This window comes from Alligator sinensis, unplaced genomic scaffold (genome assembly GCF_000455745.1).
Source record: "Alligator sinensis unplaced genomic scaffold, ASM45574v1 scaffold402_1, whole genome shotgun sequence".
NCBI lineage: Eukaryota > Metazoa > Chordata > Crocodylia > Alligatoridae > Alligator > Alligator sinensis.
The window spans coordinates 1168843-1236457 of NW_005842089.1; the positions used below are offsets into that span (position 1 = coordinate 1168843).

General features: G+C 51.0%; 1 protein-coding gene and 2 long non-coding RNA genes across 3 annotated transcripts; all 3 read left to right on the forward strand.

The window, feature by feature from the left end:
* The first annotated feature begins 8745 nt into the window (after positions 1–8745).
* LOC102384345 (ATP-sensitive inward rectifier potassium channel 12) lies at positions 8746–13315 on the forward strand. The gene has a single exon (XM_025204539.1). The coding sequence runs from the start codon at positions 8782–8784 to the stop codon at positions 10069–10071; it is 1290 nt and encodes a 429-aa protein (XP_025060324.1). The 5' UTR covers positions 8746–8781; the 3' UTR covers positions 10072–13315.
* Positions 13316–29233: 15918 nt separating this feature from the next.
* LOC112550368 lies at positions 29234–35417 on the forward strand. Its single transcript, XR_003094171.1, has 3 exons — positions 29234–29605; positions 29794–29996; positions 34380–35417. It is a non-coding gene; the product is annotated as an uncharacterized LOC112550368 (long non-coding RNA).
* A 26436-nt stretch (positions 35418–61853) lies between these two features.
* Positions 61854–65224, forward strand: LOC112550359. The gene is made up of 3 exons (XR_003094145.1): positions 61854–62124; positions 62349–62481; positions 65070–65224. It is a non-coding gene; the product is annotated as an uncharacterized LOC112550359 (long non-coding RNA).
* The last annotated feature ends 2391 nt before the right edge of the window (positions 65225–67615 follow it).

A 67615-nucleotide genomic window follows, 5' to 3' on the forward strand; every position in this document is an offset into this window, starting at 1 on the left:
GGGGAAAGAAACCTACCGATGCACAACAGCAGGCCTGAAACTCTCTGCTCAGCTCTCACGTAAGCCCGGCTCTGGAGGATACCACCCAGGGATATTGTCTGGTGCCCGTGCCTGCGGGGTATTGTGGGCATGGGCACGTTAATGGCTTGGTGCTTGGAGACTCCCAATGCGTTGAGGGCATGGGCACATTAATGGCTTGGTGCTTGGAGACTCCCAATGCTCGCCCCTTCGGCGGTGAGAGGGAAACCTCTGCCTGCACCTGCATGCCAGACGGTAGCCTGTGCCCCCACCAAGCCCTGAACTCCGTCCGGAGGCCCTGGCCACCCTTCTCCCCACCTGCTCTGATCCACTCCCTTCCTTTCCACGGTGTCGTGAGGCCGTCATGTCAGCATCCTCCTGACCAAAGCAAAATATAAAAGCCCATTGCTATCTGCTTTTTCTTCCATTTGGAAATTCCTGTATGCAGTGATGAAGTCACCTCCAAACCTTCTTTTCAATATGCTAAGTCGAGCTCCTTAAGTCTTATATTTTAAGACTAGTTCCTCAGCCCACTGGGGTTTAGGTTGGACATCAGGAAGAACTTCTTTCCGGTAAGGGTTGCCAAAATCTGGAACAGGCTTCCACGGGAGGTGGCACTCTCCCCTACCTGGGGGGTCTTTAAGAGGAGGCTGGACATGCACCTGGCTGGGGTCATTTAACCCCAGCGCTCTTTCCTGCCCAGGGCAGGGGGTCGGACTTGATGATCTGCTGAGGTCCCTTAATCTATGAATCTATGAATCTCTGCTGCAGGAGGAGGAAGCTCAATCAGAAAGGCCCTGCAACTCTGGGGTGTAGAGTATGCCGAGTTGGGGTACTGCCAATCTCTTGTCTGCTCATGCCCCCCAGACAGGTGTCTCATGGCAATGTCTACCAACTCCCCAGACGCTTTTGAGGAGCAGTGCCACTGTCAGGGCTTCCTGATCAGGGCCCTTTACTTCTGTTTTGACCCTCTGAGGCTCACTTCCCTCTTGCCATTTGTTCCCCCTGGAGTTATTTGGACCCTGATCCGATGGCTTTCTCAGCTTAGTAGGACAGACCAAGGCAGCTCACCAGAGTAGACTCTGGAAGTGCTTTTCTAAGTGCCCTGGGCACCGGGCGTGTGGCTGGGGGGGAACAGCTCTGTGCCCATCTCTTAGCTAATCAGATGAGGATCCAGTAACCAGGCATTCCTCCCCCTCAGTCCCCGGAGAGCCTCGATCCGGTAGGCGGCTCGACGAGTGCCTCATACATGCTGATGGGAGCCGGCTCCCTACAGAACAGAGTTGCAATTGCCACTCACTTTTGAAAGCAGCCGAGGGAGGGGGATGATGCCAGCACCCCCTTTGCTTAATTTCCTGGTGGCTAGAGAGTGCCCACACCTGATTTCAATTCCCTCTTTTGTTTCAGGAGATGCAAACCCAAACCTTTCCAGAGACGGCCCCAAGTAGGCCGTTCGGGCGGAGAGGGGGGAGCGCCCTCGTCACCTCCCATTGAACCTGGACCCCCGCAAAGAAAATAATTCAAAATGAATGAGGCCAGGGAGACTGAGGGCAAGGGGAGAGTGTCTGCTGCTTAGTAATTTAGACCCTCAGCTGGAAGTAGGGAGCCCTGTAACCTGGTCCTTTTTCCCAGTACTGCTTCCATACTGTATCCAACGATGGTTTAATGGACATCACATAAACAACCTTAGGCGAAAGACCAAAATCCCAGGACTCCCCTGCTCTCAGGAGGGCTCCCCAACCGCTGGACTAGAGAGTCATGATCTCTCTCCAAGGGTCATGAGATCTTGTCTGATGTCGTGGCCATGTGGTGCCACTTCAATAGCCAGCGCGGTGTGTGCTGATGGCTGACAGCTGGCGGTGGGTCCAGGGAGGTCAGTGGTGGGATCCCGTGAAGCAGCTGTGAGAATTCAGCCTGGATCTCCCGTTCCCTGAGCGAGTGCTCCAGGCACCACCTTAGTATCGAAGAAGCAAGGGGCAAACAATAAGTGACCCATGCTTGGTTCTTTCAAAGGTGTTGGAGGCCAGCTCCACGCTGACTGTAAGTGGCCCCAGGCTCACTGCGCTGGGCCCTGTTTCAGACACCTTGTTTCCATCATGGACTCTAAGGAGAACCCAAGGGCCCAGGTACTGGAGGCTCCTCCAAGGGCCAGCCCCCTATAAATTAGGCATGCTACCCTTTTCTGGCTCCAACCCTCTGTTTTGAGCAGGGGGTTGGACTAGATGTGACCTCCTGAGGTCGCTTCCAGCCCTCCTTTTCTATGATCCTATGATTTGGGCTTCTCTATAGGGAGGCTGCAATGAGGAGCATGCCAAACAGTTGAGGGAGTTCGGGCCGCACAAGGACCTTGGTTGAGCGGGCGGGAGGGAGGGAACTGTGAGGAGTAGCTGTTGCCTCTGATCCTTGTCCATCTTCATTGCTGCTGTGCTCGAGCAGTTTCCTCATCATTAATGCACTTGGGTGAGATACTCCTGCTTGTCCCCTATAGCCAGTTGAGGGCCATTTGTCTTCCCGAGAGTGGCAGGGCCTGGCCCGCTTCACACGGGCTGTTAATTTACTAGAAGTGTGTGAACACAGAGTGCCGTTGGGAGTGATTATTCAGGCAGAAGTCCCATCAGCACCAGGCAGACAGGGCTTTGGAGAGCTGCCGAAGGCAGGGACGGCAGGATTATATCTTAATTGGGAAAGGTTGGCCACTGCTTCACCACTCCCCACCCTCTGCCACAGCAAGAGGTGCTGGGAGCCTTCATCCTTTCCTCCCCTTCTACCTAGCTCTATAGTGGGCAGCTCTATTTAGATTCAGCACCTGGCTTTCTGCCTGGACCCTGATTTGCCACCGGGGCTGAATACAGCAGACGGAGGTCTAGTGCTGTGGCTCTCCCATAGTGGCATGCATCTAGGCCACCCATAGTCCCCAGTCTGTCCTGGGACCCAGCTCTGTACTCCAAGGGGCAGAGCATCCCCATGAGAGATGGCCAAGGCTCGGTGAGAGCTGTGGCACAAATTCATCTTCTCCCACTCTGGTGCTATGCTGAAATACTGAGCGTGTCTCCTTTCTTTGAACTATGCTAGATCCCAGAGCTCTGGTCATGACCCATTTGCAAACACAGAGCAAATGATGCTCCCTGCTCACTGAATGCACAGGCCAAGGAAACGTGTTCCTATGGCAAACCCATAGGAAAATCCCTGCTTTGGATTAGCTGCACTGGTCACTAGATAGAGCTTTTTTATTGCTGAAAATCCAGAGGCAAGTAAAATTCTCTGGCTGCCTATGAAGGGCACTCGGATGTGTGCCTATGAAGGGTGCCGTGTGCTCGGATGACGTTTGCCCACCCCTTCCAGAAGGAAAGTTACAGAACAGTTCATCCAGCCCAGCTTCTAGAGCTGTTTGCAAGACCAGCCAACAGCACCAGTTTGACTGGGCGTGCATTGTTCATGTCATCTGCTAACGCCTGTGCTCTCCCACTCTCTGGATGAGGTTTCCATGATGCCTGCTAAAATTAGGGGCCTCTCTTATACACTACAGTGTATTAACAGCAATAGAGCCAGACGCTGCTTGTATCACTGTTGCACGCTACAGGAGCAAGTGCCAGTACTGCGGTACTCGTCCGTGATAATCATACGCAGAACTAGCACATTCTGCCTTCCACAACCAGCACTTTCAGCTCTAGATCTCAAAGTTATTTTAGAAGACAAATAGCAGTAGCTGCAGATTACTGAGGGAGAAGCTGAGGCCCAGAACGGGGTAAGTGACTTATCAAAGTCCCACCACAGGCCTGGCTCTTACTTGCACTGGGTTTACATCCAGCATACCTCCCTGAATTGAATGGAATTACCTCTGATTGTCCACCTGCAGCAGCAACACAGCACTGATGAGTCCTTGGCACAAGCAGGATTTCACCTTAGTTTTCCTCTATATCCCACAGAACCGTAGAAATGCTCTGCTTCTAGCCTCGGTAGGTGAAATGCAAGTTGTGATGATAAATCACTTAGGCATGCTCAGCCAATTATAACTAATAACCTCATCTGCACTCCACCCCTTCTCCTATAGTGCTTGGTGTTCAGAATATTTCTGTAACATCTATATCTATTTGGAAAAAAAAAATACAGACTTAGCAGTCGAGTTGGCAGATGGTTTCAGACACTCTGATCCGCTCTGGGAGAGCGCTCTGCCAGGGGTGTTTATGTGCTTCCAGGTGACAGGACTCACTGGCTGCAATGTTGGACCGTTCGTTGATTTGGTTGCGAGCAAATCTGGCTGCGCTCAGTATCGATAGCCCCTTAGGGAGCTGGTGTTTATTCTCTCTTAGCATTACCGTGATGATTTTATTTTGCTCCCTGAGAGCTGACTGTATTTGGCACTTCAGCAAAGACGCCACCTCGAGGAGCTTGCAGTCTGAGGCCACCCAGCTCTGTATTTGCTTCTTTTTACCGCCATGCACACTCCCCCCCTGGGATCGGGGCACTGCTCGCATGCATAGAGTTGAGTACCCAGATAAGGCTGCGTGAGACTGGGGTGGTTCAATTAATGACTAGTTAGCAGAGGAACTGTTGAGTTTATTCCCAGAGAATAAACCACAGCAGCTGGTCTTTGTCCAAAGTAAGGGTTTGAATTACACTTTGACTCCTGCAGGGTCTGCAAAAAAAATTGGGCTGCCCAACACAACGCCCTAATAGAATCGGAGCCCCCCCCAGGTTATGATGTTCAGATCTTACAGGAGGGCTCTCATCTCTTATGAGGAGGCTCAGCACCCCCAAGCTCCCCCATAATTTGAACCCTGGTCACCGCTACAGCCTCAAGTGGGCAAAATATTGAGATCGCTGATTCAGTCCAGAGAAGGGTGTAGTTTGCGACATTTGATGAATCCCATTGACACTGGCTGGAATTATTGAAAGGTTTGTGTCGTGCGTACAGCTCCTGGCGCAGCAGAGCCCTTGCCTGAGCCTGGAAGTCCTAGGGGCTACCACTACACCAATGTCAGTGGAGGGAGATGTCATTTCTGAGGGTTGGGGGAAACTTCCCAGAGCTTAGCCAGCAGTTGGAGAGGAGACCCTTGATAGGAGACCAAACTACCAGGACTTGTGGCAGACCTGTGATTGGCGCCCACTGCATCTCAGAGGCTGCTGCTAGAGCCTGTTTACGGAGAGGCCAGGGAAGAGCCAAAAGATTCATAGATTGTAAAGTTGGAAGGGACCACAAAGGATCATCGTGTCCGACCCCCTGCCCCTGGCAGGAAAGAGGACCGAGGTCAGACAACCCCAACCAGGTGACTATCAAGCCTCCTCTTGAAGACCTCCAAGCTAGGTGACAGCACCACCTCTCTTGAAGCCCGTTCCAGATTCTGGCCACCCTTACTGTAAAAAATGTCTTCCTAATGTCTAACCTAAATCTACTAGTTTGCACCCATTTTTCCTAGTTACTCCTAGGGGCTGTCTGGTAAACAGCGCATCCCCAATTTCCTGTTGTCTTCTCTTGATAAACCTATAGGCGACTACAAGGTCACCCCTCAGCTGCCTCTTGTGAAGAGATCCAGATCCTTCAACCTCCCCTCATAGGGTCTTGCATGGAGGCCACTAATCTTTTGAGTGACCTCCTCTGGACCCTCTCCAGATCCTCCGTGTCCCTCTTGAAGTGCGGCACACAAAACTGGACGCGATACTCCACCTGTGGCCTGATCGATGCCGCATAGAGAGGGAGCATCACCTCCCTCAATCTGTTGGTCAGGCATCTGGTAATACACGGCAAGGTGCGATTGGCCTTGTTGATGGCCTCGTTGCCCTGCCGGCTCATGTTCATCTTGGAGTCAACTATGACTCCAAGATCCCTCTCTGCCTCTGAGCTGCTGAGGAAGTCATCCCCCAACCTGCAGGTGTGCTGGGGACGTGTGTGACCTAGGTGGAGTACCTTGCATTTCTCTTTGTTGAATTGCATCCTATTTCATTCCACCCATTGAGCCAACCTGTCCAGATCTGCCTGAATCTGCTCCCTGCCCTCCAGTGTGTTGACTTTGCCCCATAACTTGGTATCATCCGCGAACTTGGAGAGGGTGCTCTCCACACCCTTGTCCAAATCGCTGATGAAGATATTAAATAACACCGGTCCAAGGACTGAACCCTGCTAACACTGGTCCAAGATCATCACCCTACAGTGAGCAGCAGAGGCATGCCCAGGATGTCCTGGACCTTCTGCTGTGCCTGTGGATCGGCACAGGACTCGCTCACAGATAACCTCACTGACGTCAGTCCAGCTGCACTGATAGGATTGAGCGTAGGCTTTGGCACGATGTCCAGCTGCTGCTCGGAAATATAGACACACAGATCCCCTGAGTCTGGAACCCCCGCCTCGGCCAGCTCTGCATGGATCAATGCTCGCAGGCCTCTGCTCTCTGCTCTATTTTTATGCCCGGCTCTATCTTTATATCCTGCCCACTGCTTTATACCCTGTCCACTGCCCACTATATCTTTATACCCTGCCCACTGAGACAGTGACACTTTCCCCGTCCCCCAACCACGATGGCGGGCTCCACTTGATTAATCCGGGCAGGAAGATAGTGCTAGAAAGCATGGGAGGACCCATCTCCTGCAACCCCGCAGCATCTTGCAGGCCTTTTCTCTTGTTCAGCTGCAAGAGATCAGGCTGAGACCCCTGCTCTGTTGCTGTCATTGCTCTGAATGCCTCACCCAGGACATATCCCAGTGCATTTAGTCAAACCCTAATGTATTCAGGCCGATCCTGCTCACACACAAGCCTGAATTCATGCTGGCTGGCGAGTGTACTGTTGCCCTTGGCCACCCACATCTTTCCAGGAGGGACTGCCTGCCGGTTGATGGGGTGAGAGCAGAGTTCATAGGGGCAGGATGGTCCGTGCTCTGTCCAGAAGAGACCTGGTCAGGTCCCGGGTAGTTTCTCCTTGTTCTAGGAATTCCTCCTCCAGGTGATCAGACATCAGATTTCCCTTTAGCTAAAGGCACACTCTCAGAAATAACCACACCGCCACTTCTGTCACCCATCCAGATAAAGGCTGGTTTTGACTGGCATTATGGGAAGGGTTTAACATTTGCTTTTTACCAACCCTACAGTTTGCTGACTCTTTTTGCAGGTGGCTTCACCTGAGTCTATTCTAGCCCCTCTCAGTTTCCAGGGCTGCATGTAGGGCCACATTTTTTTGAGAAATGCATGGCCTGAAAAGTCAAGTGGGTTCACACAGGGTGCCAGACTCAGGGTCTGAAGCCTGATAGGACTCCAGTGCTGTACGTCCTTCCTAATGCCGGTGTCCCCCAGCACAGCAAAACATATGTAGGTGGCAATCATTATATCTTTGCTAGGGTGTTGATTTGGCCCAAAGTAGTGTTGCGTCTTGCAGTGCTCCTCCAGCTGTGATGCAGGACCAGGCAACCAATCCCCATCCCGTGATGTAACAGGAAGGGCATGCTTGTGATATGGTATCCCCAGGCAACAGCCCCAATAGCAGGAATCAATCAGATTGATTAGTTGAGCTGAGATACTAAATGGCATGGGTGCCTTGGTCGGCTCAGAAATACGTCAGCGGCTGATGCTTTGAGGCATCGCTCACGCACTCGGATGCTTGCAGGGGATGGGGACCTGATCCCTACCTCCGCATACATCCAGTGGTGCCCTCCTAGCTAACATCTAAATAGGGCTTGTCAGACTGACCCATGCCAAAAGTAAGGTGCTGGACGAGAGCAATCTATGGTCTCACACTATTAATGAATAGCGGGGCACAGTTTTGCATGCAGTGGTGTCTGAGCATCATCTGTCATGTTGTGACAGGCAAAGAGGATGAGAGGGCTCCAGAAATCTCTGCTAACCCATTCCCAGCCCAACCCTGGGACTGCCCCACATCCCCAGAGGAGTTGCCAGGACTTTCGCAGGCTCCAGCCCTGTTCTGTGAAACACCGTGGAGTGAAGCCCTTCAGCACGGCCTCCTTTACCTATACACACACGAGACACCCCCCGCTGCTCTCCTTTCCCATTCCCGGGGCTGCAAGGCACTGTGAGGCAGCGCCCTGTGGCCTGTCCTGACCCCATAAGAGCTGGTGTTTGTGTAGTCAGGAGCTGCCAGGGCCACGCTGTAGCTGGCACATGCAAAAGGAGGGGATGGAAAGGGTCTCTAGTAATACCCATGTGCACTCAGGAGGGAGTGCGGGCTTCATGCTTCCCTCCCCACTTGCACTCTTTTGTATCCTAGTCCCTGAGACCCCTGTTTGCAACCAGAGGCTGATAGAGTAGTGGGGAGATGGCCGCTCTGAAAGCACCCGGATGCTGAACCTGCCAAAGGCGGCAGCCCTCCTGATCCCTGGGTGCACTCAGGAAGTACAAGGGAGTCATCTTTTGGACCTCTTAATTTCTTTTTTTTTTTAATTCTTTAGGCAAGGCCCAGAATACTGCTAGGAGGTAGAGCAAGGGCAAAGAGGGAGATCACTCTGCCCAGCACCACAATGCAGCCACCTCTAGGAAGAAGCCCACACCTCTTGGGCAGTACAGCAGCCCTACTAAACCCCCATTTGTTTCCACGTTGCCGTGCTCGGGTTCCTTGGGTGAAAGCTAATGGGCGTGTTTTTGTTTTTTCCTTGCAGAGTCTCTCACTGGATCTGGCTGGTGACGTAGCAGCAAAGACTTTGAAGCCTTGGACTTCTCTTCTGCAACAGCAGTGTTTTGGGGGAGGGGGGGGTTGGGGGGGGCTAGGGGAAAAATCAGGAGCCAGGGAGCCCCACCAGATTCACTGCAAGCTTGACTCAGGGATGAGTACAAGCCGAGCTAACCACTACAGCATAGTGTCCTCTGAGGAAGACGGGCTGAGGTTGACCACCATGCCAGGAGTCAACGGCTTTGGAAATGGCAAGATCCACACCAGGAGGAAATGCAGGAACAGGTTTGTGAAGAAGAATGGGCAGTGCAATGTGGAGTTCACCAACATGGATGACAAGCCTCAGAGGTACATTGCCGACATGTTCACGACGTGTGTGGACATCCGTTGGCGGTACATGCTCTTGCTCTTCTCCCTTGCCTTCCTGGTTTCCTGGTTATTGTTTGGGCTGTTTTTCTGGCTCATTGCGCTGGTCCATGGAGACCTAGAGAACCCAGCTGGGGACGAAAGCTTCAAGCCTTGCGTTCTTCAAGTGAACGGCTTTGTGGCCGCTTTCTTGTTCTCCATTGAAACCCAAACGACAATAGGCTATGGATTTCGCTGCGTGACCGAGGAATGCCCGATTGCAGTCTTCATGGTGGTCATGCAGTCCATTGTGGGGTGTATAATAGACTCCTTCATGATAGGTGCAATAATGGCAAAGATGGCCAGGCCCAAGAAAAGGGCTGAGACTTTACTATTCAGCCATAATGCAGTGGTGGCCATGAGGGATGGGAAGCTTTGCCTGATGTGGAGGGTGGGGAACCTCCGGAAAAGCCACATAGTAGAAGCTCATGTCCGAGCTCAATTAATTAAGCCCAGGATCACAGAGGAAGGGGAGTATATACCACTTGACCAAATAGACATAGATGTTGGTTTTGATAAAGGCTTGGACCGTATTTTCTTGGTGTCTCCCATTACTATACTTCACGAGATCAATGAAGAGAGCCCCTTGTTTGGGATTAGCCGCCAGGACTTGGAGACGGATGACTTTGAAATCGTGGTTATTCTTGAAGGGATGGTGGAAGCCACAGCCATGACAACGCAAGCGCGGAGCTCATACCTGGCCAGCGAGATCCTCTGGGGTCATCGCTTTGAGCCCGTCTTGTTTGAGGAGAAAAACCAGTACAAAGTAGACTATTCCCACTTCCACAAAACCTACGAGGTCCCATCAACCCCGCGCTGCAGCGCCAAGGACTTGGTGGAGAATAAATTCTTACTTCCTAGCACCAACTCCTTCTGTTATGAGAATGAGCTCGCCTTCATGAGCCGTGACGAAGAGGAAGAAGACGATGACAGCAGGGGTCTGGATGACCTAAGCCAAGACAACAGGCATGAATTTGACAGGCTTCAGGCCACAATAGCATTGGATCAGAGGTCATACAGAAGGGAGTCAGAAATATGACTCTTGGTCCCTCTGCTAACTGTTGTGAGGGTCTTTTTCCTCTCCTCTCTTCCCCTACAACCCGCTCAAATTATGCAGAACAATGCAAGTGCCATAGGAATGCTTGAGAAATTAGTATTGTTCATAGTTTTAAGTCTCATTGCAATAACCACTGAACGGTCTGCGATAGGAAACCACAGCAGGCCACGGAGTGTTTTGAACGTCCAGTGTTGATAACGCTATTAGAAACCGTACTGGAGGCAGATGCAATATGGCAGTGCAGACAAGGGGGAACGGCCTGTGTGATCTACGCAGAAGCGTCTTCCTTAGATGCAGAGAGACCGTGTTTTTTGTTTTCGTGCGTCCGCTAGAAATGCGAGCCTTTTCTCAGAGCTGAGCACTGCGAGGTTCAAAAGGAGGAAATATCAGGAAACAAATCTGTCGTCTTCTTCTTTCTTTCGTTCTTTTTTTTTCTTTCTTCTTTTTCACTGAACAAAAATGAATCTTTCCGGCAGGCAGTGTGATTCAGTTGCACAAAAACAACACTTGAAAGACCATGCAACATAAATACTACTTTTTAATTTGGGGGAGGGAGGTGGGGGGGGTGTTAATTTTTCAACGTAGTGCGTGGGAGACTGTTTACCAAAAAAAACAAAAATTAAAGATGTGATTTGATATTTTTAAAAAATGAACAAGGGAATGAAGAAGCCACATGGGTCTTTCTGGGGGTATGGGATTTCAGTGGGGGTGGAGGGGTTGCAAAGTCAGGACAAGGCAAAACTGCATCCTGATTTTTTTTGTTTTTTGCTGGCCAACTTTTGTAACCTGGAAGCACAAGTGAGTGGCTGCAGCCCAATGGCAGCAGAAGCAAAGAGCACAGTTACGGGCAACATAACAGATAGGGAAAGCCAGGTGTTGTGATGGATCAAACAGTAGCGCTAAAAATAACGAACCCATGTAGAGATAGATCGATGCCTGGGGCGGGGACAGGGCAGGGCATCTCAGCCGGCTTAGCACTGTTGAGCACTGATATTTTATTCTTTTGCACCTTCGATGGCAATGGGGCAGATCCTGGGCCACATCCTCACCTGGCGTGAAGCAAGGGTAGCTCCATTGACTAGCTGAGGATGTAGCAATATGTTCTTCATCATGCTGCTGGCCCTTCAAGTCAATGGAGCTGTAATGGAGAATTAAGAGGGCCCTCATGGGCCAGGCCTCCAATGGATGCAAGTGGAGCTGCCAGACTCGCTTGAGATTTCCACCAGCTATTGGTCTGGCTCAGTATCTCCAATGGGACCATCCATAAGTTTCCAAAAAAAAAAAGAAAAGAAATAAACTCTCAGATTCAGGTGATGCCTAATTTTCCAATTAATTTGAATTGCATTTGAATCAACCTCTCATGAATAATTCAGTTGTTTTAAGCACAAAACGCTACATGCAATAGATATGCTCTTGATTTTGCACAGAGCGCACCTCCCGACGAGTGCTGTTGCCCAGCCCTGTCTTAGCGTCTGCTCTGTTCTGCGCAAGTTGGGAATTTATGAATGACCCCTTTCAGTGGCAGGCTCTAAAATCTGGAGGCAGATGCTCCTCTGAAAACAGCAGATGCCGTGAAAGGAAACCCAACAGGCTTTACCGTTCAACCCCTCGCTGTTTCCAAACCTCAAGGTGGATCGTGCCTTAGAGATGCAAAATGGTTCAGCCACACCAAGCTTTTTCCCAGCACCAAAATCCTCTTAATGCAGTCTTCCCTCCAGCCTTATCGCGGGTCATGTGTCAGCCCGCATGGGTGCAACCATGCAGCAAAAATCATAGAGCAGATCATAGGCAATAAACGGGGGCGCCCGGCCCACGTGACGGGCCGCAATCGATGGCACGCTGTTTGCTATTCCAAAAGGCACAAAGAGTGGACTCCTGTATTTGCTTAGGAAGCCGTCATTCCAGAAGATGAAAGATGCCTGTTCTCTAGCACTGAGTAGAGAAAAAGCCCCAACTCCTATCAGAAGGAAACCCGCCCTGCACCTATCATACCTGTATCCCAATCCCTAGGATTCATGTGAACATCTCTCACTTTCCAAAACCACAGGCCCCTGTCCCTTCAGTCACGGGACACGGGCTGGTACCTATTAGCAATGGAGGCTTGACGGCATGCACAGGAGCTGTTCTTATTCCACCCACTGGCAGGAATGATGTGCACAATCTCTAGCCAGTCCATCCAGTGCAGCTTCCAGCTCCCATGAGAGAGGAAATGTCAGTAGGCACCCTGGGATGTGGTCTTCATCATCCCAACCACTCCTCGCTTTTGCTCAGCTCTCTTTATATTCATGGCACAGTTCACACAATGATAAATGCTGCCTCCTCCCACCCATGCCGTCAAGCAAAGTGTTAGTACCCCCTGCAGTGCAGGGAGGCTAGATGACTTGCCTCAGGACATAGAGGGCATCGGTGTCAGAGGCAGATCCAGCCCTGTAGCACTGGAGACCCCCTCTGCAAATCCCCTTTTTGAGTCAGTGCTGTCGGCTGTGGTTGAAGGGCTGGTTGGAAAGCTCGCACCGCTGTAATTTGCCCCGAGGAACGAGGTGGCTCACCCAACTACAGAGGCTGCCTCTCAGTGGTGTTTTTCTCCAAGACTTTCTGGCACTGTTTCCAGCATCCTTTAGCGACTGAAAGCTCTGTGCTACTCATTCAAGGGGCAGGCCTATTTTTGGCTTCTTCTAAATGGCATGCAGTCCTGCTAGGGCGAAAAGGGGAGGAAAGCATCTGCTCCTGCGTGATAAATGTCAGTCCTCCTGGGACGTCTGAGGTCTGGCCTGGGGCCGGGGAGGCTTGGATTCTGATCTCAGATTGACAAAAGATTTGACACGTGGTTTGGGTAGAGCTCCTAATTCCTCTCTCCTCGCTCCTCTGTGTGTGAACTGGGGGGAGCTTCAGAGAGCAATTCAGAGCTATGTTAGTGTGAATGCGTCCAGTTCACCCCCAGGCCTTGTACTCGCCGCAGCAATGTTTGGACAGTGCCCTGAAGATGCTCAGAGCTGAGCAATTAGCTCCTAAGTACCCAGTGCATGTGTTCACACAGTCAGCGAGGCTCAGAGACACATTTCCACCCCCCGTATGAATCCCAAACCCAAAGGACATGACTCTTTTGTGTTTCTAAGGCAGAAAATACAGATGCCATCACATCCTACCCACCACCAGCTCCCAGGTCCAGCTCAACCCTTACAACTTCCTTTCCTTGTTTTGAAGGATAATTATGGTGCCTGCTTCTTTGAGCAACAGGGAGGGGAGGATGGGGGAAGACGGGTGGGGGGGTGGAGGGAAGGCAAAAAGATTTCTTGATTTAATTATTTATTTATTTTTTATTTTTTAAACAAATGCTTTTTATATGGTTTTAAGGGGGTTTTTTGTGGGGGGGAGGGAGGGGAAATATCTCACAGTAAATATTTGTATAAAAATGAAAGGCGAATAGAGATGTCTTTAAGTAAATTATTGCTTTTAAAAAAATTATATACTTGTACAGTCCAACTTGGGAGAATAGACTATTCTATACATATGTATTTTTAAACTACTGCATAGGAGGATGGGAAGTAGTTTTGTTGGGGGAAAAAATACCTGTGCAGACCCAGTGAACTGAGTTTCAAAGACTCCTTCCCAATCCTGTTCCCACCCCCTCTCCCCAAGCCCCGAGACTGGGGGCTCTAGCTATGTTATATACACTGTATAGTTCTAGAGATGGAACGTGCTGTTACATACTGTATTAATACTATTTTTGCCTACCTGTGAGTACTATAGGTTATTGGTCTTCTTACTACTATCAGGGAGCAATATAAGGATGTCCCTACAGTTTCCTGTAGACAACTAACCCATAGTATTATCACATCCAAATGCTCATGTTCCAAAAGAGAAAAGCCAAAAAGTTCTGTTTTTCTGGTGTTCGTAAGGAGGACCATCTTCCACCTCTGGCGAAGCTCGTGGCATAGATCGAGTGGTCTACCAAAGGGCCCTCCAATAGTGTTCTTTATGTCCGTTGTATGCGTCGACAAGCCATTCAGGAAGAAGCCTTTTGGCTCTACAAGGCTGGCTCTTGCTGGCTGGGGTGTGGGGGTTTAAAGCATTTTGCCTTTACAAGGCGAGAGGCTTCCCTGGCTGCAGGCTCCACGTTCAGCTCTTAGGTGGAGTCGATCTGCTCAGGTCAGGAGCCAGGCGATGGCGTTCCTCTGCATTCATACAGGTGTGGCTAGAGCAGACTTTGGACTTAATATTTGCAGGGTCATGAGACGTTCTGTAGACTTGGGTCCTGGGGTCTTCATCCCTGACAGCATGAACATCTCAGCACACCTCGGAGCTCTCCCCCTGTCCCCACCCAATGCAGACCAATGGGACTGGGCAGTGCTTTGTCCGCTCCCTGCCAGCCTCTTTGTCTTTCAGCTTTGTTTTCTGCCGGGCTTTGTTTGCTTGCTTGTTCTCAATTTCTGGAGATCAGAGGAGGCAGGCGGGGGGAGACCTTCACAGCAACCCATGACAAAGCCACTTTTGGGAAGGGCTTTTGGAGCAGGGCAGATGAGGAGATGGAGGAGTAGAGCATCTGCCACCCGTTTCCTTTCAGCTTCACGTACTATGCGCCTCTAGTTAACTCCCTGCTGCCACACGTAGTCTTCAGAGACTCTTAGCAGTCAGAGATGGACTAGAGGCACTATGTCCTTCCTCTGTGCTGATATCCTGCATAGATAATGAAATCTTCCTTAGCCAGGGCTCCGACTAACCTTGAACAGGGCACAGTGTTTGCCTGGCTAGGACGCAGAACCGGTTCTTGCTCTCATTTTTGCTGGTACAGGTCCCCATCAAGTCCAGGGGGTGCAAAGGCCAAACCAGAAATTGTCCTACTTCCTTGTTCTAACATCTCCAGTCTAAAAGAAGAGCACTGCTTGTCTTTAAGGTGTTTATGCCTGTACGCTACAATGCAGAGAAAGCCGAGCTACCACTGAATGAGCTAGCTACAGTGTTGGAGCTAGTGTAGCATGGCACTCTGCCTGGACTATTCAGCATGTATTAGCCCAGCTGGAGCATCCTGCTAATGTGGTTATATGTTTCTAGGACCCCAGGTTAGTTTGTTCTATGCCAGCTCAGGTATCGCCTTGTAGCACTGCATTGCGGCGCTAAGTATCTGCAACACACCTCGCCTGCCTTGCCTGCCATGAGGAATTTAAATCCCCATTTCCCCAACCACTGGTTGGTCAAAGGTCTCCTCTGCTCTGCCCCTGGGGGTGGTCTCTGGGTGACTCAGCCCAGCTCTCTGCTGTCCATCAGCCATAAAGTCAATCTCTGCTTGCATGCAGGGAATGGGAATCGTTGAGATGAGCCTTAGCTTCTTCTAATTGAATCTAGTGCACTTAGTTTTTGGGCTGGGACAATCCCTTCCCCTTCCCCTTTTGAGATGTGGTGCCTGCTTGACCTTTTGTAGGAGATGAATTCAAAGCCACCTTTTCTATCTTTGATAAGGCAGAACAGATGTGTTTATTTTTAAACTTGCTTGCTCTTTTCTTTTCACTTGTGCTGAAAACCAAAAGAGTTGCTCCTGCTTTCCTTGCACATCGAAAGGCCACGCCATCAGAGCAGTGGGCTTCTGAATCAGGGGGCCACAGGCCAAGATGCAAAGCTCTGGATCTGGATCCAGTGCTTAGCCCCCTTGGCGTTCGGGAACGTGGTGCTCTGGCTGGACTGAAGTTGGCCAAGACATATGGGGTGGGGTTTGGGATTTAGTGAGGCGGATCTAAAAGTTTGTTTGGGTGGTCATGTTAGGCCAGATTTTGATGCTACTCGCGATACAGCAAAGCACTTTTGCATAGGCTTAACTGTAACAATGTGACCAAACTCACCCAGAGTCCACAAAGCACTTCCTAACTCTAAGCAAATGCTAAAATGCCACGGTGAATCGGCTCTCTAGGACCAGATCCTGAGCCCCTTACTCAAACTCCAACTTGACCTCAGCTGGAAAGTTGTCTGTGTGGGGAGAGAGTAAGGAATTTCCTGATTTGGTCCATGATTCATCCTCTGACTGCTGGTTTTGATCGGGATTGACAGAGGGCAATACGCAGAGAAAATCCACTGGCTTTCATTCTATTTCTGAAAGTTGCTTCCTTGTCTTTGGACTACGTTGTATCTCTGCTCTGCTGCATGCTTGCCTGGGTATTTCTCTGAACAGGAGCCCGGCCTGGTGAGCTCCAGACCTCCCTGCCTTTGGCTGGTGTTTTAACAGTCCCCGTTTGACACGGCAGGGTTTCTAGGACTGATTCTCTATTGCTCCAAGTCACTATTGCTTCACGTGGAGTCATTTCCACTACTGCAAAGTGAGTAGAAAATGCTACCCAATACCAGTAGTCACGTTCTGCTGTGGTCACTCATGCTAGCGCAAACCCTACGATCATTCTGATCTGACAGGTCAGACTGAACTCCACAAGGTTCTGGGCAAGAAAACTACTATATCCTCAGGAAGGTTAGTGGTCAGAGGGCATTTGTGTCCGGGAAGAGAAGATAAGGAGGAGATAGTGTCCATTTTCTAAGGCCAGTTTTTTATAGAGCAGTTGGAGAAGCTGGCAGACCCTGTAGGAATGTCTGTATCTTTTCCACCTCCGGTATTTGTGTGTCATTGCACATATATTTGAGATATATGTGCAAGTATATCTGTATATATTTGTAAAATGTATTTCAAATGACAAAACTGGCCAATTTTCATGTTATTTAATATACCAAACAGAGCATACATATATGTATATATATATGTATGTGTGTATGTATGTACATATGTATTATATATATGTATGTGTGTATGTGCATATGTATTATATATGTATGTATGTACATATGTACTATATATATGTACGTATGTATGTGTGTATGTGTATATATATATATATGTACATATACATTGTATGTCTATATGTATGTACATATATATTATATGTGTGTCTGTATGTATATATGTATGTATATGTATATATGTATGTATATGTATGTATATATGTATTTATGTGTGTGTATGTGTATATATCTATATAGAGATACATCTATATAGAGATATATCCATATCTCTATATCTAGCTACAGCTAGACAGACAGATAGATAAATATATATGTAAGGGTATCCAAAAGATATAAATAGAATAGAGAAACTAATATAAATCTGTAATAAATGTATTTTGAGCTATTTAAAATATATTGAATGACGCTGTATATTTTAAAGTCCTAAGGAACTGTCTGGCTGTCTTGCATTTTAAATCTATTTTATAAGCTGTTATTGTTCACACATAAAAATTAAATGTGCAGCCAACTCTGCCAGATACTGAGCAAATATCTGGGCAAGCTATGTTAAGCAGTCGGGCGACAACATGAAGAACGTCAAGCCAGTTAAAGCAAAGAGAACCGGTGTGCAATCCCTGCCCTCCTAGGCTTCCCTTCATCCTCCCTGCAGAAGCAGAGAGCCTAACAGTTGTTTGAGGTCTGATCTCTCCACTGAAAGCTGGATTTGATTGAGTTCACGGGGGTTTCCTCGTGCTCTCTCAACACACATGAACTCTCCGCTGGCCGGGGTGACTGATGTGGCAAAGGGGTTGGGGTGGGTTGGAGCTCTGTCCTACTTTGGTGACAGGAAGCGGAGGGGATAACGTGAGAGAAGATGGGGGGGTCTAAGATTTTAAAACATTTTAGGAGACTATTTATTTTCAAGGGCTTGGTTGTCATCTCACTTCCTTTCAACCAGGCTATGGCCTGTTGATGTTCCTGCATTATAACAGAAGATCCCTTAAGGCTTGTCTTGGTTTTAACAGTGACACAGGGACAGGCTTGCAGGAAGCACCGGTAGGGTGGAGGGCAGCAAGCCACTAGTGCCAACAGCAGAAAAGTACTGAAGTACGTAGGAGAAAACCTACAGAAGAAAGGATCTCACATTGGAAAGAAAAGTGTGAAGAAAGAGAGGAGAGCAGGGAGTGCGTGTTGAGCCAAACCTGTCTGTGAGGATGAGTGAGCCCCAAAACTGCACAAGACGTCTGTTGTCCAAACTGTCCTTGGATTCTGGTGGGAGTTACCTCCGAAAACCCAGTTAAGTAGCTGCACATCTAGCTACTGGTTTCGGGAAGTTAGTTTACTCAGAGAGTCGTGGGATCAGAAGTTGAATTGTGAGTTTCCACAGGCCCACGGGTGTGTTTGTATAGAGGGGTTTTGCAGATGGGTTACTGCAGGTGTGGCAGGTTTATGCATCTCTTTTGCAGATGCAGGCACTGAGACTGTGCTTTTTTCCCCGTGAAAGGTAGTCAGTCCTTGTAGGGTTATCCGGTAGCAGAGGATCTGGCAACAAAGAGGAGGTTACATTTTGAAGCCACGCGGAACCTACATTCAGTAGGAGACCAGCTCTACCTGGCTCATGAATGAACAGGCAAAAATTGTCTTACCATCCCCAAATCCCAGCAAATAACGACATGCCAACGAATGGTTCCAGACACGGAGGGTCATTAAGCATGCTAAACAGCGGGCTCTGTGCTCAGCCCAGCACAACACCTAACAATGTTTGAGCATTAAGAATCTACTTAAGTTTACCATTTGAATTAGAAATGAAGGTCAGGCGGCAAAGAGAAGCATGCTGTGCTAATTATTAGACTGCACAGAAACAAAAGAGCCCCACGCCTTTTTAACAAGCCGAGGCTTGTTTCACTGCAAACGGTGAGAAAACAGGTCTATCCCTTCTCGATCCATTCTGCATCGACCGCTGCCGCTCCTTCTCATCTAGCACGCAGTCCAGCTTCGAGGAATCATGCTTCGCGCTCTCTGCACTTGGGATTAAGGCCATCAGGGGCCCGATCAAAACCATGTGGAGGTTGGGGGTGACTCTGTTGACTTGGAGCTTGGTCACATTGCCAGTGAGGTCCAGCGATCTGGAGTTCAGTTGCACGTGCTTTTTTCATTTGCTGGTTTACATCAAGCCTGACAGGCAGGCAGGCTTGGCTTGGTAGGATATTGTAGCTGCAATGGGTATATTCCCAAGCATTTCAATCGCCAGATGTTCTGTCAGTACCAGGATGGAAGGATTTTGCCGAGTGAAAGGGCATTCAGATCTTGACACCTTAGCATGAGTCTTGCCATCCAAACAACACCAGCGTAAGTTTGGGGCTGGGGGCTGGCGTAAGGAAGGTGAAAGCACTGCTTATTTTGGCCTGCTCCCCGTCATGCCCAGCTTGTTAAATGATGGAGAAGGAGGAATTGGCAGTGTTTAAAGGGGATGCAATGCAAAAGGAGCTCAGAATCCAAGGGTGAGCTGCAGGCTGGGTTGGCCGGGTGCAGCGACAAGGGGTTAAGGCTGTACCCCATGCTTTATTTTCTAGCCAGATGCTCTTTTGGTCCCTGCTCTGATTCTCAGGTCTGCTCGTTCACATGTGAATTACAATTAGGGCCAGTATTAACTCTGGGAGTTAAGGCCAAGGTCACCCAGGACATGACCCCAACCCTAAGTCCAACGTTGCTGGGAAGTTCTGCCCGAGCACCCACTGCCGGGCTGTGCAGCAAAGAAGCCTGTCTCGGGGTGACGGCCAGAGCCAGCCCCTTATCTCAGTCACGCTGGTGCGAATCTGGAGTGACTCCAGGGATGCGGATAGGAATTGCTCGGGCTGAACCAGTGTGGGACTGAGTTGAGGAGCGAGCCAGAGAACAAACAGCATCTCGCTGATAAAAGTTTCCTGAATTGCATAAATAATAATAATGTAATTAAATATGTTGCACTTTTTTGGGGGTGGGATGAGGTGGGACTAACTTGCTCCCGGTCTTGGGATCGGTCCCCTCTGGCCAGGCTGGAGGAGAGCCGTTCGGTGGGCGCGCGCGGTTGTTTCGATGAGAACAAAAACCAGAGCTTGCTTTTTTTTTGCCCGCTCTAATTGTTTATGCATTTGCAATGCCTTCTGGGAAGGCCCAGATAACCTGTTGTGTGTGGATCTTTGTACCTACCCTGGGGTATGATACCACTGGGATGCTCATGCTTTGTCTCATATGAGGTAACCATAGTAACACATCATCAGCTTCTCTGCTGCTTCTACTGTCAATTTGGTTTTTCCTTTTGTATTAAGGTGGAACCTCTTTCTTTCTTCTTCCTCCCTCTTTCTCTCCCCGTCTCTCCCCACCCCAACATACCCGACCAAAGGCAAGAAGTGCTATACAGAAACCTTTAACCCCTAGGTTTTGCTGCTTTTGTTTCTTTCCCCTTGACTCATTCTGCTGTAACGCAGGGTTAGTGGATTTAAGAGGCAAATCAGGCCCTTAAACTCTTCAAGGGAGACAATGCAATCTGTTTGCTTTTTCTCCATGAGCACTTCATTGCGTGCGGGGCAAAAGTACGGCTTGCCGTTGTCCTTAAATATTATTTTCCATTGGGAAAAAAGTCCGGGGCAGTGACTCTTGCCGTGTTTTTTTAACCTGGCCTCCTTTAGTAACACCACCGTGGCATATTAAGATGGAAAGAGTTTTAAACATCTAATTTAATTACCACCCTTTGAAGTTCTTTGTTCACCTCTCACATTGCTCTTCGCTGGGATAAGGGGAACGGATGAGTCAGTTCCACTTTGCTGCTTGTCAGCTTGGAGTCGATCTCACTGACAAGTTGTCAGGAAGCGGCAGGAGGCTGCCAAGTTTGGGTCGCAAGCCCTGAATAGGAGTGCGAGGCTGCTTGTTTAAGAACATCTGTCTCCTTTCCAGCGACTTGTAAAAGGAACGGAACCATTTCTCCCGGCCTCGAGCTGTGTCAAAAGGAAACCGGTGGGGCCAAGTTGGATGGGACGGCGCCTCTTGAAAGAGAAGAGCAGCGGAAAAGTTTCCCCGTGATGCTCACGGAGGAAGATTGCAATGTTGCCGTCTCCTCCTCTTTTGAGGATGCAGGAAAGACTGTAAATAGCCAAGCTGTTGAGGCTGGCAAGTGCATGTCTCTGCCCTGACGGGTGGCTGGGTTCCCCCTCACCTTTTGCTTTAAAGGTTGGTGTATTTGTATCGATGGTGCCTACTTAGCACTTGCAGGGTGACTGCGATCTGCAAAGCACTTTACAAACACTCACTGAGGAGGCCTCGCAGCGCAGCTGTGCGCTAGGCAAGGCAGGCCGCTGCCACCGTTTGGCGGCGACCAAAGTCAAGGAGCTTGGTGATTTGCAGAAGGCCCCGGGGGGAGACTGCACGCAGGAATTCCTGGCTCCCAGTCCTGCAGGCCAGCTGCTAGACCTCACTGTGGTGGGAAGAGACCGACGATGGTTTTGTAGGATAAGAGCAGAATGCGAGACCCGGATTATCTGAAGGGGTGTATTTGGTAGCCGTGTCGGTCTGAGTCAAAAAAGAATTGCGAAAATCTAGACCTCTTGGTTCAGAGAGGATACCTTTAATTAGGCCAACTGAGGCATTGCACACGACTTTTACCATCTTGAACTTTGTACCATCTTTAACCTTCCCTGAACCTCATGAAGGATGTGAGAGCCCAAAAGCTTGCAGAAAAAAATTTTGGGGTTTTTTTGCAGTTTCTTAGTTGGTCTAATAAAAGGTATCCTCTCTGAACCAAGAGGTCTAGACTTTTGCATTTCAGATTGTTTGAAGGGCACTTTGCCCCTAAGCTTGTCTAGCATCTCAGCTATACAGTTGGTCCAATAAAAGAGCTCACCAAAAAACCCACTTCCTTCCTGCATGTAAAGAGAAGTGTTTCTCCCTTGTAACGTGCCTGTCCCTAGAGCTCCTGGCTGACTCGGTCACAGCCGCCTCTCCTGAATTGCAGGGAGCAGTATTAGTACAGTTCATGGTTGTTGAGGTGGGTGGGTAGGAGTGTGGGGATCCTAAAGATGAGACTGGAAACCTTTTCAGTATTTGCCATAAGTTGACTTGTAGCTGAAGTTGCCTTGAGGTTCCTTTTGCCACTGGTTGCACTAGAAGGTGAACCGGGAAGCTAGAAATTAAACCCCCCTGTGTCCTGGGTACTGAGCCTTTCCTTCACCAGAGTGGCAGGGGAAGGGAAATAGCAGGGCTCAGTCGCTCAGAAAACCCAGACATTACTTAGAAGCCGGCAACATCTGGCTTCTCATTTCATTTCGACCTCCTGCCTTTTTAAAACGTCTCTTCCCCATCCAGCTCCTCACTCCACCACCGTGTGTTACTCCCTTCCTCCCGCCAGTCCAGGGCGAATTGAGCAATGGTTCAGAGATCAGCTAAGCCCGGTGGTGGGGAAAGGAGTGTTTTTTCCCAAACCATGCAGCCCGCCCCTTGTCCCGCTGGCCTGAGAAGGCTGGGATCCACCAACCCTTCTTGCAATGGAGATGTCCAGCGGTCTGGGACACATCTGGGTGTCCTGCTGATCTCTGAAGCAACCCCCTGGCATATCCCTTCCCCACTTAACTGTTGGTACTTGGAGCCTAATTGCATTCAAGAACATAACTGCTTTCAAGCAGGAGCCCCCGCAGATACACCCATCACCCCTTCATCTCTCTCTCTCTCTCTCTTTCCTGTATATACCCTCCTGCTTTGTTGGTTCACTGTGTCCACCAGCACAGAAGCTTGTGATTGTAGCTGAGAAAACTGATGTTTATTTCTCTTAAAGGGATAATTGGGTGACCTTTGACCTCTGTAGAAGTCTTCCTCTTTTGCCCAGTTTACGAGTTACCTGTAAACACAAAGACGATCCTTGGTTTTTTTTTTGGAAGTTTTATTTTAACGCTATGGAGATTTAATAAAGAAAAACGATTCTAATACGAAACCAAGCAGGCTTGTGCTGTGGCGTTCTGTTGGTGAGAGGGAGAGCCAAGGGGGCTGAGTGGATTTTAATCTGGACAATTAATGCAATAATGCTGATTTCATTCAATCCGGGCAACACTGCATGCAAGCGGCCTGCTGATTCCACCATGTGTTCTCCCAAGGATTAAAAATCAAGCTCCCCCACATCCCCTAATGCTTCTTTTTTGCTTTTTAGCTAAAGAGCTCAACAAAAAAAAATCTAATTTTCACCATTTTTACAGATGAGGAGACTAAAATGGACAGGATTAGGAGCAGTGGCCTCGGTAGAGGAAATGTAGGTTGGAGAACAGGAGGAACTTTCTCACCATGAGGATAGTCAAGCATTGGAGCAGGCTGCCTAGAGAAGTGGGGGACTCTCCATCCCTGGACATTTTCAAAAGCAGATTAGACAGACAGTTGTCTGGGATGATTTAGGCATGGATGATCCTGCATGGAGGTGGGGGCTGGGCAAGGTGAGCTTGTGAGGTCCCTTCCAGCCTGACTTTCCAAGATGTTTCCCCGAGATCCCTAGGGAACTCGGTGCAGAATCCTGAATAAAATGCAGGTCTCAGTTCAGTGAACAGAGGCCATCAGAAACCCAGACAATATCCCAGGTCCATTCAAACTCCTGCCCACATACCTGCAAACATACCTATGCAAATGCCACACTGAGGGATCATTGGAGAAAAAGGAACTCGACCGAAGCCCTGTTTGCAGGGTGAGCCACCTACCGGGAATCACTTGTGAGCAGGGACTCGCGGCTGTAAAATGAGGTTCGGTGCGCAGGGCCAACACTCATCCCATTCCTGATTGACCTGGACCAGCAAAGCAAAGAGCCATAAAATAACATGAAGCTCAATGCACCCTGTCACCCCAAGCCTGCCTGTTCCACAGGTTGCTTGCTCCTGACTTCTCAGCCCACACCCTAGGTCTTCTCTCCCCAGGTAGCCGACTAGGCGCAGGGACGGGCAATTATTTGAGGCGGAGGGCCGCTTACTGAGTTTTGGGAAGCCATCGAGGGCTGCATGACAGGCAGCCAGAGGCAGATAAATATTAATTTTATAAATTATTTAGGGGTCCCGCGGACTGGATAGAATGGCTGGCGGGCTGCATCCGGCCCGCGGGCCGCATTTTGCCCATCCCTGACTAGGGGAATGAGACACCTGCCTACAGGATTCAGCAGACACCACTAAGAATTAATGCCTGCTATCAAGGCATTGGGTGTTTGAGGCAAACCTACTCATTTCTCTCTACTACAGGACATCTGCCGAGACTCAAAGGGAGACTCGTTCTCCCTGCAGAGCACCTAGGAGGCCTCCTTGGCTCAGTACAAGAGCTCTCCCCTGTTTCATAGAGAGGGCCTTATGCCTTTCCAGGGACTCTGCATGCGATATTGCCATCTGCGTCCACCCAACGAGCGTACCGATGGGTCAGCCGAATTTCCAACCAACCATAGATGAATGGGGTTCTCATCCTCTCCCCTGACAAATAGTTTCATAGTTTCATAGTTGGACCTAAGGGGCTGATCCCCCGAGTCCCGTAGACCTGTATAAATCCAGACTCCTCTGGATTGATCCTGGAGTCCATGAAGTAAAACACATGCGAGAGGAGGATTCCCCACATCACCGGGACATTGTAGGAGCAGAGGAGCTTGAACACCGGGAGCAGAGTCCCCTGTCCGTGGTCCTGAGCCTGGAAGGGTTTCATGTCACAAGTGGGACAAACCAAGAGATCAGACAGGTTGTAATGACAGGCCCCGAAACCGCGGGGCCTGTTTCTCAGTGGAGGATGAGATGGCACTATACCAACATACATTGCTACCGTGCATGGGGCAGCAGCACAGTGTTTATGCCCCTGCTTCCCTACCAGCCTGCCCTCTGCGACGCCAGGTACTCAGGCCTGGTTGGATATCTCCTGTCCTCAGCAGCAGGTGTAAGGAGTCTCCAACCACCTGTTTTCTGTGCAGATGGACTGATTAGAAATCAGCCCCATGCTTTCTTCATAGGGCAGGGGGATCTGATGGGACACTGAAGCCCGAGCTGAGTCTTACTGCCTCTCTGGGAGAGGGCTGGGGAGAGCGTCTGGCAAGGATACGGGCGCAGCGGTATCGCAGAGCTGGAATTCGCCCGCCTTGCTGGAGGGCACCAAGGGTGTCAGAGCCCAGTGCAATGCAGGCAGGTCGGGTCTGAGTAAAGGGGAAGAGGATAAAATCCTGGAAAATGTTGCTGTGATCGGCCCTGGGAAGGTGGTGGTTGATTTAGCGGAGGCTCCCAAAGAGTTGGGCACACCCTGGGGACAACACACAAGACTCCCAGAAGGGTGGGTGGGGAGCCTCAACCCGCAACCCCTCCTGGCCAAGGATCAGATGTGCTCCACGTGCCGTCTGAAGCGAGCTCTTCTCCTCCCTCCCTGCTGGAGGATACCGATGAGTTTTCAGAGAGATTGGCTTTACATGCCCAGCAAGATCCATGGGCAGAGTCTCCCCCAGCCCAGGTGGGGCAGGCTCTGCATGGCCAGCCAACACGTCCCTCACCTCGGAGTCCCCTGAGGTGTGACTGGGTCCAACCAAATGGGGCTAGGGAGGGCAGTCCCCTGTAGCCATGTGTGAGATAGAGATGGGAAAGACAACAACTCAGCCACCCCACTTCCAAGGCTCTCAGACCAGTGCACACATCAACGAGTTCATGCCAGATGGGTAAACCAAGGCATGGAGAAGATAAGTGACTTGCCTGAGGTTATGGGAGTCTGTTGGTGTCAGAGATGGTTTTATAACCCCAGGTGCCTTACTGCAAATCTAACTCCTAGACTGAACCCCCCCTCCTCCGATCCACCATCAAATGCCTGGAGAAGCAGAGGGCATTTTGGAAAGGGGCAACACAAGCAGAACTAAGCAGCTGCAGTAAAATCTGCGTATCCTGGTGTCCACAGTAAAGGCAGGTAGAATACCAGGCAGGTCCTACATGGTGCCAACATTTGCACAAACTTCTCTAGACATGTGTAGATGCTAAAAAACCCAGCCCTGCAGTGACCGTTTGGTTGCCCAAGGCAGCTAGAAACACCAGGCTGGCTCTGTCCCTGGCTGACGAGTCTTCCCCTAGCCAGGGGGAGGCAGCAGCCCGTGGAGGTCAGGGATCACAGATCCTTGGGATTCACCCCTTCCTCCATGCCCCCAGGTTGATCCCACAGGTTGATTCTTCCGTGTGGCATGTCTGGTAATTAGCCTTACGCTGTTATTTGCAGCCCAGGCTAATCCCTGTGGGCTAGCTTATCTAACACTGTATAGTTTGTGGCTATTTTTCTCCAGTGACGTTCAGGAGAAGCTCAGTCCCCACAACATGGCCTGTCCATGATGTGCATGTCTGCTCCCCATCAGTCTCCTGGCACCGCTGCTTGACCACAACAATCGCGTCCCTAGCAGCACGAGACAGCCCCAGCGCTGTGCTCACTGCAGCTCCCCAGCCCTTCAGCACACCACCTGGTGACTCCAGCTCCTCAGACCTGTCTCGGGGACAGGCCGGATGCAGCAAATTTTTCAGGATAAAGACTCACTCGACAGCACCGGCTATTCAAAAGCTCTGGGTTGAATGTGCAAAACCAAATGAGAATTGGCCTCACTGTGAACAAGGGAGAAGGAGCCGGTAATGATGTGCTTGTGACCTGCTCTGACGAGGTCACTTTCCTGCCCACAGCAAGGACTGTAGAAGTGGTCTGGGATCAGCTGCTGGCGCTGGGCCAGCACGAGGGAGACTGGGACCATTTGCAAAATCAGAAGGACCCTCCCATGTGCTCTCACCACCCCAGGCCCTCCAAAGCCAGGAGTGCTGAGGGCTGGTGCTCCCTTACCATGCTCCCCCCATTTTGTTGTGTGGGTCTCCCCACTACACTGCCCCACAGCACAGGGGCCATGGTCCTGCCCAGTTGCAGGCTCCCTGGGCCCTGTCAACTGCTCTGTGCCACCCTCAGCGGTAAGGGCAAGCAGTGGAAGCTGGAAGAGGGAGCCCAGAGACCCTGGCAGCAGGGAGCAATGGGGGGCAGGAGCCCAGAGGCCACAAGTGAAACCTTTAGGGGCCATATGTGGCCCATGGGATGCCTTAGGCTAAGACATCAGGTCCCAGCAGACAGAAATTTGCTACTATCTGTCCTCTGCCAATATTTTGGAGTGGTTGATAACCCAAAATGCACTGGGCAGGAGATGGGCCCGACCTGGGCAGTCAAGGCTAAGAGAATCTGGGTATAGAGTTATCAACCACTGGAAAATATTGGCAGAGGACAGATAGTAGCAAACTTCTGTCTACCTGCAAGTTCAAATGAACACTAAACCTTCTGCACAGCCAGTGCTGGGACGAAGGGCTGGGCTGGCGCTCCAAACCAGCAAGACTTCCTCTGGAGAAGGACTCCAGAAGGCCGTGCTGTACCGAGACTGTGAGGGGGCGAAGGCGAGAACAAGCTAAATGGTATTAGCAGGAGACAGTAGGAGCATTTCAAGCTGATAACATGGCTCAGATGGTAGGGGGAAGTCCACGACTCCTGGTAATTAGGACAGAGATGAAACCAGCCCCTTCCAAGACAACGAGGGAAACAACTTGTGTCTGTGTTAATGCTGGCGATGCACGAATCCAGCCTTGGAGCCCAGAGCACTTCCTAGCTGGCTGATAGCAATACTCCCCACCAAGTCCAGACAAGCAGTGAAAGAGGAGACTTTATCCCACTGAAATCCCAGAGGGAAATTCTAGGAAGGTGGGAAGTAACACAAGGCTGGTCATGCTGAGGCCTGTGGCCAGGCATGGCTGGCCAGGGGAGCGGTGGCAATGCTGGAGAAGGGGATGCTACAGCAGACCCTGCATCCCTGCCTGTGGGCTCCCCCATGCTCGGGGACACACACAGCTCTATGCACCGTACCCAGAAGAGCATCGTACTCTGAGTCCCAGAGAACTGGATTTACGAGGAACTGGGGATTACAGCGCTACAGTCTGACCGGCCAAAAATTGTTAAAAATCAAAATATCAGGACCTCAAATCCAGCTTAAGAGTCAAACCAATCAGCCAAACCATCTGCCTTGGGACTGAAGATAAAGCTACTTTTATTGTTTCCATAAGCTGCTAAGCAGCTTTCCAGCAAGAAGAAACCCTTCGGCTGGGACATTTGATGCTATAGGATGACACCCTTTCCAGGCTGACTGAACCAGGGGAGAGCCTGGAGACCCGGAGACCTCCTAAGGAAAAGGGGGCAGGGGACAGTACAATGAAGGGATGGACACTGTAGAGTATGCCGGGGGGCGGGGTGGGGGGCGCAGCAGCCATGGGGTAGAAAATATCCCAGTACAACTGGCTGATGAGACCAGGGTACATCCATGATATGTCCAGGTGAGAGTGCACGTGCTCTCTTGCTGGATGGCTCTCAGGCTCCTGGGTATATGTGGTGTCCTCTCTCTGGATGCATCTGAAATCCTGCCTGCTCACCCACTGAAACCTCCCAGCTGTTCCCCGTTGGCCAACTTGATTTGCAAACAGGACTGGTCTAGATAGTTTCTTCAAGCAAATGGGTCCGAGAGGCTACAGTCCTCCACATGCAAGGTCTGAAGGAGCCCCCAGCAACCAGCAGGAACCAGCTGAGACCAGAGGGAAGAGTCTTAACAGTGTCCACTAGCACTTCCATTAGGAAGGATGGTGTTGGTTCCTCGGGCAGTATGCCGTGCTGCCCGCAGATACCTGGCCTGAGCCCATCTTGGTAGGAAAGCATGGCTCCTGCAATGGCTCTGGCCAACAGGACCTTTCAGCTGAAAGAGCTTGGTGCAGGGGGATGGAGAGCCAGGGACTGAGAGGGAAGGCTCCCAGCTTCTCTGACTCACCACGTCACTGGGCACGGTCTTCACCTTCCCATTCCCTCAATCCTCTCATCTGCAAACCGGGAACAAAAATAACGATGCGCCTCTGGCAAAACACGGGGGGAGCCTCCAAACTTCATTCAAGGGAATGTGGCAGTGCCCCAGGGACAGGGACGGGCAAGGGACAGGACGCTAGAGCAGGAACAAAGGGGTGGGGAGAGAGCGTGAGGGCTTATCTGATTGCATAGCCCGTGGCGGCGCTCCAGCCGCTGTGGATAACTGATCCCGCAAAGGCTGACATCTCCTACGCAGGAAGCCCATGGACAGGGAGGGAATCACAGCACAACCTCCCCTCTGAGATAATCCACATGACTTTGGAGGGGCTGAATGCCTGCAAGCTCCCAGGCAGCAGCTGGTAACTGGAGATGCCCTTGCCCGTGTCCAGGTGACCTTCTCCCACAGATATTATTAGCCTACTGACAGCAGCAGGGCTGGCACTCCAGCTTCCCAGGGGAGCGTCTCTCTCTTCTGATGCTGAGCCATGGAGGGCCCCCCAAGGGAGCACACTGTCTGAAAAAAATCTGCCCCGAGCCTCCCATTTTGTAGGGGAGGCCGGCTCCTCCCGCCGAAGGTGACAAGGAGACAGCAGCCGATAGCCATAACCCCGCAAATGATCCCTGCCTACGTGCCTTGCCGTGAATCCCCTGAACAAAGCCCTCGTGCCAAGAGTCAGGCAGGGGAACTACAGTTCGCTCAGTGCTTTGGCCCACATCCTGATGCCACAACATTTCACAGGAGTTTTGCTCTTGGGACTCCTCCCTTGAGCGTATGTAAGACGCTGGCTGGTTTCCTGAGCTCCTAGAACAGCTTCACCGGGACAGATTCTCTCCTGAGGGACTAGGAAGCCCCCCAGCTCTCTCATTAGCATCCTGTCATATAGAAAAGCACATGAAAAACAAGGTATCAGCAACAGGCATGCTCCTCTAAGCCTCAAAGGACCCCCATCCCCATCCCAATCTGCTCCAGCTTTCTTGAAAGCCTTCTCTAGAAGGTTTGATCTCAGTGAGGAGCTCGTCTCCCTGCTTCCGAAGCAGAGATCTCATCATGTTTCCTTGCTGCTGCTAATGGGATTCGCTCCTCCTACACAGCGCTGACACGCATGGGGGAGAGGACGCTGGTTTGAAGAGCTCGAGGAAGCCCTGCAGAGCACAGAGCAGTCCTGTGAGCACCAACTCTGGGCACCTTCTCTACTCGCTGCCCTGCACATAGTCCAGGATTTGTCTACACCACAGCCCTCAGCCCTAAACCTGGGCACCAGAAGCTGTCTCGCTGGGGCAGCCCGGAGCTCCAGGTGAGTTGACGTACTCTGATGAGCTGGGTAACTCAGGGAGGAGCAGCAAAATTAGTTTGCACGGGGCTTTGTGCTGCCCGGGCTAGACAGCAGCCAGTACCTGAGCCAGCTGGTTTAGAGCCAGCTCAGGTGTGTCTGCGGCACAGGAGGAAAGCCATGTTCATGTCCAGGTGGCTGCCTTGTGCTTCACCCTCACTGCAATGCCTGAGGCTCCCGGGCCCGGTTCAGGGGAGGATCGAAGGGACCCTGAACAGGTGTATCTGTTGCCTCCCAGCTACCTCCTGATGGGATGTCATAGATCTCATAGATTTTTAGGGGCGGAAAGGACCTCAGTAGATCATCGGGTCCGACCCCCTGCCCTCGGCAGGAAAGAGGGCTCGGGTTAGATGACCCCAGCCAGGTGCTTGTCCAGTCTTAAAGACCCCCAAGGTAGGGGGGAGCGCCACCTCCCTTGGAAGCCCATTCCAGAGACATTAGGGGCTAGAAGGGACCTCACAAGATCAAGTCCAGCCCCTTGCCATAGGCAGGAAGTCTGCTGGGGTCCAGTGATCCCAGCCAGATAAATCCAGACACCTTTTGAATGAGTCCAGAGTAAGTATTTGCTCCTCCTCTGCGGGGAGTCTGTTCCAGACCCTGGACACTCAGACTGTAAAGAAGTTTTTCCTTATGTCCCATCTAAATCGGCCTTCCAGGAGTTTGTGGCCATTAGACCTTGTTATCCCTTGGGGAGCCGTGGTGAACAACTCTTTCTCCGAGGTCCTGATGCACCCCCTTATGTACTTGTAGGGTGCCCCCAAGCCCCCCCTGAGCCTTCTCTTCCCCAGGCTGAAGAGTCCCAAGTCCCTTAGCCTCTCCTTGCAAGGCTTGTCCTCTTGGCATCTTGGCCTTTGATCATGGGAAATGCACATCTTTAAGGAGGACTCTAAGGAAGAAGCAGCTAGCTTTTCAAGGCAGTCCTTGAGAGGCCCAAGGAAGGAAAATGGCAGGAAAAGCCGCTAACAGGTGTCAGGAGGCACGAGTTAAGTTCTGCACGGGTCCTGTCGGGGTGTCCATTACATCCATCAAGACTCCCCAGGCTCTTAAGCCATCAGAGAGGATATGCCCGGGAGTGTAATTACACCTGGGTATGTATGTACTTCCAAGCTAGTGTCGCTTACATAAGAAGGCTAAATTCAACCATCTTAGATTCCTAATTCACCTTGGAGTGTGGTCTGGCCCAGACACAGAGAGCAATGCTGTGCCAGAATTGATACCTGACCCCAGCCCTACCACCGGACTGAGACATGGGAATGTCTCTCGGGTCAGCCCGCCCCTCCCCACCAGCCTGGGGAGCTTCCCTGAGACAGACGGTCCAGGCTTCACCTAAGTGTCTGGAGCCGTGGGGGTCTGCTCCACTTCCTGTGGGACAGTAATGCACTGAAAACCCACTGGTGCCTCTATTTCTGTAACCGCTGCCATTGGACCCTTCTGTCTGAGTCACAAAGGAGGAGGAGGAGGAGGAAGAGGAGGACCCATCCACCTTTTGTAGCAACAGATTTGCAGGGACTCTGGAACAGAATTGCACTTAGGCACCTAAGTCCACTTACATGCCTAACAGGTGGAGTAGGATCTGGCCTGTGGTGCTTTTCATAAAGAACCTCAGTTCTCATTAACGAAGTGAGTTTCTAGCCCTTGTGTTTGCCAGGGAAAGATCAGCAAGGAGACCCCATGAGGTCTGAAAGTGGAGAAGCCAGAGGGGACATTGAAAAGTCCCTAAAATATATCATATTTGCTCAGAATTTTCTCATTTTTTTTAACTGATCACATTCATCGGGAAAGCCTGACTCCTGAGGTTTAAACTACTGAGGTTGGCAACGTTTGCATCCCTCAGTGAAGCTGGGCACAGCGTTACCCTGATTGTGACTTCTGCGTGTGCCCAGGCATAGCCCATGGTGCTAGGGGCTATACAAGTACAAAACAAAGACCCTCTCCCCCCAGGAGCTTATGGTTCAAGTGAAGGAGTTTTCCTGATCTCCCGTTCCTCAGCATCATCCTATTCTCCCTAGCTGCGCTCCGCCATGCTCTGTGCCCCCGCCCTTTGCACAAATAGACCTGCAAGCTGCCCCCCCGGGGGAGCCAGGCAGCTGGAGGGAGGTGTCGGGCTCCTTGGGTAAGCGCCGCTTTGTTTTTCTGTCCCACATTAAAGAAAACTTGTGGCCAGTCTCCCCGTCCTCTGCCACTTCTCAGGCCTTTTGGAGTGGGTTTGCAGCCCAGAGACAGATGCAATGAATTGGTTTCTTACTCCACAGCCACCCCCAGAGCCGCTCTCTGCTGCCCTTACTCCCACCAGAGCTCGCCCAGCTTCCACAGCCCAACAGCTCGCAGCCACCTGCCACCTCGTGAGCTAGGCAGGAATGGCAGAGGGGGCTTAATTATTAAGGTTTCTAATTAGACACAGCATAACAGAGCAGGAGAGGAGAGCGTCTGCTCCTCTCACCCTCCTCAGCTTTGGACACCCTCACCATCTGAGCAGGAACATTGATCATTCACCCCTTCCCTTCTGTACACGTGGAAACACCCCCTGTCCTGTCCGTGGGAGTCCAGAAATGGGTGTTTAATGCATTCATGAACCATATCCTGCCAAGATTCACACCCTGGGTAACCCTAACAAATGCAGAGAGCCTATGCAGGATGGGACCCCAGGGGCATGATGAGTGGTCTGCAAAGCAAGCCGACTGAAAGGGGAAGGCTGTGTTTAGGTCCAGGGTCATTTCTACTCAAGAGGGCCTCTCCCGGTGGCTGAGCCCTGCAGGGGTGAACATTGCCTTTCCGAACCAAAGGGCCAGCATTGGTGCGTAGCCAGTGATAAGGCACAAACGCGCTCCTAGGCTCCCCTAGACCTAAAAATCCAAGAGGGAAAGAAAATGCCTCCTGCATTCCCAGCCAAGAGGTGAAGGCGTGGGATCTGCGATTGACTCCTGATGTGACGCCATTGATTTCGATGAGAACAGGCTCAGGCCCCATGTTAGCAGACAAGGGAAAAGCACCTGATTCCCAAGCCCTCTCTGCTTCTGCTGCAAAATGAATGCACTGGCTGCTCCGGACTGCGGAGAGCACGCGCCGGCCTGCTGCCGCGGCTGCCTTTGCAATCGATTCTGCTGGTGTCATCTGTAGCGTGACGTGACGAGCCTGATAAACACCCTGGGAGGAAAAGGAGGGTGAGCGGGTTGCATTCGGCCTTTTCCTATACGTACCCTGCCGGGTCTCCGTGGGGAAGGAGAGATGGCACATGGTTGCATTTAACTCACAAGGACGGTCTTTACTCAGCTGGTCAGACACACAGAGAGGACCAGGCCTGTGGGCTGTGGTTCCAGATGGATGGGCATAGCCTGCATACACAGCTGGTCCCTACAGAGTCTCCCTACAGTCCCCAAGCAGGAGGGAGAGGGCATGGCCAGCATGCTGTCATGATCTGGCTAATCTCCGCTCCCAGCAGGCTGGAGGACGAGGAAGAAAGGAAGGGGGAGAGTGGGGAGGTCAGGAGAAGCCCTGCTTATTTCCATAGACACAAGGGGCAAGGACAGAGCAGCAAACAGGACGTCTACAGAAGCTGGAGCCCCTTCAGGCCCGTGCTGCCTGGTTCGGGCACTGCCACCCTGCAGTGGTGGAAGAATTTGTTCCCCCTCCAGCACAGCAGGGCAGCAGGGACATTTTCTCTTCCTGTTGGTAATACAAGCATCATCCTTCCCACACGCTACCGGGCCCGTTCAGAGGAGGTCTGGTGCAGTGGGGAGCGTCCCTTCTCCCTCTGACATACGCCAGAAAAACTGACCAAGTGTTTGCTCCTCTGGGACATCTCTGCAGGATCCTCTTCAGCCCTTGCACCTGCCAGCATGGTCCAGGCATGTCCTCTGAACTGCCTCCTCCTGCCCTCCCCAGCAGAGACGCCAGGTCCTGGGGTTTCTCCCGTCGGCCGCCTGCCACTCCTGTAAGCTCTCGGCTCTTTTATTAACTCCGAACTCCTCTTTCTCGAAGACCCTGCTGGGAAATAAAAATCTTTGATGAAACAGATTGGCTCCAGCTGACAGCGGGACGCAGCGGCTGGGATAAACTCTCATGCTGAGGACCAAATCCATCTCTGGGGGAATGTGATGGAGGCCTGTAGGCTAGTACCGGGGTGGAATCTGGTTTGGAGGGAATGGGATAGCTCTGCAGTCTCCACCACTGTGATACACACGGGCATTGGCGGGACACGGGGATGTCCCTGAGCAGCTTTGCCCCGTTACGGGAGAGGGAATGAAACCGTTGGTGTTGCAGTTTCATTCTGACGCGGGAGGTAAATGAATGCTTGAAACAGCAAGGTTTCCCACCGGATAAACAGTCTGCTTTCCTATCCACTTGCAGGTGGCTGTCGTGATGTCTACCCCTTTCCGCCTCTGGGACACTGGCCTGGTACACCATGTGAGCACAGCACCTACGGCCAGCGGGAGGATTTTGGAGAGGCTTGTCTTGCAAGAAGCACCTTTATTAAAGAGAGGGCAACCAAGTCCTGCTCTTAGTAGCAGTCCTCCTTCAGAAATGATGACAACCCCAGGTCCTTGTTAGCCTGGAGGGTTCAGATTAGCTTCACGCTCCCCCTGGCCTGGCAGTAGCTGCTCCAGCTTCCAACAGTGCAGCTCCGGACTAAAGTCAGGCAAGAAGTACACCAAAACCAAGGCTGCAGGTTGCACTTGGGCTGCCCCAGTCCAGAGGCAAGTGAACCTAATACAGAGAGAACCAGTGAGTCCCCCAGGTGGGGACCAGGCCTTGAGCCTTGGGGTCACTGGCAAGGCACTGAGGTCACGTTCCCTCGAGCAGTGCCAGGTTACAAGCAGTGGGGAGTGCCACTCCTGATACCCCGTTGCCTGGGCTGTGCCTGCCAAAAGAAAGGCAAGGCCATGATGTTTCGGTCCAGCCTGGTTTCCAGTGACCTCCTGCAGCACAAGCCCGAGGCTGCCCTGTTGCTAATTCTGCTTTGGTCTCAGTGCCCCGCGGCAGGACGCCCGGTGCCAAAGATACCTTGGCCGTGGTTGCCCACTGACACCTGACCTCCACCTCCAGCTACAACCCCAGACAAAAATAAACCGGGAAAGGCAAGGACAACGACAGGCCATGCCGAGCCCATTGTCCCAGAGACAATGCTAGCTCTGAATGAGGGGCTGGTGAGGAATCCAGATAACCCCTCCATGTACTGCCGGGCCCCTCCAGCCTTCTCCAGCAGTGAAATCCTGGCTCTCCAAGGCAGAGAGAGAGGAGTCCACAGCTCTCCCCATACTCGCTGGCCAGGTTGGACAATGTTTTCCCACTCAATCTTTTTTTCTTTCTCAGCACAAAATTGGGATTTGACGGCGTGAAAAGATGTGTGTCCCTTGACATTTTTCAGGTTTCTTTAGAAAAGTAAAAATTGCCTGAAAAAAATACGGTCCATGTTCAATGATCTTTTTTTTCTGCCGTGTTTTGCACAAAAATTTGGGGATTTCATTCCTGAAAGCTGAAACAATTAAAGTTCTTGGGTTTTTAAAGAAAAGCATTGAACTTTTCAACTGAAAATGTCTAACGTTTTTTAAAGGTCCCGCAGGAGGAAAGAAAAGCTCTGTTTCCATGCAAGGTAATGCTGCAAACAGCAGCCAGGTTTCCACAATTGCTACCAGGCTGATGGGGCATTAGGAATACATGGGATGGATGGTGGACGGGGTAGAGGGGAGGCCAGAGTGTGGTAGAGATGATGATGTACTCATGGGGAAAGAAGAGTATATAAATTAGGCATTTCCAATGGATCTGCATCCTCTTATACCAACTAAGGACCTGGGTTAGTGGGCAGGTAGCAGGTTTCCCAGTGAAGAAAATTAGGAACCACTTCCTCCAAGCTGGAAGGGCAGGAGTGACTCTGCCGTCTCTGTTCATGACAACAGCTTGTTCCTGGGAAGAAGGTGAATTCTCTGAGCTCCTCCGGTAAAGTGAACTTCTTCCCTCAATCAATGTCCCCATCCCAAAATGAGAGCTGAGACACGCAGCAAAAGCCCTGGAGGCAGGTCACCATCTCAGTGTTGTAATTAAGGAGGGAGAGGGGAGATCCGTGCATGGCACAGGTGCGGTTATCCCACCAGGCCAGGAAAGCAGCACAGAGATGTGATGCCCTCCTTCCCTGCACCTGCCCCACCACCTGCCCCAATGCACCTCACTCCCAACAGCAGCTCAGTGAGTCCCGGGTCGCCCTGACCAACTATCCCTGCAATCAGTGCCGCAATCCCCGGGGGGTCAGGACACGCATACAGCAGGAGAGCCACCACCTTGGATCCAGTGCTTGAGCCTCAGGCTCCACCTGCAAATGCCAGTTCATTGACCCGCTGGCCAGTGTGGGTCCTATGGTACCCTGGGCATTTGCACCCTTGTACCTTTTTGTTTTGTCAAAACCTGCTCATCCCGTTCCAGATTGCTCCTGCTGTTTTAGTGACGTCAGCAGCTTTCCCACGGGGGAGTCGTTCTCTGAAGACTGAGATGCAAGTCCAGCCCCGAGCTTAGCGCAAGCACTGACGCCACGTGGGAAACAGGGCAAGGGCCAGCCCCCTGCTCCCGCAGCGCCGCATCCCCTGCCTGGTGCCCTTCTGCGAGGAGAACCCCACTCTGAACCGAGCGTGGCAACAGCTGAGAAACACCCGCCGCCTGGGGAGGGGAGCTCCCATCAGCACAAGCCTGATGCGGGCAAGGCAGCAACAGCCATCCAGACCAAGCTCATGAGTCGCTGAGCCAGCGGCGACAGCTGCATGACTTGGTGCCACGTGGGTACGGCGGCCAGCTGCCCTGAGCTGCAGAGAGCACAGGATGTATCAGAGGTTAGATGTGCCAGCAAGCATGCCCACATACATGTACACATGGACAGTCTCTCAGACCTTCCCCCTTCCCCCGGTGGTGGTGCTGGGGTATACATGTGCCCCCCGCCAGCCTTTGGAGAACCCCACACTGAACCAGTCTCCCCTGACCGGAGGTATGTGGCATGATACAAGCTGGGGACCAGCAAAGGTGAGAGGCAAGTACAGACTTAGCCTTATGGTGAGACCCAGTTGCCCCAGTCCGGCCAAGCCCCTCCACTTTCTCTCTCTCCTCCTGGGTCCTGGATTTCTTCCCACCTCCCCAGCCCATACCTGGGCCTCTTGCATGAAGACACCAAGATTTCATGTTCTATTTTTATTCCCCCGGTTCCTCAGGAAAGGCAGAGCTGACACTGGCTTCGTCAAAAAATGCATTTTTCTCATTGTGTGGGAAAAGATGCATGGGTTTTTCTCCCCCCCGCCCCCCCCTTAACTTGGAGATCTACCAAAGCAAACAACTGTGGCTCATTGGAAACTCAGATGATTCACCAGTCCCATGGGCAGATGGCACCAGGGTCTCCCATTCTGTAGCTCCTGGCAGAGGAAAAATTCCCCTTTTCGGGGCATTCAAATAAGCAGACAGTGCTCTCTTCATGGAGGGCTCTTATTTCCATAGCAGGCATCGCTTTGAGACTTGTTCAGTCTGCATGGCCCCCTGCTTTGCCTGGGAATCCTTCGAGAGCCGTGTGCCAAGAGGGTCACTAGGCCTCCAAACACGCAAAGGTGCACAGCAGTGAAAGGTCATTGCTGCTTCAGGCTTGCCTCATGGGCCGCAGCCTGAGCAGTTCCCTTTTGCCCAGCTATAACTCAGGTTACTCTCCCTGTCAAAAGCAGCTGAGGATCTTTGAGGTCCCCTGGCCTGAAACCCTGCAGGATCAGTGCCACTACGCCATGCCTGCTCTGCTCCTTTCCCATTCCATCCCATTCAGCTGGTGTGCTGCGTCGCGGTCGTATCTATTGTGTATCCTGCCTGAACCTGGCTGGTTTCTGATGTGCACTCAGTGCCTGCTTGGCGTATTTTCTGCTTGCCTGGTCTGAGATCGAAGGAGGGAACAAAGGTGACGGCTCCATGTCCCCACCACCTGCATCCCACCCGCTTAGCGTGGCAGGCAGACATGCTGCGACATGCACTGTGCAGCCCTTTCTGCCACTGTGCAGGGGACCAGCTCAGCACCTGATTATGGGGGTGTCGGGCCCAGAATTGCTCCCTGTTCTGGTCCCACTGCTGGAGGGAAGACTGTGGTGGACCTTGACACGTGGGCAAGATGCTGCTGACCTTCAGCACCATCATCTCAGCCTCTACCTGATGGAGCTAACCACCGCATTGGGTTGCTCTCATGCTATGGTGCCCACATCAGGTCACGTCTCCTGCTGCAGAGGGGGCACCGAGGGTTACTTATAATGTGTCATTGCAAGGCCAAGAACGGGCTCCCTCCGCAGTGCTTGAATGTGGACTGGTTCTTCCTTAGTTGGCTCTTTTCAGTCCACCGCTGGACTGACGGAGGCCCTCCCCTCCTACGGCCCCTCCAAGTTGTCTTGGACCTGTTGCTTCAGCTGAGGCCTCGGTAGCCAGCTCACAACTCTGGGTTGTGAGAAGAAACACCCAGGGCAAGGGGGTCCTCAAGGAGCAATAGTCTCAAGTTGCAGCAAGGGAAGTTTAGGTTGGAAATAAGGAAAAACTTTCTCATGAGGAGGGTAGCAAAGCACTGGAACAGGTTATCAAGAGAGGTGGTGGAGTCTCCATCCTTGGAGGTTTTGAAGACCTGGCTAGACAAAGCCCTGGCTGGGATGATCTAGTTGGGGCTGGACCTGTTCTGAGCAGGGGGTTGGACTTGATGTGACCTGTCAACCCTCATTTTCTATGATTTTGAGGAGTGCAAGTAAATAGCCTCTTTGTGCAGCTTGCTGCAGTCATCTCGGTGAGCAGAAGGGTTCCCAGGGCACCACTAACGACAGAGAAAGGGGTTTTTCTTTCTCATGCAGGACTTCAGCTAGAATTGACTGGGCCCAAAGCAGAGTCCACCCTGTAGCCCTACCTCATACCATGGTCCCACACAGGACTGGCTGTCACCGGTACCGTCCGTAGCTGCCCCATGCTCTCAGACCCTCGTCTCTCACTCCCCTGACCTCGTGTTTCCACCCACACCCTCCCAGCCACGCGTCCACGCTCATCCCTCCGTCTCCGACACCCACCCAAACACCAGGCTCCTCCAAACCCTGCTGGCCTGGTGCCCCCAGCCACCTTCCTCTTCTCCCTAAGGATAAATGTGGGGAGGCTGGGGGCACCTGGATCTTCAGGGCTTCAGTGGGGTTCAAAGAGGGGAGGAGTCCCTGGATGATATAAAAGCCTTAGAAAACTGTGTGTCTCTAAGGCAGTGACCGAGAAACCCGCCGAGACTCCCTCTCTTTCAGCAGCTGCATTCTGGAAAGAGCTAGCCCCTGAGGTCTTTCTGGCCCCTTTCCATGACAAAATTTAGGAGCACAGGGTGAGGCTTGGCACCGAAGGGTTAACCTGTTAGCCCCCTGCCAACCCCCCTCCTCACACCTTGGGTCTCTCCCTCCCAGCTCTGCCTTCGCTGAGATGCTGCAACCACAGCGGCGTGGGCTGCAGCCCATGGCCCTCCAGCACCCACCCACAAGGACTCCTTGCAGCTCCAAGACAGCTGAATAAGCACCCGATGGCCTGCTGCTCCTATGTCGGGGATCTCAGGGACGGGGGAAACTGGAAGAGCTTGTGGGAGGAGGAAGGGGATGCAGCATCGACCTTTCACCTGCAGCGCTGGAATCCAGCTGAAGGTCACAAGGGGCAAGCGCGGTGGGTGGTCTTGGCTCCCGCTCAAGTCTGTGCAATCCTGAGAAAGGCAGGAGTCTGCTCAGGACCTCACAGCACCAGGGCACGAGGACCGGCCTGAGAAGCCACGGCTAAAGAGGTGGAATTCACTTGAGTCTCGCCTGGCTGCGCCCCAGCGAGGAGCCAAACCAGCCCTGGCTGCAGCTGTGAAAGCTGGCAGCCGAACCTGGGAGCTTCACCTACCTCGCAGCCCCTGACCCCGGGTCCCAGAGCCTGGCTTCCACCCATGGTCAGACCCAAGACAACCCCAACAGCCAGCATGCAACCCCCTGCCAGGTTGTTTCCTTTCCTTGAAAGTACTCGGCACGGGCACCTTGAAGGCAGCATCTTGCAGCAGACCGACCCCAGTCCGGACAGCACTCAGCCATTCCCCTGGGCTGGCAAAAAGCCATCCAAAACCACAGACTTTGGTGGCTCCTTCAGAGGCTTCCCAGACAAGCATGAGGGATCTCTGGGGCTCCAATACCACTCTGACCTCCCCGGGCACCCATGGGTGGTAGAGATAGGAAGCAACTCTCAGTGCCCAATACACTGAGGCTGGGTGAATCGGGGGGGTTGTCTGGCACAGTGACACGTGTGCCTGGGTCTGGAGGACAAGGTTCCTTGGGTGAATTTGATATCTTTTATTAGACCAACAGTTATTAAACAAACTTTTGGGTTCAAAAACCCTTCGTCAGGGTCCGGAGGAAGCACTTAGGACGTGGCTTGGTCTCCGTTCCCCTCTACTGGCATCGGTACTGAAGGGTGGCGTGGCGCTGCTGATGAAAGAGAAGGGAGCTAACGACTGCTGGCTGCCTGTTGTCTTAGCCAAGCACCGAACATAGGCAAAAGCGTTGCTCCGTTGGCCTCCTCATCAGCAGTTATGTTGAAGAGGACAAGTCCTTGTCAGGCTGACTTGCCCTCTCACCCCAAGCTCTGGCCTCTACAGGTCAGGGTTGGGGCAGGGTGATGGCCTGTCCCCCAGTAGCTGGCCATGTTGGCCTGATGTCACATGGTTTGGTAATGATGTTTGACCCCCCATTTGGCCCCATTAATTAGCCTCATCATGTTTAAAGCCTAATCTCCACTCAGGGCTGGCAGCCTTAGCCATTCAGATGTGCAGGTCAGAATAGCCCATGTTAGTAGATGGAGCTCAACTGGATGGACTGTGTCACACTTCTCTTCCAGGGCTCCGGGCTACAGGACACAGTCCTCCTAGACAAGCGACCAGCCTACAGGGCACTCCAGGAAAGGGACATTATTACCTTCTAGCAACCCCCCATGTCACATTCAATGCTTCCTTCCATCATCTTCCTTTCCCGCCCCCCCATCACATTCAATGCATCCTGCCTAGAGCAGGGAGCTGGACCCGATGATCTGCGAGGTCCCTTCCAGCCCCTAACATCTATGAATCTATGAATCTCTGCTGCCTCTTAATTTGAATGCGTCGCTCTGGCTCCGACAGCAGCAGGACTCTGCCCAGAGTCAGTTCGAAGAATCCTTCTTCCCCGACGCCAAATCCCAACTCCAGCTGTCTCCTGGATTTAGTGTCAAACCTGCCTCCCTGGAAAATGCTATTGCTCTGAGAAGGTGGTGACTTCATTTGAAGGTTCCCTAATGAGCCAAGAGATTGACGTAACATTATTACCTGCAATTAAAATCGAGTCGCTGGGCACCCTGTACGTGTCAGGCCTCTCTGAGGACCCAAGAGCTCTGGTACGGATCGGTGAGAGCTTTGAAGCGACCCAGGCTGGAGGGGCACCTGGAACAAGCAGTCCCCAGAGGTGAGTGCAGGTTGCAAGGTCCAGCGCGGTGCTCCCATCTGAACTTTTCCCACGTGCAGGCACGCGCAGAACCAGAGGTCTGGTCTCGGTGCATGTTTCGTTTTGTTCTCTCTGCATAATCTCTCGGCTTATCACAGGGCTCCAGCATATCTCTCCTCAGGTTTGGGAGTAGATAGGAGCGAAATATGCTAGTGGAAATAATCATGGCTGAAGGCAGGGTTGATTTGCACCTTTATAGACTAACTAAATCAGAAATGTATAGCATAAGCTTTCGTAAGCAGAGGGCTTGCTTCATCAGATAGGTCTGGTGGTGATACTGGTAACGGCTGACCTAGTATACATGAGAAGGACTGCACAACTGGGCAGGATTCCTACCCCGGCCTCCCCGGAGCACATCGATGCAAGCTCATGACATTCCTGGGACTTAGCTTGAATGCCAATAACACAACCCAATCCTCGGCCTCAGCTTTCCTCCTGAACATACGTGTCCTTAAGGCTTCCTGCCAGGGCCCTCTCTGCCTAGCTTCTTAGCTTTCCCTCCTCGGGAAGCCATTGCTTCTGCCTTAGGGGGAGATCTCAACTGCATCTGCTGCAGGACACCTGCCGGTTGTAACCCTGGCTAAAGAGATGAGCTCAGGCTAAGGCAGGGTTCAGCTGAGTCCCAGCGTCCTAAGTCCTGTACTAGTGCCCTCACTACAGGACCAAAGAAATGGTTGTCTTATCTGTGCAATATTCAGATGCCCACCTTGGCAGGCTCCATGTCAGGCCCCGCTCCAGACCTCCATAAAGTGCTGCAGAGGGAGGTCATAGGCAAAATGCCAGGCATTATATTACCAGGCCCCTTTCACTCACCGGCCTCCAGCTATAGGGAGGGATCACTTCTCTCATGGCTCTGAGAAAGGGAACACAGGAGCTGCCTAGCTTCACACAGACCCCCAACCACGACATCAACCCACCCACGGGTCTGACAAGAAGTCAAGGAGCTGCCTGGGAATTCAAAAGAACAAATCCCCACTTCTCAGGGCCTAGGTCTTCTCTCTTGCCAGGCAAGACAGGGGACAGCCACTCTCTTGCCTGGCACAGGAGGGACCAAACTAGGAGCTGCCAGAGCTTAAAGCATGAGACAACAGAGAATGAGCTCAAACCTCACAGCTGGGGCATGTAAGAGGCTCAGAGCCGCAGTGGGCTGACACAGAGGGGACTTGTCCCCCTGCCCGGGCACCGCGCCAGCACTTCTGTCTGCATCTCGTCTGAATGAAGGAATTGTGTCCCAGCCTTCTCCGCTGACAGCAAAGATTCACTGTACGCAAGATCTGCTGTACCCAAGTGCCCAGCTGCCCCGGACCAGGAGCCGGCTGCTTTGTTACTTGTCTGTGCAGTGCCCAGCCCAGCACAGACCCAGTCCTTGGTAGGAGACACCACCATCATCATTAAAGGGAGCTTTTATTTGAGCCAGCAAAGCATATTCCAGCTTGTTTTGTATCACCCGCAGATGCCGTGCTGCGAAGAGGGTGCATGGCATTGTAGTCCTAGGGCAGAGGTCCATTCGCAGGGTGATGCTGGAGAAGCTTGTTCCTGACCCCTGGCTAACACAATCAGCTTCTGGGGCCATTGATCCAGCACCTTTCACCGACACACAATTAAAGGAGAAGAACCAAATGCTCCAAGCTGCAGACAAATGGTTCTTCTCACATCCCTGGAAAACCCTCCCTGCAGTGCACCCTACCACCAGCCACCAGTAAGTTACTGGCATGATTGACCCTTGCCATTGGGGATGCAGATACAAGTATGATTGGCATAAGCATTGGCATAGCATTCAGGTACCAGGGTGATGGGCTCAGCTGGATGGAGAGACGAGCTCTTGGATACCTGCCCTGGCCCTGACTATATGTAGGCATCAGCCTGGTTCTCCTGCCTCAGCAATAAGTGTCAGCACCATTGGCTGAGTGGAGGGCTGGTGGCAAATGTTAATTGTCAGAGAAATTCAGATGCCCTTTGCCTATGGCTATGCAGGTTATTTCTGCTCCTGTTGACTGGCAGATTCCTGTGCAGTGCTGCTTAGCTGGAGCTAGTGTCATCTTTGGTTTCCTTCTAATAGCAGTGATAGCTCCTCTGTGCACAGCCACCTCTAGGGACACGGGCACATGCACATGCACACGCACACGCACACACACACACACATCACTACCTGAAGAACAGAACCTGTATGTGCACAGGCTTCTGCAGAACCACCCTCAGAGTCCGCGCAGGAGGTAGATGACAAAGGACAACCCGTTAAGCTTCTTTCATCTCTGTCCCTCCTATCCGCCTATCTGCCTGCAGTTGCCTCTCAGCACGTGCATGTCTCCTGCAGCACCTGGGGTAACTTTAGAGCTTCTTTTGTGCAGGAGAAGCAGTTCCCTGTGTAGAAAGGAAATTCTCTCCTTCCCACCACTACATCATCACCAGCAGCAGCTGGCAGGGACTGTGGGGGCTTAATGGAAGCAGTGAATGGAGATCATCAGAGAGAGCCCACATCGCGGGTAACTCCGTATGCACAGACGGTGCCCTGACCCATCCGCTGAGGAACGCTCATCCAGGCCTGTCCCTGGTCCGTGTGTAATGCCCACATGTGCTTGTTCTTGTCTGTCCAAACAGTGCATGGTACCTGGCATCTCCATGACTATGGAGGAGACTGGTGTGATGGGAACCAAGCCATGGCCTACGTGGGAAGCTCACCGCACGCAGCAGTAGGGGGGAAGTTTAACAAGGCGGCTCCCTGGGATCCGACAGTTTGCTGAACTCAGCTCTCCCTCCCATCGTGAGTCAACTCTTAATGCAGCAACAACTCATTAACCACACAGCAGTGCTGCAAGGAAAGTCTTGAAGAGAGGGGGAGAGAAAAGAACAGGGAGGGAGGGCTGGGAGAGCTACTGCCCTCTGTCCTTTCAGCTCCTTTGACATGCAAATTGTATTTTCTTTTCAAGGCCCAATTAGAAATCTTTGCAAAGCCCATCGGGACTCAGAGATAATAGGCCAGGTCCATTGAGCAACTGCCCCCTGCAGACAGCTTGGACTTGGACTCGAGCGCCGTGCACATATCGATACCTGGCTCTGTAGCAGTCCTAACATTAAGAGCAATCAAGGCTGGGCTTTCCTTCAGACTGCAGGGGCTCTGATGAGGCAAAGAGGCTGGAGGAAGGCACTTGGAGGACAAAATAAAGTCTCAAAGAGATTCACCTTTGCAGTTCATCCCACCCTCCAGACAGGCCCCTGGACAGCAGGATTCGAGAACGATGGGCAAGGAAGCAGGGAGCGCACAGAAGGAAGTGGGGAGTGGAAGGATGCAAAGATGCAGCGGTTCTCAAGCCCCCGAAGCTCATGTGTCTCAGACTGGAGCACACTGTGCCCATGGTGCCCACATGCCAAGTGTGGCTGTTACTAGAGGTTTTTCTGCAGATCCTGTTAACAAGCAGGGAATGAAAGGAAATTCCAGAGGCTTAGAAATGCCTGCTGTGATGGATGAGAGCTCTGCAGAAGTGGGGTGGGGAGGGAGGGCACGTGAATTCAATCACAGAGCCCACCGGGATAGGGAGGGAAACTGCTGCTGCTTTCTCCCTGTCAATTCAAGAAGTGACTGGGAACGATAGACTTCTCCACATGTCCTCTGACCCCGCGAGTCACAGCGTGCTTTGATGCTGAATGATCTGATGATTCCCAGCACCTGCGGGGGGGCAAGGGTCGTGATCCTCATGGTGGGGAGTAAATCAGTGCAAGCCAGTTTGTCCTCTGCAGCCACTGTCTATGCCCTTGACATGAAGGTGTCTCCTGCAGCTGCGCCACACTGGGTCTGAGACCGGATCCTCCACCAGATCTGGATCCTCCACCAGGGGCCATCAAGAGCAAATTCATTTGGATCTCACATTCAAACAGAGATGACTGAGATTCAGAGCGAAGCCTCTGGGCATGTGACTAGACTTCACGCCACTGCCAGGCCTACTCCGGTGCTGAGCCAACCACCATCTTCTGGCAGGCGTCAATTTGCGGCTCTGATCCTTCTTAGTCATCTCTGCTGTTGGAGCATAGCCACGAGGGACACCCGGCAAACACTCATGATACTGGCTGGGGTGTTTCTCGGGCGTTGTGCTGAGGATCTGCCCAGAGGAATCCAGGAAATCGTTTGCTGCCTTCCTTGTGGGCCAGCACAAAGATAATCAGGTGGGGGATCGGTTTTCCTGCCTTTCCAGCCCATATTTTCCCATCATGAAACATCTCCCTTACTTGTAGTTTCTCCCCCTCAATCTTAGAAAGCAGGGAGAAGAAAGCCAAGCAAGCCATACAAGGCTTTCCGCCTCTGCCAACCTGGACTCACAACGCAGCTTGGCCAAATTCAGTGTGTTCGCTTGGCTCCGTTTTGTACCTAAAAGATACCTGGGGCTCTGAGGAGAGAGTTTTTGGGCTGGGTGCTGGCTGGAAGGGGCCTGGAGGTGCGGGGAAAGGCTCTGTCTCTTGTGGTCTGATCTCTGCTGTGTTCAGCAAAACAGGACTTTGCACGTTCTTGGTAAGCAAATGAGATTGCATTACAGAAGCACCCAACTCCATCGCCAGCTTCTCTTCCTTACTGGGACATCCTGTGAGACATCATATATTTTGACTCGCTGCTCAGATCAAAAGGAGGAACGATATTATATTCAGGCTACTGCGGTTTTATAGCTAAATGGGGGTTTTTTTCTGCCTGCAATGACTCTGAGCATCCTTTTTTTCCCATGAGCCAAGGCCCTTTGAAAATGTGTTTATTAACTAGCTTCTACCTGCAGCACGCGCACACACACACAGAGCTCATTAGTCCTCCTCTAGATCAATCACATCACAGCATCAAGTATCAAGACCCGGCTAGTGGACACCACCGGTTGGGTCAAAGCCTTTTGGGTACCTTGTGAACTTCCTTCAAAGAGAAAAACAAAGTCTGTAAGAGTCCAGTTCGCTTGGCTAGCAAAGCTTTGGGATTTCATCTGCCAGCAGGGCACAGACAGCCATGACTGCCCTGGTCCAGCATCTAGACCTAATAGCAAAGCAGGGCAATGATCTCCTCTGGACCCCTCGACGCAGCCGGACACCCCACCATAGCAGCAAACTCAGCTGCTAAGAACAAAGAGGCCTTTCCCACTTCCATGCTCCTTCCTGGTGCATACAGTGACATGGGCACTTTCGCTGTGGTGGGAAAGGAGGGCCATCGATAGACAAGCCATGAGTGCTTGCAGGCCTCGACTCTGAGTTAAGAACGAGCGGGCAGCAAAGCGCTGTCTGGCCTGGAAGGAGAAGAATTTCTAGCTCTCATGCTCCTGGGTTATGCACCGTGACTCCCCAAATTCACACCGCACGTGGACAGACAGGGCCAGTGAGCCTGGGTCCGACCCCACAGCCCGGGTCCCAGACAGCACGAGAATGATCTGTGATAACCAGCAAGAGGAATCTCTGGGTGGAAATGGGAGTAATTTTCTTCTCCTGAAAGGGATGTGGAGCTTCTGTAACACTGTGGGAGGCTCTGAACAGCCGCTCCAGTCCTGCTGGTACCAAGGGCCAGGCCAGGACCCTGTATCGGGGAAGGTCGGGGCTGGCTAGAACAAGGTCTTTGTTCCGGGGTTTCCTCCTCCTTCTATTTTAGCAGCACCTCCCTTTGAAGGAGAGGGTGGCAGTGGCCATGCAGAGCTCCCGGGAGATGAAAGGGAAGCATTGGGTTAGTATGTCTCACTCTTCTCTTTCCAACAAGCCTGGCTGCAGCTGGGCATGAGGATCCTCCCAGACTCACTCCCTGCAGCTCTCCTTCCTCCTCGCCCTCCCCAAAGGGGCGCGTTCCTCCGGGGTGCGCCGGCATTGCCATTGCCTGGAGATGCCAAGAAGAAGGGCTTCATTCGCTTGGAGGGGAGCGTCTGCATTTCCGCAGGTGCATCACAGCCCCACTCGCTTTCATCCGGTCACCATCGATAGGCTCCCGCACAGCTTTTCTCTGGGGGCAAGCATGCGGGTCCGTAGGGAGACCCTCAGTGAGAACAAAAGGAGGGGAGCAGGGAAAAGGGGGCTTAGCATGCCCTTTAGCGAGTCGATTGTAACCCCAAAGACTGTTTTTCTGGGATGTTTCTCATCCCTAAAATGCACACAGGTTTTTAACCAGTGGAACAACCCAGCCAGAGTGACAGGGAGAACTGTTGTTGGCCTAAGTGACTTCAGTGTTGACATGTTATCTACCTGCCTCTCATGATCTCCAGAGCGAAAAGGGTCAGTTCAGTCTTTCTGACCCTGGAGGAAAACGTGGTTCTTGGGAGAGATCAGGTCCCATCCCGCAGGCTTCCCGTTCTGGGAGGAATTTAGTAATTCTGTCAAGCCATTTGCTACCAGCCCAGGGTGAAGCTGACACCAGCTCTGAGTGCCACCCTCCAACCAGCCCTGACATGCCACAACATCCCTTCCTCACCCCGCTTCCACCAACATCCCCGTCTGGAAGGCCTGGGGCAGGAAGCAGAGCTGAAGTCTTTCCACCGGCCCTTGCTCTGAGCGGGAGGAGCTCGACCAGCATCAGGCGCCTCCGTCTTGAAAACGGTGGCGGCAACAACAGTCAACCGTGTTTCTCCTGTCGGGGGGCCTTCTGTCAAGGCAGCTCTCTAGAGGAGAGAAATAAAATACACCGCTCCATGATGACAGACCCAAATTAAGCCTGCTTGTACCACCTGGTGCAGCAAACAGAGGTTCATTTAATGAAAGCACATAAACAATGCCTTCGGTTCTTCCCGAGTGGCCGGTAGCCCCTCCACCAGGTGTCATTTTGGAGGCTGAGAGACAGCTCCAAGGTAACGCGTTGGGTTTTTTGGCACATAACTCTTTTATTATTATCCTCGTGCCTCCCACTGCTGAGAGGAGAGAGAGAGGGAGTCATCTGCCAAGCTGCAAACTTTTCGGGGTGAAAAAAAAAGCTTTTTTCCCCCCCAATCATTGGGAAACAAAAACAAAAAAACAAGGAGGAAAAGCTCGACTCCCTTGGTAAGCCCCAATGCAGAAATGGAAAGGCTTGGGTGGTTGAGTCAGTGGTGGTGGGAGTGCGCTGTGGTGTGTGTGTGTGAGCCCGCGCCTCTCTGTGCTGCCGGCGTCCTGACTGATGCTTTACAGCGGTGCCGCTCCCCAGTTAAGCAGCAGGCTTGAGTCTGGTTCTGCAGAGGGATGAATGAAAATAGCCATGCCCTGCATTTAGAGAGAGACTTTCATCTCAAAGGGGCCCAAGGTGGTCCCTAAATCCCACCCCGCTCCCTCCCAGTTCCTGCAGGGCAGGTGCTTTCCGGGCAAGGGCAGGTAGACAAGAAAACAGGTCTCTGTACAACAAGAGCAAACACTCATGCTCATGCAAAGGGATCTTCAAGGTCTTGGCAGAGCAGGCAGTGCTATGGGTTTGCAAGCGCTTGTCCTAGAGACCTCCCATGTGTGTCACCTCCAGAGGAACGGCAAGCCTCTCCCTGCCTGAGCTGCGGTAGCTCTGAGCTTGCATGCTGTGCTTCCCCCGGCTCAGCTTCACATAAACGCCTTCCCATCAGCTCTCCTCCTCCCTCTGCCTTTTGCTTAAGTGTTGCTGAGGCTGCCTGAGGGCACGTAAGCCCTGCCCTGAGGCACCTGGCAGGCAGATGGGTCTTAAGGCCTGGCGTGATGCTACCTACTCAACAGAATACATGGCCTGCCCAGGCTTGGAGATCCTTATGGGAACCATGCAAAACCAGCACCAACCAGCCCTCACTAGAGCTGTCCACTGGAAACAAGGATTTTGTGTCACCAGCATGATTGCCCACACCCGAGCACTGCCAAACCTATTCATGAAGGGCGCCAAAGGAATGGCTCGCTATGGAGATAAATAACACCACTAGGCCCCCGAGGAAGCTTCCTTGCTGTTAGACCAGTACGGCAGGGGACTAGACTGTAAATCTCCTGTGTTGAAAGTTGTCAAGAGGAGGCTGGCGACACACTGGACAGGGGTATCTTAGGGACACCGTTCATAGAATCGCAGAAAATGAGGGCTGGAAGGGACCTCAGGAGGTCACATCTAGTCCAAGCCCGTGCAAAGCAGGACCATTCCCAATGATATCATCCCAGCCAAAGCTTTGCCTAGCCGGGTCTTCAAAACCTTCAAGGATGGAGATCCTACCACCTCTATGGGTAATCTATTGCAGTGCTTTACTACCCTCCTTGTGAGAAAGTTGTTCCTATTATCTAACCTCAACTTTCCTTGCTGCAACTTGAGCCCGTTGCTCCTTGTCCTGTCATCTGCCCCCACTGAGACCAGTCCAGCTCCATCCTCTTTGCAACTGCCCTGCAGGGAGTTGGAGGCTGCTATTCAATCCCCTCTTAGACTAAATCAGCCCAGTTCCCTCAGCCTCTCCTCAGAAAACATGTGCCCCAGCCCCCTGAACCATTTTTGTTGCCCTCTCCTGGACTCTCTCCAATTGTCCACATCCTTTCTGTAGTGGGGGGCCCAAAGCTGAACACAGGACTCCAGATGTGGCCTCCCCAGTGCTGAATAAAGGAGAATAATCACTTCCCTTGATCTGCTGGCAATGCTCCTTACTAATGCAGCCTACTAATTCATGCAGAGACTTGGGCTAGATGACCCTTGAGGTCCCTTCCAGCCTTGTGTTTCCATGAGCAACGCTGATAACAATATCAGGGTAAGGGCAGGTAGACAAGAAAACAGGATAACAATATCAGGGTTTTCTGATGCTAAGTCAAAGACCCATCAAATCCTGGCAGCCTGCCGGGCCAAGGTGGTTAAAGTTCACCAGTTTCTGTAGCCAGTGGCACCTAAGGAAGTGGTATGACTGTACCACATTGGTGGGGCAGTTTAGTCAGGGATGAACCTGCCTTGAGCAGGGGGCTGGACTTGACCTTGTGAGGTCCCTTCCAGCTCTGCTGTCCTATGATTCTATGCATCGCATCACAACCAGCTGCCTTTGACTCTTCCAGCCCTGGGAGTCATGAAAGACAGGTGGATAACACCCCAGTGCTGCAGCCTCTTAGGCCAATAACAACTCTCCCTGGGTTCCCTGTGACTCTGGCTGGGTTGTTCCACTGGTAAAACGCTCTGTGCATTTTAGGGACTCACAACTGGCCTAGCTGGGGGCAGTTTTGGCACAAGTGTGAGGCTCAAACTCTCATCCTGCAGCCTTAGGCACTCTGCCACCTCATCTCACAGTCTAAAGAGACAGTGGGTGCATCCACACGTGCACATTTACTGCGCAGTAACCAAAATTACTGGACAGTACAGGTGGGGTCTACATCCACACACCCATACTACACAATAAATATGATGACTTAGGCTGACTTGGGTGTAAATTTGATATCTGCATCATGCAGGTATCAAATTTATGCCCAATTAGTTATTGTGCAATAACGCACGTGTAGATGCTTTACTGCACAGTAACACTGTGTGTGTGTGGACTGACTTGGGACTAAAGTTAGTCCCAGGTCAGTCCACACACAGTGTTACTGCACTGTAATGCCTGCACCTATAGACGCTGGCATAAACCCGCTTACTGCTCAGTAAGTTACTGTGCAATAAATTTAATGCCCAGCAAATGCACATGTAGACACACCCAGTAAGTGTAATTCTCCCTCTGGGGAACGTGAGTCAACAGGAGAGACTGCATTGCCTGGAGTCACATGGGGAGTCAATGGCGCACTTAAGACTAGAACTTGGGGAAATATATGAAACAGAAGCAGTTAATTGCTTCAAGTGCTGCGCCCCTTAGAAACACTGCAGAAAGATTTGTTCTCAATGGGGGCAGATGACAGAACAAGGAGCAGTGGTCTCTAGTTGCAGCAAGGGAGGTTTAGGTTGGATATTAGGAAAAACTTTCTCACTAGGAGGATTGTAAAGAACTGGAACAGGTCACCCAGAGAGGTGGTGGAGTCTCCATCCTCAGAAATTTTTAAGACCCGGCTAGACAAAGCCTTGTCTGGGATGATGCGGTTGGGGCTGGCCCTGCTTTGAGCAGGGGGTCGGACTAGATGTGACCTCCTGAGGTCCCTTCAACCCTCATTTCTATGATTTTATGACCTGCATACTGGAGCCTCTAACTTTATCTTCTCACCGATGTCCCAAGTCATTGGCAACACATAGGGGGTGCACGCGGGTGCACGTGCACCCCGAGCTTGATGGTGCACCCCCCAGCCTCTGGGGGCACGTGGCATTCATGTCCCAAGAGGCTGTACCCATGGCATCCCAAACTGCATTGTGCCCTATTCTGCGTCTCTCAGACTTCCCACCAGGCAGCGCATTGCCAGCCCCCTCACCAGTCTCGTCCTCCAAACCCTGTGGAAGATAGAGTCAGTCCATGTTCCTAAAACTCTCCATTGTCCCCAAAAACCGCAAAGCCAGGCAGAGAGAAAGTAAACTTCCCCATGTGCCCTGCAGGCGACAGATCTGTAAGCTTCTCATTCAGTGTCGTGTTGGGGGAAAAAGTCAACAGAGACAAAAGTGACCCCTGAATACCTACTGTAAGAATGGAAAGTTCTGCTAATGCCCAGACAGCAGAGATCACAGTGTCCCACCTAGTGTCTCTGCCTCGCTCCTGAAAGGCATGGAGAAGAAGCTCACATTACAGTCTGACTCTTCTGCCTCCAGTCTCTTCCTTGCCATGCTGCAGCACAGAAACACGGGCACTTTTGAGGCATCTCCAGGAGGATGGAGGTGGGACACCAGCTTAGAGATACCCCCCAGAGCCCTTCACTGCTGAGGCAGATGTTCTAGCACAGCCTCAGCCCCATGTGCATGTAGTCATGAAGAGCTGTCTCCCTGCAGGTGCCCTGATTGGGATCATGTCTGAAAAGCAAGCTTGGAACGGCTTCGCAAGTGCAAAGAACGAAGGGAAGGCAACAGGTAGAGAACTGGAAACCCAAGGAGTCCTATTGGCCTGAAAATAGGGGGTGGGAGGGGTGCAACCAGCCCAGAAAAGCCCCTGGGGACAGTCTGGGAGTGCAGATACTCTACAAATGGAGCTCAAGGCTGGGGGGAGCAGTCCTGCTTCCCCAATATCCTTGCCAATAGCTCAAAGGAGAAGACCACCTAAAGAGCTTCCTCACCTTCTTTTTCTCTCTTCAGCATCCCTTCCGAGAATCTGAACCCATCTGAACTAAACAGGATCGCTATACCATTATTTCTGGAAGCTGGAACAACATTTGGCCTGTTATATCGAGAACGCTGCCCAAAGCCACAGCACACTTGACACAGAGGGCAGCAGCAGGAGGAGACCTCATATGTGTTTTTTATGGCTTGGAGGCTGCCAGAAGACAGAATGTGTGCCAAGCAGCTCGATCTAAAGGAGGCTAGGATGAATCAGAGCCAGTCGCCTTTTTCCCAGAGGTGCATTTGTGGCAGGGCCTGACAGCGTCAGCTGGATTTTATCGATGCTCCACATCTGAGCTGTCAGTCGGGAAGACAATGGAAGGTGTGTGTAGGGGGAGAACTGAGAATCGCCGGCTTCCCAGAGCGACGCTGAAGTGGCGAGCAGAGAGGGTTTGATTAGCAACCTGCCACCGCAAGAGGATTAAGAGAGACGTCACTGACGGGGGCATCAGCTGAATTAAAAAGCGCTCTACTCTATGGGGAAATGTTTGATTGATGGGGAGGGGAGGGAGGCAGGTGGTCAAGGAAAGACTCACCCATGCTCACCTGCATCCACACACAGAGGAAATCAGCTCCAGCTACATGGGCTCCCAGCTCTACAACTCTTGTTCTCTCCGAGTGAGATGTGGAAGTGGCCAGTACCGCTCAGGATTCAGTCCCTGTAGGGTTGGGGAGAGGCAAATGGATCTTCCCCAGTGTGCAACTCAAAGGGATATTGCTGCTGATGTAGCACAGCGATGAGAGCCACCAGCCCACCAGCCTCAATGTGCTGCGCTCCACTCAGCAGTGACGGTCACAGAGAGAGAAAATCCATCTTTTTCTTCTGTCTGTGTACAGCACCTGACACAATGGGATAATGGCACATGATTAAGCCTGCTATGGTAATACAAATAACGCTCTGAGTCTTCTCTTTTTTGCAGCCCAGTTAGGTCAGGAAAGGTTAGCATTTAGCATCCCTTACAGATGGGGAACTAAGGTGCTGGGCGGCATAAGTGATTTGCTGCGGCCTCGTGAAAATCCGCGTGTGGGACACTGGTGTCTTGAGTTCCAAATTTGTATCTCAACCATAAGTGAATCCTTCTCCCCAGACAATATTAAGTGCGTGTTGCTAATGGAGGTATATAGGGAAATAAATTGGTTTGGCCTGAGTTGGAACTGGCATGAAACTTTTCTCAGTTAAACCGTTCTCTGCGGAAATGCTCAGCCAGTCTTGGGAGCAGATACCGGTCAGGTCACAAGCCCCACCAAAACCAAGCGTCAGTGAACAGACCAACAGCGTCATTTATAATGGGGTGCCAAGGTATTGTGAGGCTGGATTCTCCAAATGGCCATGGCTTTGCTCTCCTGCCGACTCCAAAATCATCAGACGTTGAGCATGTGGAGAGAAGGAGATGCTAATAAGAATGACTGCTGGCCTAACAGCCCCAAAACCTGCATGTTCTTAACTGGTGCCTATCCACCCAACACCCAGGCCAGGTCCTTGTGATAGCTGACTGGTGTTTCACCCAGAGAATGCTTCTTTGGCCCTGACACAAAGGAAGAAAGAGGTTCAGCATGAAGACAAACCCTGCGCTATAAGCAGAGAGAGAGAAGAAGTTTACAATTTAATCAGCCTGGAAGCATCAAGCATTGTCAAGATTTCTCCAACTTGTAGCCATCACTGAGGATTATAACACAGCGGATGATCCAGTCAGGGCAAGGGGATGAGAAGGAACTTTTTCAGGATGTGATCCACATGACAAAAGTCCCAGGGGCATCAGCCTGGAAGAAACGAACCTCAGTCTTTGTTATAACCCGTGGGCATGCATGCAAGATGAAGGGGATGTCCTGCCTTGACCATGCACACCGGGTGGATGAAATTTGTCTCCATTAAATGAGGTCACCAGAGGCCAAGTTTAAACAAATGGCAGAGCACAGTATCAGAGCCAATTAGGAGGCGATCCAAGGACCCCCGGGGCTGCAATGACCTTGGGTGGCAGGTCCCTGGTTTATTGCAATGAAGCTCTCCTTTTTTAAGGCTGTCTCTCTCTGTTCACAGCGCTTAGCTGCCATGGTGATAGAAGTTACAGAAATCAGTAATAGGCACAGGAACAATTAACACTTGACTGACAGCCCCATCTGACCTGAGGCTGTAAGTGAGAGCTGCCTCCCACTGCAATATGCTTTGCCATGAAACAGCAGGTGACACAGCCAGGCCAGCTCTGGGCTCAATTCTCCCCGTTCAGCTACGATCGGTGTTGGCAGCGCTCCTTTGAGCACCAGTGCACACATCACCGTTGCCCTCTCTGGAGGAGAAGACCAGACCTGCTCAAAGGGGTGCGACAATGTCCTCACCCAGCGGCAGCACTGGACGGTGGATACAGAAGCCTGACTATGAATACTCATCTGCCGGGTAGGACAGTGGGGCTCTCTTAACATTGGTGAAACTCCTGAAGATCTGCAGAGGGAGAGACTCCCGCGAGCGCAGGGCCTATCAACACGATCTCTTCCACTGCCTCCAGAAAGAGCCTCTCGGTATCACTTCGGATCTGCTCGAACGTGGCAGCAGGTCACAGCGATTGGTGGGTCTCGGATGTGTGTGACTGTGAGTCACCGAACATTACTGATCTTCATGTTAATCTATTGTTATAAATGACATGGAGCTGCCTACATTCAATCCTTCAGAGCACCGAACAATGCGGAGCCCGCGTACCTGTGGCAAGCCTCCCCTGCAAGACAAAGTCATTGCCATCATCACTGGCATAAACATGAGCAATTAAATCCTTTTCGGAGCTTCACCTCCTCCCTCCAGGAGCATGCCAGGGAGAAGAGTGTGTGGGCTCAGGAGGTTGGGAGGGTTTCAGAAGGTGGAAAATCGCTCTCCCCTCGTCCCTCTGATAAAGGCCAGGGTAAGAAGCAGGGGCACTAAACCCGCTTCCCTCTGTGTAGCAGGGCACTGGGCTCTAGAAGCAGCACAAGGAAGCAGAGCTGTTCTGTTAACTCACCCTGAAGCCCGATGCTAGGACCCCTGCACAGAGAGAGGGATTTCTGCTGGCTCAACCAGGTAACTGAACCAGGTGGGTCCCACTAGCTACACCCCATGAATATATAAAGGCCATAAGTGTGCCTTGGAGCCAGAAGGATTGGCAGTGGGGAGGCATTGGCCTGTGCTTTTCCTGTAGGAAAAGCTCTTAGAAGCAGGCAGGCTAGAAAGCAGCTCAGGCAAATATTTACATTTATTCTTAAAATAGGAATAATGGAAAACCCCAGGAAGATGGTGTGAATTTGGACTCTGTGGGACAAGGCCAGCACAGAGCTGGGATTCTTAGTTCACATTGCCTATTTCCATTTTTAAAAAGCTATTCCAAGGCTATATATTCAAGCCACATCCCACCCCCAGGTGATTTGAGCTCCTGGAATCAACCACTGAAAAGCAGCTGGAGAAGAATTGGCCGAGGGAATGTCCCATCCATCCTGGCAGAGTGTTAGGGGGAGATGGACGGCCACGTGCTGGAGTGATTGCTGCTCTGGAGATACCATAGATGGGCAGATGAGTGTCTTCCAGGATGAGACACCCCAGTGGAAAATCTAGTGGGTGATGGCTCCCATGCTCCTGGCAGCCTTCGGTGGAGAGAGAAATGAATTGGGCTGGATGATACATGGCTATGCTCAGGGTTTAATAATCATAGTTCTGCAATACCTGTTTGATTTCCAATTGACTCACTTTTCAGAGAAGGCAGCAGTCAAGATATGAAGCTTTTATACAGTCACAAGGTATAAATAGCTCCAGCTAAAGCATACCAGGCACTCGGTGAGGTTCCACACAAGTACAGCAAATAATGATCTATCATGGATTCAAACATTTTGAGGCCAGAAGGGACTATTAGCTCATCTATCTAGTCTGACAGCCTGCATAACACAGGCCATGAAACTTCATCCAGCTACTCCTGAACCCTGGCTCTGATGTTCGACTCAAGTCAAACTCATTGCTATTGCTCATATCTGAAGCAGATCACAAGACTCACTTGAAAGCCAAAAAGGGCCTTTCCTTTCCCTGATTATTAATCTCCAAAGAAGTGAGCTTTGGGGCCTGGAATATGAGTCACTATAATGTATTTGATTGTCCATCTGTTTCTCCTACTGTTTTAGGAGGAGCTGAGTTTGGAACCTAGCAGCCAAATCTCTTTGACCACTTGGGTTTTGGATAAAACGGAACTGCAGCCTGAGCTAGGTGGGGATTTGGAGGTCTAGTTTTGTCAGGCAGAAACCCAAATGATTGCAGCTTGGCCCTTGGCATTGCCACAGGAGGTGGCGGAGGCAGATAGCAGAGCCAGGTTCAAAAAGGAACTGGATGAATTTCATAGATTCATTGATTCACAGATGTTAGGGTCGGAAGGGACCTCAATAGATCATTTATGGATGATAGATCTACTAATGGCTATTGAACAGAATAATCGGAGATGTTTCCTGTGGCATCTCTAAGCCTATTATCATTAATGCCAGGGAGGGTACTGAATAGGGGATATCTGATTCAATGCTCTCCCTCTGTTGGAAGCTGCAGACTCGGCTAGATGGACCATTGGTCCGACCCAGCATGGCACTTCTTATGTTCATATACTCTTTTCCTAGAGTGCTGATTTGACGAAGTCTCAGGGGGACGCATGGGACCTTATTGAAAGGGGTGCTTTCATTCTGAGCTAAAGTTCACAGAGCTGTGTTGCTCTTCAGGCACTAACCACTCTTTGCCCCCACCCCAGGAGCATTCAGAAAATGGGCGTAAAATGCCCAAACCTAAACCTAACTGCTGTTTTATGAGCTTTTCCCCACAAAATCCAGCCCCGGTCCCACTTGGGTTTTTGCTCTCTGCCTGTAACTGAGTTGAGAACAGACTGTGATAAGGAACTGAAGCGTCCTGAGGAAATGGGAATTATATCAGATAGCACTGAGGATAAGAAAATAGCCTCTTAGTAGCACGGAAATGATCCATTGCACGTAGAAATTTCCCTAAAGCAGGCAGGCATCTCTCTAGTCTTCTCCCATAGTCTGTTAAGAACCAGTTACGGCCAAGTGCACATGCATTCTGATGATGGATTTTGACATGAGAAAAATTCCAATAAAACATTCTAGACATAATATTTGGACATCTTTGGAGCTCGATGGTCATTTTCCAGTGAGCCTTCACACCTCCGTTAACAACAGCAAGTCAGGGGAGAAACTAACATTGCTCATGAAAAGGAGAAAAATACCACCACCACCCCGGCCTCCTCCCTTCGCAAAAATAGCACTTTGAGTTCAGCCAAATGCTTTCAAGTCCTCACCTCTGGGTGTGCATGTGATAGGTGAACAAAGCCAGGTGGTTGGAGGCGTGCCATGTGGGCTATCTCAAGGCAGTAACGAGCCCCAGTGGAAGCGCAGAGATGTGCATCTAAGAGTAACACTTAGAGATGCTTGAGGCTGGCTGCATATTTGCCCTATTAGCATCTTATTTATGCGATGCCTTCGGTGGGAAATAGTGAGGGCTCAGCACTTTGGAAAATCAGGTTATATATTGAGAAATCTAATTTTAAACTTCTTTTTTTTCAACATTGGCTTTCGTGATTAGACGGAGGGATGGAGGGAGGGGAATGCCTGAGTCTAGTCTCTGCTACTGGTTCTGTATCTAAGATCAGGCAAGTCACTTCACCTCTCTTGTGTCTCAACCATAGAAGTTGCCTGTTTCACAGATAAGCGTTGTTTAATGAACTAGTGCTTATAGCAGGGGCGGGCAATTATTTTTGGCGGAGGGCCACTTACTGAGTTTTGGCAAGCCATTGAGGGCCGCATGACAGGCAGCCAGGTGCAGATAAATATTAATTTTCTAAAATTTAGGAGCCCCTCGGGCCAGATAGAATGGCCTGGCAGGCCGCATCTCGCCCCCAGGCCGCATTTTGCCCGCCCCTGGCTTACAGGCCCCTTTTATCTCTAACAGTGCAAAACAGTATTATGGCCTCCCTTATTACAGGGCAGAAGACAAGACACAGAGATCATGACCTTTCTGAACTGACAGCATCACCGTGCGTCAGGACTATAATGCGGTATCAAAGTGCATGCCGAGCCCGGCAGTCCTTTATTCAGGGCAGCACATGTGTGAGCCATGAGATCCTCTAGCCTTCCAGGACATCCAGTTGTGCATTTCCCAATATGGCCAGCTCCCTCATTCGAAGGTCCGTTGTAACATTAATGACAACAGTGGGGCTGTATTGTTAACATCCAAATGATGGAAGGGGATATGGAAAAAAACCGTGGCATCTATAGCATTTTAAAAGCATCAGCTCACACCATTCCAGAGGCAAAGAATAGCATTTCTGAGACAAAGGGAGATCTATCAACATCTCTGACTGACACTGTGCACTGAAATGTGGCTGCCTGTTCCAAGTGAATGATTTACGTTTGTGATTCCAGGCAGGTGAGAGAGAAGCTTCCTTTGGAAGAAGATACTTGGAAACGCACTGGCCCTTTCCCATGCTGAAAGTCAAATGAACGCATTTGGCTCGGCGAGGGTTGTAAAAGCCTTCATTAAATCCTGCTGTTGACATGAGCGTTCATGCGATAAGTGACAAGAGGCTTGATTAAGGGCCAAATCTTGAGTTTCTTGTTTCAGAGTTTGATTTGAGTGAGGACTGGGGGGGTCGGCCTATGACGGTTATTAACCCTGACGCCCCTTTCTCTTGACACAAGGTCTTTTTCCAAGGACCCCACGTGAGAATGTTTAGAGACCTCAAGTGTGAAGTTCCCCAGGACACAAACGTCAGAGTGCCGCATTCAGCCAATCAAATGAGAGTGTTTCAGTCCACCCCGCTGCTCCGATTGGCTCTTGTTGACAACCCGGAGAAGGTCAGCCTCACAGGTAGAGTTTCTTCCACCCCTTCTGCTTAGCAATGTGAAAAACAAAGACCTGTTAGAATAGGCTTGGTGAGGACCCAGCACTTGTCTGAAGTGCACCACAGTGGGGCAGATGAAGCTCCTACCAGGGGTAGGACTTCTGGCCCCAACAGGCAGAGGCCTCCAAGATGCTGCTGTAAGCTTGCCAGCTCTCCACCGAGAGCCTCTGAGTGTCTCTTCAGACTTGAAGGAGCAGCTGATCCCCCCAGACAGCAAGAGACATAAACCAGCAGCAGATACAGAGGGATGAAAAGATGGCTTTGCTCCTTGATGCACAGGTCAGAGCTTCGGGAAGCCTTAGGTTCACCTTTTACTTGGTTAGGGCATGCCTAATTTTATTGCTTGACCTCTAGTAGAAGGAACCTGTGCTGGAAAGATCCTTTTCCCAGATATGACCAGATGCTGTACTGAATGGGTGTGTCTACACATGCATTTACACCAGCTTAAATTTACTGTGCAGTAACTTACTGCGCAGTAAGTGGGAATAGGCCACAGTCTATACCTGCAGGTGTTAAAGCTCATAATGCTGTGTGTGGACTGACCTGGGACAAAAGTTAGTTCCAGGTCAGTCCACGCACACAGTGTTACTCTGCAGTAAGGCATCTACATGTGCCTTACTGTGCATTAACTAATCAGGCGTAAATTTGATACGTGCATGATGCAGGTATCAAATTTATTCTCAAGTCAGCATATTTACTGTGCAGTATGGGTGTGCACATGTAGATGTGTGCCCATACTGTGCAGTAATTTTGGTTACGGAGCAGTAAATGTGCACGTGTAGACTCACCCACTGAATATCAAAGCTCAACATCTCAGCTCACCTGGGTTCAAGCTGAGCTCCCACCAGCTCCTTTCTCTTCTTTTTCTGTCCTCCAGTGTTGACAGCACCCCCAGAGTCCATGCTTCTTAGCCTCACCTTAGAGATTGTACATAAATTGACCCCTGCACACATACACACACACACACTTACACTTACATGCACATCCATGCACATATGTGTGTGTGTGTGTATACACACACACACATATATAGGTGTGTATGTGTGTGTGCACGCACATGTACAATCTCTTTTCCACCCATCCCCTTTGCTCTGCCTATATCTTTGCCTCACTCCTTTTCATTTGTGTATCCACACCATTTTCAGTGCTTTCTCCTACACCCAAAACACTCGCACCTTCAGTACAAAAGTCTACACAGCTTCTGAACACTATTTTTTGTGTGTGTCTAGGAATCAACTGATGGGAAAAAATGATGGTACCCACAAATTAAAAAATAAAGTCCCCCCTCCATTTTGTCAAACAGGGCTGGTTAGAAATGTTTGAACCTTATTCTTTTTTATTATTATTATTGGAAAATGCCAGTGATTCAAGACTAAAAATATTTGAGGGAAATACTAGTTTGGACCAATTTTAAAAAATGCTGAAAAAGTTCAAGTTGTCAGTTCAAAATTACTTTTCGCTCAATACATAATAATCAGAACAAAGCATTTCAATATTGCAGAAAGGACATTTTGAAATGAACACGATCTGAAACCTTTTTTATTTCACATTGATGTGTTCACAGAGATTTTGTGGATTTGGGCTTCATTTGGAACAGGAAAAAAATTGAATTCCTCATGAGATGAGACAGGGGTGTAGGTTGTAGCCGTGTTGGTCTAAGGACATAGGCAGACAAGGTTCCTTGGGTGAATTTGATATCTTTTATTAGACCAACATGAGATGAGAAGCTTTCCTGGCCAGTTTCACTCTAAGACAGAAACCCCTTTTGGTCACCCGGCCGATCAGGTGTCTGCACTGGATTGACTTCCTATTTGGAAGTACCTTGGGGCAGAGACCATGAATTTTGTGCCAGTGCTAACCTCCATATTCGCTGATAGCATGACACTTCCATCACTGCCCTTCTCTACTGGTTTCAGAGTGCAACATTTATATCCACTAAAGCAAAACACTGGCATGAAAGCATCCTCCGGGTACCTAATGCTATTCACACTGTTCCTATGAATTGATTTACACTGCAACATTAAATGAACCCCCGTTCTTTTCTTACACAACACTGCTGTGAACAGGGGTTTAAGGAAAGCGGTTTGTCTAGCTAGCTCTCTAATCACAGCAGTGTCTGAACTGTACATGTTAGAGTAGAAGCTCATTCCAAATGTTTTAAGATCCTGAAGTTCGTTTTGTCATGGAAAAACCACCTTGCTGTTCATCTGGGAAAGCAATAGGACCCATGTCGAAGGCAAGGGATGACATCTACCTCATCTGATTGCCTGGGAGGAATTGGGGCATAGTGACTTGTACATGCAGGATTTCTAAATGGCTTCAAGCAAGCTGGAAACAACTGGGTTGGGGGAGGAAAGGCTTAGCAACAGCCTAACCGGTTCACATTTTCATGATGGGCCCCATCCCATCGCCCTGCCATGAGCCTTCAGCTGGAAACACAATCCCATTCCTTCCTATTGTCCAGGCTTTTCCTTCCTGCCACATGCCTGGAATTGCGCCAGCGATCGTTTCACACCTGCTGTTTGTGACTATCCCGGGGTGACCTTTCCAACGATGGCTACCGCAGGGGCTTTCTCGGCGGATCGACACGAGTATGTACATGCCGGAGCAGATGGAAAGGGAACAGGAAGGGGCCTTGTGATGAATGATGAAGGATTAAAATAGCTCTCGCCAGGGCCGTTGGGGAATATTAGGAGGCAGGAATGAGGGAGCGGATGTTTAAAAGAGATTGAAATGTCACTGTGAGTGTGCAAGGCGGAACACAGTGTGATCAGATCCCTTCCTCCTTCTGAATCAGTCTGTTCCTCTTGCCCAGGTTGCTGAATGATGCCACCATGCAAGGCTCAGCGGCTGAAGAGACGGGGCCGGAGAAGGAGGCCTCGTTCTGGAAGGAGACCATCCAGTGAGAAACTGTCTGTTTGGGATAAGAAACAGAAAAAGCAGGAGAGGTAAAGTGGAGGGCTTGGGGTCAAGTCTAGCTCCCGGCCTGAATATTCATGTCCTGATGTGACTCCCCTTTATTGCTCCTCCGAAAGGTGCTTGGAAACCAGAGTGAGGGATACAGCAGAAGACCTTGAGCAGCGTAGGACCCACTGACTAGCCTGTGGTTCCTCCTCGTGCGTAACTGAGATCACACAAAAAGCTGGTGCTCCACTACCAAAGTGATGAGACTGGCATTAATGAGAGGATTAGATTTGCTTAGCCCACATCAGAACTGCAGCAGGGTTTCCAGGGCCAGAGTCTTAACTGGCTTAACAACACCGAAGTGATGCCAGCCGCGACTCCGGCTACAGGCTTTAGTCACACAGCCGTGGACAACAGGCAGGCAGATTTCCTAAAATAAACAGCTGGGATTTGGATGGGGAAACCCGATTGCTGAAGGACATGATGCTGGTCATTCAATGGGTGGGACCCTTCTCTCTGGGCTCTAATAATCACGTCAGCACGGTGCTGTTCCTCTCCCGCGTGGCAGCACATGACCAACAACTCAGCTCAGCTTCCAAGTGGAGGAGAAATCAAATTAACAGCGTGGAGCTGGGCTGCCCAACGGGGCGCCCATGAGGGGTCAACATGTTGCCTGCAGGTTTCCGGGCTCCCCCTACTTCCTACAGCGTCCACTTCCTGACCTTGTTCCTGGGGGCAGGGCAGCCCATGCTGCATGTGGGGCAGGGGCACCAGGATACCCACGCTGAGCACGTGGCAAAAGTAGAAGCCCATGTGTGTGGTGGCAAAGCGGGGCTGCTTGCATGGCAGACCTGGATAGGAGGGGGTGAGCTGTGTGCATGGCATGGGGAGGAGCTGCCCCTACGGGTGGGTGGCATCGGAGAGTTTGTGGCATGGGGGCCCGGTAGCTGGACAGCCCTGGCATGGAGGATGAGTGTGTTTTCTTACACCTGAATGTGAGTCCTGGAACAGCAGTGGTTAAATAGCACGTAGGGAAACCCTTCTTCTAGAGATCCCAGCCCAGCTCCCAGACCCTCAGGAACTGGCTCCCATCTGAGGCCACAGCAGAGCACACTCCTGCCTCTCCCCCTGCCCCCCCCGCGCATAATAAAATTGACAACAAGGGATGGCGTCTTTCCAAGGATGAGCATTTGCTTGCAAAATGAGCACATGAACTTGCAGGACTATACATAGCAGTGCTGATGGGTGACACCTGCCATCACAACAGCATTAATCAGCTCTGCATTCTCTTTGGGACCTGCTCACTTTGCATCCACATGGCCAGGTTTCAAGTCAAATCCTGTCCTGGCTCCTGTCTTACACAGCTCCGCTCAGTGGCTTCAAGAGGTTTGCACCACTTGTAAGTCAGGACAGAATTTGGCCCCGAATAAGGAAGCTGAGGGAGGAATGAGGAGGGCAGAGAGATGTTGTCAAAGTAGACTGAAGCCCTGCAGAACAAACTCCATGCTTGAGAAGAAAAGTCCTGCAATATACAGAGGTCCACAGCGAATTCCCCAAATAGCCCTTCACTGCCTATGCATGCCCACTCCAAGTGAGCCTTGCTGGCAGCCATTAGGCTGCACTGTGTGCCAGTATTTCAGATATCTCTGTCTACCAGCCCCATCATGCACCTTCACAATGGGTTGCCCTTTTCCTCCCACCCGGTTATGTTGGATTGCAACTGGGGAGCTCAGTAGGGTACAATGCAGTGAGAGAGGCTTAGAAAGAGGATACTGCATTGAGTTTAGCATAATCTACTAGGCAAGTGGAGGGGGGAATATCAAATACAGACAACTCAGCTCAACTTGGCTATGGGACTTAAGGTGATTTTTGAAGACCAAACCCCTTGAGAGCAGGTGTGTTTCCCTGAGCAAATGCCTGGATTCAGCTCTGCCGTCGGCCAACTCCACTTAGACTACTAGGTCCTGTTTTTCTTGCACTGTTTTGGTTTATAATGGCTTGACCAAGCCAGCGTTCACTGGCAGCCAAGTGCAGCCCAGAGCTTTCCCAAGTGTAGCTCTCCAGTGAAACATCTGGCGATGAAAGGAGGTCAAACAAGCCTGGCATGGACGAGGGCTTCAGACTTGCTCTGCAGAGATGCAGCCTGATGGGAAAAGAACAGCCTTTTCTGGGTGTCCTTGAAACATGAGGCTGAGAAACCAAAGCAGGGAAGAGAGAAAGCAAGCACTGCAAAGAGCATGGGATCAGGAGGTTGAATTTGCAGCTGCTTTAAACCCAAGACCACCCTGGTTGCCACACAAACTTACTGCAGTCTATTCAGAGGAACTCTAGCTGTTCCCATGTAGACAGAGGGTCTGACAGGCTCCAACATTACACACCCTGACTACAGTGTAGGCAGAAATTTCTCTTCCCCACCGTCCTGATATCACCCCAAATATTTAATGTGAGCAAAGTGATCTCTTTTGCAGGCAGTCCCTTTCTGTTTTCTCCTTATGCCTGCTTGAGAGCTGAGTGAATCAGGCAAAATAAATGAGAACACTGTGTTCTTCTCTTTGCTAACCCTGAGCAAAAATGTACTTAATTTATAAGCTCTTTGGGGTGGGAACCATTTACTTGTTCCATTTTTACACAGTGCCTAATACTGCTGAGTCCTGGTCCTTGATTGAGACAACACATCATCATCATCTTCATTCAAACATACTTAGATGGCATCTGAGGATTCATGGAAATACAAGGGCCAAGAGTCTAATGCATTTTACTGGGAATGATTCTTTATCTCTGGGCTGAGAGGGCATTAAAAGCCAATTGATGTTGGTTACTTCTTTCTTTGAAAAGGTTTCATTCATCCAATTAAGAAGCAAAAACAACAGCATGTGACGGAGATGACCTATTACTTGCCCCACAATGGCAAGCAAAGAGAACAGTTCAGAGAACAGTGGAGTGACTGTTCATTGAAACAGTGGTGAATACGTCTACAAATTCAGGATGGAGTCATGGCAGAGGAAACTGAGATTGGAAATGAGGAAAAACTTTCTCACTAAGAGGGTGGTCAAGCTTTGGAACAAGCTACCGTGAAAGGTTGTAGAATCTCGATTCTTGGGAATTTTCAAGGGCGCATTGGACAAACACTAGTCTGGGATGGTTTAGGTGAGGATGATCCTGCCTTGAGCAGGGGGCTGAACTAGATGACTTTCTACGGACCCTGCCAGCTTGTCTTTCCTATTATGATTCTAACTATTCCTAAACAAAGGATAGGGCCAAATCCACATTGAACATGAAGAATGAATCATCTGACCCACTCTAATAATAATGATCCCTGATGTAGATCATGATTTTCAAGGAGGGAGGCAGATATAGGGGTGCTTGAGCATGAGACTGAACATCAGTCCTGTCCCCTGCCACCCTCAACTCACAGAGGTAATGAGCTGCACAGCTCTCCTCTACCTCTTCTATTTCTAGACTAACTCTTGGATATGTCACCTGGCAGCTGCCATGAGCCAAAAACCCCTTGTCTCGTAAGGGGACTGAATTGATAGAACAAGGAGCAATGGTCTCAAGTTGCAGCAAGGCAGCTTTAGGCTGGATATTAGGAAAAACTTTCTCATGAGGAGGGTAGTAAAGCAGCAGAACAGGTTACCCAGAGAGGTGGTGCAAGCTCCATCCTTGGAGGTTTTTAACACGCGGTTTGACAAAGTCTTGGCTGGAGTGATCTAGTTGGGGATGGTCCTGCTTTGAGCAGGGGGTTGGACTAGATGACCTCCTGAGGTCCCTTCCAGCCCTCATTTTCTATGAGTCTAGGAATTTAGGGGTGCAGCAAGGCAATGCCTGTGAAGAGTCTTCTCTTTCTGAGATTTACTCCCTCTAGCAACTCAATCAAAGCTGGAGTTCATTAATGGTAGCATGTGCTTATTTCCTGAGGTACGTAAGTGTGTGACGCAAATTGCTGTGTATTGCAATGGAGTCTAGATGCCATGGTGAGAGGCAGCCTCTGGACGCGTAATAGCAGCTGTTGTCTCCATGCAATAGATATAAAGGGCTGCAACTGCATGTGGAAGCCAACTCGAATCCAGAAAGGGTTGGGTATTTTTAATTTGCACAAATGAATTCATAATTTGCATACTGCTCCCCTATCTTCAGCCCCTTACTCCCAGCTTTCCAGGCAGGGTTGTCTGTATTCATCTTCATAGGCTTCACTGCTGCCTTACTGAAGCCCTATTGCACAGACCCAAGCAGATCCACAGAAAGTAACAGCGGATGTGATGCACCACAATGTGCTTCACATAACGCAGCAGGGGGAAAGCTTGAGCCATCTCCCTGGAAAGGCAACTTCACAGTGAGGCTCCATGGGCCACGTTCTTTCCCCAAAATCACATAGGGGCTCACACTTCAGAAGGGGACTTACCGTGGGCTCAGTATGAATTTCCCCATATTCAGAAGCCCATAGCATTAGGGATGGTATGTCTGTATATACCCACCGGCTTAGATCAGCTCCGGCAAGGTGGAAGGTTGGAGGATGCAAATTCACATTTATGATGCTGGCATGCAATTGTAGATACCGCTTATGAAAACTGGGCTTTAAATGTGTTAGAGACAAAATTATAAGGTTTCAGATCTCTGAATTTCTTTCTCCACTGCCTTCCAGTTTGGAAGCCTCAACTTCTCTCTAACCACTGGGATAAGATAACCTCCTGATTTCCAGACCAAAAACTACACTGGCTGCACCTGGCTGGAAATGGGAATTTAGTCATAACATAAAAAGTTGCACCGGACGCCACTGCCGAGTCACAGTCACTTCAGTTCCCCTCTTTATTCCTGACACCATGACATTCAGTCCGGCTCCCTAACTAGCAGCGTAGCCAGCTGGCCAGCAAGTATAACCAAAAGTATGTGCTCCCATCTTCTCTCCTGCCGGAAGGGTGTGTACTTCAGTGGTGTGGTTGAGAAACTGTTTGGGAACTGGGCACTTTTATTAGCACACATATCTGGCCTGTTCATAAGGTTCTTCATTTGCCAGCTCACTTCTTAGCTTTCTCTTTATTAATTTTGGGCCCACACAAAGCCTCCTTCCATCTGTAACATTTGCTGCACCGGTCTCCAAGGGTGCGTTATGCAGTCTGAAATCAAAACAGAAATGCAGTTGCCATCCAAAATTATGAGCCTGCAAGTTCTTCCGCTCTT

Coding starts and splice junctions, on each gene's coding strand:
- LOC102384345 (XM_025204539.1), top strand. CDS start 8,782: ATGAGTACAAGCCGAGCTAACCACTACAGCATAGTGTCCTCTGAGGAA.